This window comes from Crotalus tigris, unplaced genomic scaffold (genome assembly GCF_016545835.1).
Source record: "Crotalus tigris isolate CLP2741 ecotype Arizona unplaced genomic scaffold, ASM1654583v1 scf7180000019784.587516, whole genome shotgun sequence".
NCBI classification, from domain to species: Eukaryota; Metazoa; Chordata; class Lepidosauria; order Squamata; family Viperidae; genus Crotalus; species Crotalus tigris.
Window position 1 is genome coordinate 429,629 of NW_024097706.1, and position 72,089 is coordinate 501,717.

Below are 72,089 nucleotides of genomic sequence, written 5' to 3' on the forward strand. Positions count from 1 at the left end.
ATGACATAAAATGTTGTATATTTCTCACAATTCTCTCAACAAAAAGCAATCAAGATTTATTGATTACTTTATTGTCTTAAAGCATGCTTTGGTAACATTAGGTGTAAAGTAGAGAGAAAGTTTTGAGTCTCCAAGGACAAAGGACATTTTCAGAATCCTGAATTAGGGAAATTAGAAGTATGAATTAACTGACATAATAGGATTCTGTTGGAAAGCATCTATAAAATGAAATGCATTCAGGCTAAGATTTGAATTTGGACCTTGAATTGAATGGGAAACAGTTCTACTGTAAATCATTTTGAGGCAATTTTTTTTTTACAGTGACTGATAGAAAGTCTCAATCAAAAATAAAATAATATCTTAATCTTTCCAAAGAGAGATTATATGTGTTCCCTCTTATATGTGTTCATAGTTGATTAGAAAGACAAATTATTAGGTGAAATTATTCTTATTAATTAAATCACAACATTATGTGAGTTTATCAACTGTAATAGGATAATTTATTTTATATAATTTATTTTAAGTTTAAACTTTCACTACAAATTTCACATCATTTTTTTCTAAAGGAGAGTCCATTTCAGTGATTTTACCAAAAAGAATATGAAACAAATGTTTAACCATACAAAGAAAATATAATAATCATAACATTATCTAGAAATGATGGCTTAGATACAGGAAGGTATATTTTTGGCTTTTTTCTTGAACACTGTAGTTAAAATTTTAGGACTGAACTGTTTTTTAAGAACCACATCACTACATTTCATAGAAAAATTTCTTTCTTTTTGTGGGACGACCTGTTTCTTTTTGTTAAAAGACTTAAGTTTTCATGAGTCACAGCTCACTTCCGAACAGCATGGAGAGACTAAATTAATATAAGATTTAAATGGTGATTTAGAGGAAAGGAAAGGAAGACACAATAATTATACAGGCATTGGTTATATACAAGACACATGACAAATATCAATTAATTATTGTAATGTGTTAAAAAAACTGTTAAGACTTTCTCAAATATCCCAAAAACTTTTCATGTGAATTAAACAATCCTTATTTTATTATGCTGTTACAGTTTCATTCTTCCAAAACTGATGCTTTGAGAATTGTAATGGAGTGTCCTAGAAAGTCGAAATGCTCTGATATTACTTTGTCCTTGTTTTGAGTCCTGATGTCAAAATTGTGTCCATTAATATTCTTGCAAAACTTTGAGCCTGTTTGTCCTATGTAGAATCCTGAGGAGCATTGTTGGCAGATGATGGTATGTATCACATTTAAGAAAGAACACATGAAGGCACCTATGTATTGTTGGGGCATGTAATAGTGATCTATGTTTGTTGCAGTTTGGCTTTCCATGTTAATATCATTGTCCTATTGTTCCTTGCTGCTTGTAAGAATTTGCTTTAGGTTGGCTAGTTCTCTATATGTGAGTGTAGGCCAGCTACCCATTGCCTGAAAGTGCACTCATAACTACTTTAACTTGGTGATAATATATACCTTTTTCACTTGAGATTTATTGTTAACATTTTCATCATCTGGACCCAAAAGAAATAAGTTTCTTATCAAATTCCATGATGACTTCACAACATCCATGCCACCATTAACCTCAGTCAAGTCAGTTTTTTTGATGTAATACTATAACTACACAATGGACATAAATACAATGGACATATATAGGAAACCCACTGATCACTATGCATACCTACACACTTCCAATTTCCATCCGGAATGCAACACCAAATTTGTCATCTATAACCAGACTGTTTACTAAGCTACATTAGTTCTGACCACTTCCCAGATAAACTCAAGTAATGGAATTAAATTAGCATTCAAAATACTGAAATACTAGCCAATGAGATAAATGACAAATAAATAGAGCCACATTGATTCCCAGGAAGAACCTACTAAAAGATAGATCATAAAAACAGAAAAAGAGAATGCTGCTGGTTGTCTTACAGCTTACAGCTCAAGTCACTCACGTTATCAATAAGCTGCAGATAATATTGGACAATGACAGTAAACTTTTTCTACTTTGCCTTCATACCTACACCAACAGCATCATTATCGAGTCCAACAACTTTACCCACAAGATTACAGGTATCTTTGCATTCTTGTACATGCCTTCATCTGGTATATTCCATCATAGAGGACATATGTATCAAACATTATACAAATGAATTAATACACAAAATTTGACATCAGGATTCAAAATGACAAAATAATATCAAAGTGTTTCAACCCCCAGGATATTCTATTATAGATCTCAAAATCACATTTTTTTAAAAAAAATGGGATTTTAAAAGCATAACTGAAGGAGAGATTGCTGAATGCATGTATATTAGAATGATTCCGCTTATTTCAATAGGTTTCCTCAAAATGTGGATATATAAATTGTTAATTGATATAGAACTTTTTATATGCAATCTGTAGCTGGGCAATTATGTCTTTCCCTACTTTCTCCACTGCCAGATCCCAATTTAAGTCCTAAATCAATCTAGTAAAACTGCATTCTTCTAATGAAGTGAGTAATATATAATAATGTAATATAATTAAAAGTGATGCCTTTTAATACAATGTATAATAAAATTTAATAAAATACTGCTTCAAGACTGCTTCTGATTTTGGGCCACTGTAGACCAACATGGCTCTCTTCCTACATTACCTTTTTTGTACTTAAATGCAGTATACAGTTTGAGCCATCGGATTGACCTGCTGTTTTCTATTCATTATTTACCTAGCATCCACCCACAAGACAGATTGGAAATGATTTATTAAATATATTATTTAATTTCAGTTTCTGGTTGGGATAATTAGCAATATCATCCTATAAATTAAATTAATATCTAAAATAACACTAATAAAGAATAAAAAATATTAAAATAAAAATATGTTATAATTGTACTTGCAGACTTTTGAGATAGCACTAAGGCATTATTCATTTAGGCAGGTTTCTATATTGTTTTGGGGCTACTGTCAAGATATATGTAGTGTAGTACAATGTTACAGTCTTGCATTGACATTAAGGAATTTCAGGGCCACCATCAGTCATGGAAGTTCTCTCAGTAATTTTGAGCCAACCATTTTGTCTCAGATAATCTAGTTGGCAGAGCTGTTGTTGCAGGGATCAACTGAAAGCAGAAACCCTAGGTATGCTACCTTGGGGTCCTGATCAAGATGTGGGAAACAGATCTAATACATAAATATTTTTCTCAAATGTGAATATTGCCATCAATTTAATCTGGAATAAGCAGAGTGGTATTTCTATTCCAGTATTCTAGGATCCTAGTTTAGTTCTTCTAAATACTTAAGATGTTTCAGAGAAAGAGTGTGAAAGAAGTAGAAGAGGAAAACTGGGATGAGGAGTAAAAAAAAAAGTTGAACACCTCCTCCCCCTTTAACCTGCACAGCTATGGCTGCCACCCTGAGTTTATTATCACTCCTGAGGGAAAGTATACTTAAAGCTGTTGCCCAATGACAAATTGTGTCAGATGATGCAGTGTGGTCTTTAAAACTAAGAAACCTGCCAAATAATTAAACTTGGGTTTCAATGAAACTGCCAGAGATCAATGATTTATGGTAGAGATTTGACATTAGTAAAAGGAATATTAGTTCCTAAGCTATAATGAGTATGTAAGTAGCTAACACCTAGAGAGGATAAATGATTTAGTCCTTAACCCAATTAAATTAAAAGTAATTGATAGTCTGATCATATATTATCAATTACATTTATGATTATATAAGACTAGAATTTGAAATAGGATCTTGTATTTATTTGTGTCTAGGAGATTTTTATTAACACTTCCCAAAATGCTTGAGAGAGTTGGAATTTCCTACATCTTTTGAGAGCATTCTTTCCTTACTGCCAATCATCTCTGCCAGAGTCAATTTATTATTATTTTTTACTTGTATGTCAATACTGCCACTTTTGTCTTTTCTTTTCTTGTTAGTTTTAGTTCAAGTAGGCTCTCCTCCTTCAACTTGAAAGCTAATACTGAGCGAAAAAGCAGCAGAATTGTTTTCACAGGAGGAAGCACTATTATTTTTAAAGAATTTTGACTTCTCCTTTTAGAATGCTCTATTTTTGATATGCTTCATCTGATTTTATGTTCTGATTATAAACATTTCCAGCACAGCGCAGCTCAATCTAACTCCCTGGGTATAGTTTATCAGGAAGCAATTTTGTTTAAATGGAAAGACAAATGAATTGATGCTCCCATCAGCTATCTGTCCCACTAATGCAATGTTGTACTTGGGATTTATCACAGGCTAAAAGAGAATTTATTTTAGGGTGAAAGGAAGCTGGGAATTGTAAAAGTATTGGCAGTGTATCACTGGTATGTTAGATTTGTCACTAAACCCTTCTGAAATACGTTTCAGAAAAGGGGGAGAAATGGTCTGTCACTGTGAAGATTGAGGAGTGAACAAGGCAGATGTCTAAACCAGTTCTAAAGGTCAATCAGCTTCATCAGAAACTGCCTGAAGGGCTACCAGTGCATCAAAATATGCTCCTGGGAGGCATTCAAGCTAGATTTCTCATGTTGTAGACCCAGCCATAGAAAACTTGCAGAGGATTTCACTTGCAAAAAAAACTCATTTATTTTCACAAAGGCAGCAGCATAGGACATTTGCTCACAGGTTTTAATAATTCTGAGTAGGAGTATGGGAACCCAATGAACAATTTAATGTGCATTTAAGGTATGGCCAGACAGGGAGAAATGGTCAACTCTGTGATTATTTTCCAGTGCAAGGATATGAAAGCTTGTGAGCAGAGGATAAAATGAATGAACTGTTTGAGAGATATGAGCACTTTCCCCTCCTGAAGTCCAAACATAGTCCTTTTAGCTAAGCTGTCTTTGCTGCAGTAGAACAGGAGGTACAAAATGACTGTTTTTGTTATTTGGGGTGTTAATGAAAACAAGAGTAATTTCATAAATCTTTAGAAAGACCACACCTGCAATACAGTATCCAGTTTTGGTCACCACATTACAAAAAGATGTTGAGACTTTGGAAAAAGTATAGAGTGCAACTAAGATAATTAAGAGCCTTGAGACAAACAACATGAAGAGCAGTTGCAGGAATTGGATATGGCCAGTTTAGAGAAAAGAAGGACTATGGTGACATATAGTAGTATTCCAGTATTTGAGAAGCTATCACAAAGAAGAGGGGGATCAACTTATTTTCCAACACACCAGAAGGTAAGACAAGAAACAATGGATGGAAACTAACTAAGGAGAGGAGCGACCTGTAATTAAGGAGAAACTCTCTAACAGTGAGAACAATTAAAAGTGGAAAAGCTTGCCCTCAGACATTGTGGGTGCTTCATTATTGGAGATTTTTAAGAAGAGTTTGTACAGATACCTGTCTGAAATGGTATAGAGTGTCCTGCTTGAGCAGGGGGTTGGACTAGAAAATCTCCCTTCCAGCTCTCTTCTGATTGTTAACTTCACTGCTTTTCCATAAAAGTATCACTTCATTCAGCTTAAAGTGTATCTTGTTAAAGCTTTAATTGCATTTGCCCCTGACTAGATTAAAGGCTTATGATCTCATGTAGTTTGAAAATTAAAAATATGAAATATGAGTTAGAGTTACATTCTGTCTGAAACTTGCTGATTGATCATCAGCCTTTACAAATCATTGTTTGGAAATAAAAATTCAGTCTTGTTCAGCTTCTTCCTCATCTTTCATAAAAGTATGGCAGGTTGGACTTAGTAATCAAGTCATATCAGTTGTGTATCTTTTATTTCTAAAAGTCAAAGAGTACAGTGAAAAAATGGGATTAAAATTAAATATACTTCCCCCAACTTAATGACAATAGATAGAACAAAGAGCCTTAGAATGGGCAATGAATATATCAAAATGATGGATAATTTCAGCCTTTTAGGTTCAGTCATCAAAAATAAAGAAACGAACATTGAAGTAATATATGCAAACTAGCACTAGGAATAGCACTAGGAAAAGCAACCATGAAGGCCTTTGGAAAGATATGTAAATACTATGAAGTATCTATACCTACAAAGAACAGAATTGTTTTAAGCCATGGTATTGGTTCCACTGTCTAGGAAAGCGAAAGCTGGGCTTTGAAGAAGCAAAATGGGAAAAGAATGATGCCTTTGAACTTGGTGTTGGAGAAAATTCCCGAGAATTCTGTGAATTGCCATGAAAACAAATCAATGGATCATTGAACAAGACCCAGAGTTCTCACTTAAGGGACAAATAACCAGGATTAAATTATCCTAATTCATATAGATTATGCAAAGACAGCTCTCTGGAGAAGCTCTAATGCTGGTAAAGGTAGAAAGAAAGAGAAGAGATTGACCAGCAACAAGGTAGATCTGCTTGGTTACAATGGCAGATCACATCCTTGGGAGTATTAAAATAACAGGCTAAGGAAAGATGATTTTGGGGAAAAAGTATATCTAAATTGTTCTAAGAATAAAAAATAACTTGAAGGTACATAATAGTTTTGATTCTTCCTCTGCAGTATTCTTAACATCCTTAAGAATGGACTTTTATGTTAATATGCCTGTTACTAACTAATTAGTTATACAATTCATACCTTTCAGAAAGTCAGCACTCAAGATATATGCCACTATGCTTCCTACTGTAAATGCAGGACCTGCCTTATACAAGCATAATTAGGCTTTTGCCCAATTTACATATCAAAGCTGCTATTCTTTCTTTGTTTCTGTTTCTAACCATGAAGGATACCCTTGCCTCCCTTTGTAGCTATCTTGTTTCCTTATCACTTGTGAAGTAATTATTTCTGCATTTGAGATCTGCTACTGAAAGTTTTTTTGGATCAACAATCAATATAAAATTTGTACAACCTCATGGCCCTTGCTCTTGGCCCTTCTGGGTGCAAGAAATGAGTGACTCACTGAAATCTGCTAGCTTTGGGCTAATAGAAAATAGAATAATAAGGTTGACAGAAACTTGGAGGTTTCCTAGTCCAACCTTATACCATTCCAGACAAATGGTTGCCCAATCTCTTCTTGAAAAGCTCCAGTGATGGAGAACCCACAATTTCTGGAGGCAAGCCATTGCATTGATTAATTTTTCTCACTGCCAGGAAATTCTCCTTAGCTGTAGGTTGGATCTCTGTTTAATGATTTTCCACTTGTTCTTTCCTGCCCTCAGGTAATTTAGAAAATAATAAAATAATTGTTTGATTCTTCTTCAGTTTGTTGATTTTTTTGTTGGGTTATTTTCAGCATGACATAGTTTAGTAAAAGGAAATAGGTAATCTTGATATTATTTTTTGTCCAGCATGTCAAGTTGATTCAACTATTGTTGATAGTTTAGGGTAATCATGAAGGAAATAAAAATCAACGTAGATTATGTCTATCTATCTATCTATCTATCTATCTATCTATCTATCTATCTATCTATCTATCTATCTATCTCCATACCAGAAACCCATTGTCAAGAATGAAGCTTTGGCAGCTACATTCCTCTGTGTTTCAACTTTAGATTAGGGTGGGGGAAGATGTTACTTTCAAATGAGTTGATGGAGAAGCAAAACTTCTATGATTCAGTTGAAACCATAAGAGCCTGAAACTTTTTCAAGGACACCAGACAGGTGTGGATTTGAAGCAAACAGTTCCCATAACAAAGTGAGCCTGTTTATACGGACTACGTAAGACATTGGGGGTTTGGCTGGGAAAATTATTGTTTAAGTCTATGAGTTGGTGTTGGAACCTCAGAGTTAGTTTTGCTTCAACAGTACCATTCAGTATATTCAATAAACAATAAGATTTTCAGAGAAAGAATGAACCTGGAGTTTTGTTTGGATTCTCGAGATGGATGTTGACACCCATATTTATAAATATGCTAGCACATTTATTTTCAAATTATAAAGGGAAACTGGGCAAAGTATTGTTTAGAAGTGATGATCAGGGGAGTGGAATGTTTGGAGTTTAATCTAGAATTTGGAAGTAGATCAATACAGGTTGTTTTGGAACGATCTAGATTTAACGATACCAAATTCAGAAAAGCATTTGGATAAATAGAGCTTCATTAACCTATAGTCTATGATGGTTTGTTGGGAAGGGGGAACAACTCAAATAGCTTAACCTTTGTAAAGAGTAAGGGATATTACCTTGAATTAAATATACAAGAAGAGAAAGAGGGCTAAAACGTTAAGGATCCACTTTCACACCAAAGGAGCTGGAGTAGTAGTAATGAAGGCATTCATGTGAGCAAATTTCTGAGGAAGCAAAGGGAAGACACAAAGATAGTCAGGAAGAAGTAATCCCTTAAAAAAACCCAACACCCTAGACCAGATATGTCAAACTCGCAATGTCACATGATGTCGTGCAACGTATCTGGATGGTTTTGCCATTGTCGGCAATGGGGTGGGCGTGGCTTCTGGATGACACATCCAGCCCATGGGCCAGCAGTTTGACATCCCTGCCCTAGACCCTATCCTATCCTATCACCTGCTCCACATAAGATCTTATCATCAAGGCTTGCTATTTTTGCATGGATGGGAAGAGCAAGAAGCAAATGAGCAAATCAAGTCTTGGGGTGACCATAGCCCAGATTGAGTACCAGCAAAACACAATTTATATTGGCATTTTTAAATTGGCTTAAGAAATAATTGGGAGTATGATACAAAATAAGTAGCTTAGGCTGTAGTGTAAAATTATTCTTATTATCTAGGACTAATTACCTGGACCCTGAATTAATTTTGACCTTTTACTGTTCTCTTGAGTTCTGTTATGTGTGGAAACCTTTTGTAGCACTGATAGATCATGCTGTTTTACTGTGTGGCTAGTTGGTATTTGCCCAGAAGAGGAAACTTAACAAATCCTATGTACTGTACCTGTCAAGTCCAGTGGAGAAATAGGAGAACAGAATTAATAGGAAGTAATATATACTTTTTCTCCTCATATAATAAATCTGCTGGATAAGTAACTGGACACACTGAAACAAAACAGTGTACTGAACTTTCTTCCATCATAATTTCTAGTCCCCTAAAGAAGCTGTTGATAAAATAACCAATCATTGCTTGATTGCAACAATCACTCTGCTTTGAAAATAGACCTTTCACTTTGAAATTCATTGCTTTTATCATCACCATGGTGTTTTAGGGGGAAAAAAATATAAACCTTTTTTTTCTCCTGTTTGCTGTCATGGTGAATTTCTTTGCAAAGCTTCCAACATTATAGCTTAGCACAATATTTCTCAACTTTGGCAAATTTAAAATATGTGGATTTCAACTCCTTGAATTCCCCAGCCAGCACACTGAAGACTGAGAGACACTGGCTTAGCAGTCTGGATCTGGAATTTCATCAAGGGTCTACTTTTGTCCAACCCAAATTATTTTGCTGTTTCAAAACATGGAATTAGAATTTATAAATACTGTTTGGTTTACATCAGGCAGTTATAGAGTAAAAAATATCTGCCAGTTCCTCAGAACAATGATTCCTTTGTCTAAAATACTGTTAGGCCATGTCTATCAAACATCAAAAATATCGACCAGGCTATTCCACATCCTTTATATGAATGATCTGAAGCTGTATGGAAAAACACCATCTGAAATAGAATCACTGCCAAACACAGTCTCTGCATGCAGCCAAGATATTGCAGTGGAGTTGGAACTAGAAAAATGTGCTACCCTCGCCATCAACAGGGGGAAACTATTGAAAACTGAAGGAATCAGGATAGAAATAACATCAAGAGTCTGGATGAAGATGATCACTACAAATACCTGGACAAGCTGACAATATCAAGCATGCAGAAGTCAAGAAGCAAGTTAGAAAATGAATGTATGAAGAAAATATTAAAATCCAAACTAGAGAGTGGAAATGCCATCAAGGCAATTAACACTTTGACAATTCCAGACATTAGATACACAACTGGAATGATGGATTGGACTCAAGCAGATTTAAAGGCCCTGAATAGGAAGACCCAAAAAAATTATTGATGATACTTCATCCACACTTATCAAGGAAAATATATGCTGTGGAATATTGCAAGTACACCAGATAGTTGAAGAAATAAAAATACCATTGAAAAAAATATGAAGGACAGTGAGGAAGATTCACTGAAGCCACTGTAACAGGAAAGCTTACTGAGTACTGAAGAGACTAAACTGGCCTGCAAGAAAGACCAAATGAAGAACAGAAAAGGAACATGGCAAGGCAAAGAATTACATGACCAGTACATAAATAAATAGCAGGCAAAGCATTTAACAGCAAGACCTTAGTAATGGCAAAGAGTAGGAATATTGAAGAAAGAGACAAAAGGGTTAATTCTGCCTGCACAAGGTCAAGTGCATGTGAATGTGTGTGTAATTTTTGATAGAAGCAATTATATTGGAATGGAACAGTTGAAGTTACACGAGGCAGGCAAGTCTAGGGCACTCATTTTTCTAAAAAAAGTATTGTTTATTTCCAAGGATTTCCATTAAAACTGTAACTTGGCTTGGGGATATTTCTTTAGTTTCAGGAAGAAAAATAATGCACTGCTAAAGTGAATAGGAATAAATAAATGTTTATTATAAAAGCTAACCTATCTTTTCTTGGTGTAGAAACACCCAACTAATGGCAGCAATTACAATCAAGGACAAATCTTTCCACAAAGCATGTTCTCATTTATGCCTAAAGAGGAAAGGTCCATAGTCAATATTGTTCTCATTTTTAGAAAGGGAAAATGATTTAGCATTTTTCTTCTGTTTATTTCAAAAGGCAATTTTACATGTCATTAGGTACAACAATAAGCTATCAGTCATTCATATAGTTACAGTTACAAGAGATAGTCCCCAGCCTTCGAAAGGTTAGCCCACAAAATGCAGGTTTTACAAAGGATATGTAAAGCAGAATAAATGTCAAATATTCCAGAACATTTATTAAGTTTATTTGGCATATTACCTGCTGGTATACAATACAGAAATAATTAACTGAAATTAACTGAAAAGAGTTTTTGTAGCCAACATGTTCTTGAAAGCAGTTATGGTGAAGTGATTGATGGGGGATTGGGTAATGGGAAGTAAATTGAGTAATGGAAAGTACCTTCTCATTTATTTGATCACTGCCTATTGATAAAATGATTGACACAACAGGAAAGGAATACATTCTGATCCATTTATCACTTCATTTCTCAATAAGGTTGTCAAGGTTTTACACATCTCAAAGGAGAGGTCAAACAAAAATCAAAAGAACAGATAAAATTTTATAAATGCAATTCAACACATGCAGTATCCTTCCAGAAGTGTAGTAGAATTTACTGCCTAAAAATAAAGGAGTAAGCTGCACAGCCTCCTTGTTGCTATACAAAGAGACTCTACTTGCTAAAGTGTTTTGACAGGAAAGTAATATTTTCCCTCTTGTGCCAGTAGAAATCCTCCCATATGGAGGCAGAGCCTGTGGTCCCGATCAGTGGTTCACCCTGCTCAAATTCATCAGGTGCATCAGTTATGGGACTGCCTATGGCTGTTGTTGCACTTGTTCTTCATTCCTGTCCTGCCTGTGCAGTTGCCAAAATACAAATCCTTTGTGGTCACTTTCTTTCCTGGTTCCCACTTGACCTATGGAATAGTTGCTTCCTTTTTTTTATTTTTGATCTTTTTTAGATTTTTATCCTGCCCCCCCCCTTTTTTTTTATCTATACAACTCCAGAGTGGAAGTAAAAAGGAGTTCATCACAGGGCAATAGGATCTCATAAGTGCATGCCTGAAGTCATTACTCAAGCAGTTTGCTTTCCTTCTGACTTAATAGCTAGAAAAGATGGATGTGGCCAGGATTCATTGCTAGCTCACCTCAGTGCCCACAATAAGAGAAGAGAAATGGGCTTGTGCAGAAAAATTTGTGCAGATGTTTATCTTTAAAGGCACTTTTGCTTCAGAATTTGCTTAAACTGGAGAAGTTTCACATATAGCAGTAGCCTCCTTCATCAGCCACGTCTGCCTCCCCTTGCTCTCTTTCTTGCTTACTTTCTCCAGGACAAGCCCTGGATGTGGCTGAGATGTGGTCCCAGGAGGAGAAGGTATGAAAGAATTCTGAGATTTAACCATTCTCTGTTTTGAAACTGTAATGAGGGAAGCAACAGTACCTGCATATTGCTAAGGCTCATGAAAGGTCGGCTGTGGGACCAGTAGGCTTTATAATGGTTTACTTTCCTCCTGGCTCTAAGATGAGAAGAAAAGACGTTACTGCTACTATGAGGATAAATTTAAATATAGGTTTGCAGCTTGAATTGAATAACAAAAATGTTGAGTGCTGGGCAATCAAAGAATAAGGGACTTCTTACAATCTTCACGAGCACCTTTCAAAATTAGTTTATCCTTTTTCCAGTTTCATGGTGATCACCAATAAAATCAGATGGGCCAGGCTTTGCTCTTAACATGTCATGATTGCTGCTTTTCAGAAGTTTTGAACTGGAGAGTTGGGCTAGAGTCCTATTACCCAAGACCCCCTTTATTAATTGACTTCTTGATCCGCAAGTAAATTCACCAAGTCCCTTTCCTTGAACTCCCTTCCCCCAATCCCTTTCTTTGCTTTTTCTGCTTTGTTTGACTTTTATTGTGTGCTTTAAAATGTTATCATTCTTTTTTATTTTGTGGTTGCAATTTGTTTTATCATCTTATGATGCTTTGAAACATATTTAGGTTGAAAGCAGACTGTCTATAGATCAAATAAATAATATATAAACACATTGTTATAATATATTATAACAATAAACACATACAATATTTTGCCAGGAGATCATATGCTGCATGTTAAAGCAGATCTTTCCTATCTATTCCTGGACTTCTTAGACACCTTTGTAGGCTTTGGATGTATTAGGTTGATTATTTTATATTGTAGGAAATCTACAGGAAGGCTCATATACATTCTGACAAAGTAATAGGTCCTCTTAATGTGGCCAAGTGCTACTATTATGAGTTATGCATGAGAGGGATCATTAATGAGCCATCTTGATTATGATCTTTCTTGACCTAATGTTTAAATATAGTGCTAATTAAATCTAGCTCTATTCATAGACTATTTATCTTGCATTATACTTTTTAAATGATGCAAGGTTTCCTTCTAGTGGTATTGTGAATTGGTTTATAATAAAGCTTGTAAATGTTTCTGTTTGTCACCACAAGAGACTGAAGACTGTCTACACTTGTCACAAAAAAACGGAGGCATTAGTCTTGGTGAAATGACTAAAGCATACAGGATCCCTGCAAATTTCTCTGGTGCCCACCACCAGATGGGTTTCTCACAGTGATTCAGAGCAAGACATAGTGGAAATCAAATTATTGAATATGACACTTATCCAATGGTAAATAATGGATAGCTCCAAAAAACGTAGAATTAAAAATTTGCAGCAGTCAAAGACTGATGCTGGTAAAATGAGAATCTACCATACTCATACTAGACAGAACTATTACATACACTGAGCAAGTATTCCTCATTCTCAAGTCCTGGAAAGATTTTGCTGGTAGAACTGATTTTACTGGCTTGTGACAAGAAAATGCTGTACTACATGTACTAGTTAATTAATGTTTGATTATTCAATTCTCCCCTTGTATTTTTTCTGAGTATTGTATTATGTACTAAATATTATATTTGAGTGATTTAGAAAGCAGTTCAGTCTTCCTTGGATTATTTTGATTAACCATTGAATATATCATTGGTAAATATGTGAAATAAATGAAAATATAGATAATAGATGCACAGAAACCATTTTGATAGAATTGGATAAAATTTATTGGAATATTACTTGACAAACTGTGACACGTTGGGCCATCATTTCAGAGATATTTCCTTACTTAAACATGGAAATAGAATGAATATGGATAGACAAAAAGAGTGGGAGCAGGAGTGACTTTCAACATCTTATGGACTTCTCGACTCAATTTCCTTGAGATAACAGTGAGCATTGGAAACTTCCTTTCTCTCCCTTCCTTCCCCTGCCCTCCCCTCCCCATCCCTTCCCTTCTTACAGATACATGGTTGCTGCTGGGTTGGGGAGGGAGTGAGGGATTGGGAAAATGGTTTGGAAGCTATCAGGGAACACTGAAAATGAATATTGTGATTGCAGCAACTCTAAAGCAGCAGCCCCAAAATGCTAAAGAAGTCAGAACTTTCCCTTTGGACTAATAGTTTCTGGCATTCCATAAGCTAGCCCACTTGAGATATCTTTTTTTTTAATAATAACTTTTTATTTTTCCAAACTCTCCCCCATACATATACCGTGATATTTATCAGATGTTAACATACATTCTTTTTACATTCATATATAAGATACTTTTAATAAAATGAAATAAATACATACACATGATTTTTGGTGTTGCTCGCCCATTTCCCCTTTCACTGTATCCACACTCCTTCTTCTCTACCTTCTTTCTCCCTTTCTTCTCTTCCCTACTTCCCTCTTCTTCCTCTCCTCTTATCTTTCCTTCACCACTCTCCTCCCCTTTCTCCCCACTTCTCCTCTTCTCCTCCAACCTTCCTACTTCCTTCTCCCCTCCTTTACTATTTTCTCTCTCCTCTCCTTTCTTCCCTCTCATCCCTCTTCAGATACAATTCAGGGGTAATGTCCGAGCAACTCCTCTCTCCAAATTTCCCTATCTGTTAATTTTCTCTTACATTAATACTTCTATTTATCTAACCTTCTCGATATATACTTCTATAAATATTTTTACAACCTCCAATTATTCAATACTGTGTTGCCTGGGTCTCCCTCCTTATCTGCTCCTTCTTCTTCCATCTAAATTGATGTTAACTATCTTTTAACCGTATTCTCTTTTCAGCCAATCATAACAAGTTCCCCAGATTTCATAGTAGTCTGACTTATCTTTAATTGTCATTGTTAGTCTATTCATTTCTGCACATTCCAGTATTTTCCCAATCACCTCTCCCTCTGAGGGGGCTTTCAGTGCTTTCCAATTTTGTGCAAACACAATCCTGGCTGCCGTAATTATATGAATAATTAAATATGTTTTCTCTTTATTGTATTTCCCTGGTAGAATACCCAACAGGAATATTTCTGGTCTTAGTTCTATACGTTGTTGTATCATCTTTTCTATCCATGTTCTAATTATATTCCAATAAGTTTTAGCTTCTACACACGTCCACCACATATAGTAGAAGAAACCTGGTATCTGATGACATTTCCAATATTTCATAGACCTGTCCTTAAACATTTTAGCTAATCTTTTTGGAGACATGTGCCATCTGTAAAACATTTTGTGCATATTTTCTTTATACACAGTCGCCATTGTCAATTTATAGTTTCTTTCCCATAGTTGCTGCCATCCATCTAATTCAATTGTGTATCCAAAATTCCTTGTCCATTTTATCATTGTCTCTTTCACTTATTCCTTCTCTAACTCCATATGTAGTAGATAACTGTACATTTTTTAATCCATTTTTCTTCCGTTCCTTTGAATATTTCATCTAACTCTGTGGTCCCCAAATTAACACCATCTTTTTCATATCTAGATTGTATTTGCATTCTCATGTACCAATCCATCTTTATTCCTTGTTCCTCTAATTGTTGTTTGGTTTTCAACTCCCCCATATCTGTTAGTAAGTCTTTATATCTTATAATGTTTCCCATGTTAAACATATTGGGGTGTATTAGCACCTCCATAGTTGAGAGCCAATTTGGAATCTTCAAATAATGCTTTCTCTTTACTTTCTCCCAGACCACAAATAAAGAATTCCTTATATGGTGTCTCTGGAAATAGCTATGTATTCTGTTTTTTCTGTACCATATGAAAACATGCCATCCCAACTGTAAATCATGTCCCTCTAATGTCAATAATCTTGTATTCCTCAGTAAGATCCATTCTCTCATCCATGATAATGCTGCAGTCTGACAATATAATTCCCAATTAGGTAGACCAAACCCACCTCTCAATCTTGTATCTTGTAACATTTTTAGATTAATCCTTGCCTTTTTCCCCTGCCAAATATATTTCAAGATTATTTTATTAAGCCCCTCAAAATATTTCTTATCTAATCTTATTGGTATTGTTGAAAACAAAAACAATAATCGTGGTAATATATTCATTTTGATTATCGCAATCCTTCCCATTAATGATAGTTGTACATTTTTCCATTTATCCAAATCTACTTCAATTTGTCTTTTCAACCTCCCTGCTATCAGCCCCCTTTACCACAAAGTTCCTGCAGGAAAAGGGCAGTGAGGACAACCGTGGGATCTGGCAGGGTGAGAGCTGTGAACCATAAACACAAAGCTTTCTCTGTGTCCCTGCACAACAGCTACAGTGCCCTTGCTGACCTTAATAGGGACATTAAGGAGACTGGTAAAGGTATTTGTGAAGATAACTCAAATAAGCAGGGGATTGTGGTCCGAGATGAAGAACTAGATTTTGACAGGGAGAAGTGTGAATCAGGTATTGCACATCAGTCATGCAAGAATAGAAAGGCTCCCAAAAAGAGAAGCTACCTTCTGGTAGGTGATTCAATTATAAGGGATGTAAATTTAGGAAAGGACACAGAGGCTTTGAAAGAGGTCAGGTGTCTTCCAGGTGCTACTGCCAGTAGGGACAAGAAGCGTATTTCTAAAATAATCAAGAATGGCAGCAAGGACTGTGATGTGGAGGCTATTGTACATCTTGGCACTAATGATCTGTCCCAAAAAGATGTACTCTCTGTGCAGAATGATTTCCAGAGCTTGGGGAAGGAACTTAGCAGAATAAGCTGTAGGCTTACTTTCTCAGAGGTTTTACCAGTGTATAAGGAGCAAAACGGAAAAGGCCAGTGCATAGCACAATTCAATATGTGGCTAAAGGAGTGGTGTAAAGGGGAAGGCTTTGGATATATTAGTCACGATGTCAGTAGCTGGTCCAATCAAAAGATGTACAAAAGAGATGGTTTGCATCCATCAAAAAAAGGGACTGAGTTACTCGGCTATAAATTCACAGATTTTCTGGAGGGAAATTTAAACTAAACAGCGGGGACAGGGAGTTAATTGATACGGAACAACCCTGTCCCCGGCAATTTAAAAACTATAGGGCTATCAGTGCATGTAGCATAGATGTGTGTGTGGACAAGAATACCAACCTTGCTATCAATCAAAATGAAGCCTCTAATAGCGAGTGCCACATAAAGTGCACTAACCAAATAGGTGGTAAGACAATAGGGGAACTCAGGCACCACACAGGTTATGTAGAAAGGAAACACAGGGCCACCCACAAAGGACTCAAATGTTTATACACCAATGCACAGAGTATGAACAGCAAACAGGGTGAACTAGAAATTCAGGTTAATGAGGGCAGATACGATATTGTTGCCATTACGGAAACATGGTGGGATGAAACTCACACATGGAACACACAGCTAGAGGGATTTAAATTATTTAAAAGAAACAGACCAAATAAAAGAGGAGGTGGAGTTGCTCTCTATATAAGAAATAACTACATCTCCACAGAAATAGAGTACAACAATGATAAAAACTGTCTTGAATGCATTTGGGTCAATATAAAAGGGGGGGGGAAATGACATTGCCATAGGTGTATACTACAGACCACCCAACCAAACAGAGGAAATAGATGAACTTTTTGCTAGTCAGCTAACTAAGGTATGTAGGAAGCACATCACAATAGTAATGGGGGACTTTAACTACCCTGACATCAACTGGGAGACAAACTCCGCACCAAGTGGAAGATCAAACAGGTTCCTGGCAAACCTAGCAGACAACTTTGTCTCCCAAAAAGTAGAGAAGGGAACTAGGGGATTAGCCATCTTGGATCTAATTCTCACTAACAGAGATGAAATGATAGACGGTGTTGAAGCCATAGGAACCCTGGGAGGAAGTGATCATGCAATATTAGAATTCAACATTATAGAAGCACAACCAATAGAACACAGTCAAACTAGAGTCTTGGACTTCAAGAGAGCTAATTTCAATAAACTTAGAGAGGGCTTGGGAAGGATTCCATGGATGAGAATCCTCAAGGGGAAAACAACTCAAGAAGCTTGGGAAATTTTGAAAAATGAGATAATAAAAGCACAGTCTAGCACAATACCAACAAAGAGGAAAAACAACAGCTCTCAAAAGAAACCAGCATGGCTGCATAAAGAACTGACAAATTGAAAGATAAAAAGGACAAGTATAGAAAGTGGAAAGAGGGGAACATAACTAAGTCAGAATATCAGCAAATAGCCCGAGTCTGCAAAGATGAAGTGAAGAAAGCCAAGGCTCAAAATGAACTAAGGCTTGTGACCAAAGTCAAAAATAACAAAAAAAGCTTCTTTCAACATGTAAAAAACAAGAAAAAAGTGAAGGAAACGATTGGTCCATTAGTGGGTGGAAGTGGCAAGAAGGTGACAAACAACAGGGAGAAAGCAGAACTATTTAACTCGTGTTTTGCATCTGTCTTTACACAAAGGGAAAAAACAGACCAACCTATCAAAAATAGTGCCATAAAAAACAAAACAGAAACACAAGTTAAGATAGGCAAGAAAATGGTTAGGGAGCACCTGTCCAGCCTAGATGAGTTCAAATCGCCAGGACCAGATGGATTACACCCCAGAGTTCTCAAGGAACTGGCAGATGTAATATCGGAGCCACTGAACTATATTTTTCAAAGATCCTGGAACACAGGGGAACTACCAGAGGACTGGAAAAGAGCTGATGTAGTTCCCATCCTCAAAAAAGGAAAAAAAAATGGATCCAGGAAATTACAGACCTATCAGCCTGACCTCAATACCTGGGAAGATCCTGGAAAAGATAATCAAACAACGAATCAACGAACACCTAGAGGCAAACAAAGTCATTACTAAAAGCCAACATGGGTTTGTCAAAAATAGATCATGCCAGACAAATCTTATTGCATTCTTTGACCAAGTGACAAAATTAGTGGATCAGAGGAATGCTGTGGACATAATTTACTTGGACTTCAGTAAGGCATTTGATAAAGTAGATCACAACCTACTACTTGACAAGATAGAAAAATGTGGGGTAGACAGAACCACCACCAGATGGATCCGTAGCTGGCTGACCGGCCGTACTCAGCGAGTGGTCCTCAATGGAACTGCATCTATATGGAGGGAAGTGTGTAGTGGGGTGCCCCAGGACTCTGTTCTGGGCCCAGTACTCTTCAACATCTTCATCAACGATTTGGATGAAGGGATAGATGGGGAACTCATCAAATTTGCAGACGACACCAAGCTGGCAGGAATAGCCAACACTCCAGAAGACAGGCTTCAGATACAGAAGGATCTGGACAGACTTGAACACTGGGCACTAACTAACAAAATGAAATTCAATGGTGAAAAAAGCAAGGTTCTACATTTAGGCAAGAAAAACCAAATGCACAAGTACAGCATAGGTGGCACCATGCTCAATAGTAGTAACTGTGAGAGGGACCTCGGAGTCCTAGTAGACAATCACTTAAATATGAGCCAGCAGTGTGCTGCAGCTGCCAAAAAGGCCAACACAGTGCTAGGCTGCATTAACAGAGGGATAGAATCAAGATCACGTGAAGTATTAATACCACTCTTTAATGCCTTGGTAAGGCCACACTTGGAATACTGCATCCAGTTTTGGTCACCACGATGTAAAAAAGATGTTGAGACTCTAGAAAGAGTACAGAGAAGAGCAAGAAAGATGATTAGGGGACTGGAGGCTAAAACATATAAGGAACGGTTGCTAGAATTGGGTATGTCTAGTTTAACGAAGAGAAGGACAAGGGGGGACATGATAGCAGTGTTCCAATATCTCAGGGGCTGCCATAAAGAAGAGGGAATTAAGCTATTTTCCAAAGCACCTGAAGGCAGGACAAGAAGCAACAGGTGGAAACTAATCAAGGAGAGAAGCAACCTAGAACTAAGGAGAAACTTCCTGACAGTGAGAACAATTAATCAGTGGAACAGCTTGCCTCCAGAAGCAGTAAATGCTCCAACACTGGAAGTTTTTAAGAAGAGACTGGATAGCCATTTGTCCGAAATGGTGTAGGGTTTCCTGCCCAAGCAGGGGGTTAGACTAGATGACCTCCAAGGTCCCTTCCAACTTTACTATTATTATTATTATAATTTATGATAATTATCCTCTTTAATTGTTGTGCATCTTGCTGTCAGGTGGATCCCTAAATATTTTACCTTCTTTACAATCTGTATATCTAATTTTCCCACCAGTTCTTTTTTTTTGTTTTTCAGTAATATTTTTCACTAACATTTTGGTTTTATCTTTATTAATTTTCAACCCAGCTACCTCACCATATTTTTCTATTTGTTCTATTAATAAAGGTCCTGTCTCTAAATGTTCCTCCAAAATAAATACTAAATTGCCTGTGAATGCTTGTAGCTTATATTCTTCCCTCTTAATTTTCATCCCTTTTATGTCATTATTCTGTCTTATACGTCTATTTAATACTTCTAATGTCAGAACAAACAACAGTGGAGATAGGGGACAGCCCTGTCTTGTTCCCTTCATAATGTTGATCTTCTCAGTCATATCCACTTGAGATATCTTTGTTGACAAAGTATTGCTCTATGATGCTATGTTTTATCCAATTATCCAAGGTTACAAAGTCTCAAACAGACCTGAGATGTTTAGCAGTATATGGATTCCATGGTATTAGTACTGTTTGAATCTTGGAAAGTGAATGATTTGCAAAACACTTTTACAAGACTTTCTCCACTTAGCCTTTCATTTTTGTTTTTGAAAAGGGAACTGCTTATACTCCTTCCACCCCCACCCCCAACTTGGCAGAATAGAATAGAATTTGCTGGCAATGCCTTTAATAGTAGTAAGCCTGCCAAATATCTTTTGTATGTGGTTGAAGAAATTATGCATAAGAATGGACTTTATACTTTAGGAGTTTCCAAAGAAACAGATGGGCTTATCCTTCAATTTTTCTTAAGCGCAATTATTACAAGATGACATTTACCACCAGGCTAGAACTACTGTAGCTTAAAAACATGATAGAGTTGAAAGGAATAGGTGTGGCAGGTTATTTTTTCCAGAAGGAGCATCTTCAAATAGAGAAGGGGATGCAGGACCATTTAAATGGGTGGTGGGACATAGCCTCAGCTCCAATATCAAAAATGTTCATATTTGAAAGAGCTAAATAGACTGATCTTTTCATTCATGGAGATGAACCATCCATTAAAATAAAATCTGAAGAATTTATTCAGATTTCAGAGCAGCAAAGCTACATTTCCAGGGCAAGCCAAACTTGCCCATCATCTCAGCCAACCTTCTTTGTATTCCACAAAACACAGCAAGAGCAAAACACCATGCCCTGCAAGGGCTATCACCAGTCATGCTTCGATGTCATATGGAAATCTGACATCCCAGAAAGGCAATTGGAAAAGGAAGTTTATTTTTACATTAATTTTTTGAGTAAGACACTTCTTGGATTAATGTCCTGTAAAGCAGCTACTATCCCTGCTATTTTCAATCCATTGACTTAACAAATGAAGCAGCTGCAGATTTTTTTAATGCTTCCTCATTACAGTCTATGGACATTTTTTAAAATTGAACCCTGAAGGTCATGAACAGGACCAGTTTGCCCTCAAATGTCAGCTTCAGAACTCAAATCAAATCAGGCTGATTTGCTGAAGCCTTATAAAGAATATGATTCTGTTCAAATGACTCTAAGGATCATAGAAAATCTAATATAATTGAGGTGGAGGATGCAAATTCATGCAATTTATAGAAGCAGAGACTATTTTCCAAGCAGCATCCTATGACATACCCCTCTAATACTTTTCCAAAAACCCTTTAAATATTGCTGCTTCTCTGCAACAAACAGCTAAGAAGAAACAATAAACTCATATACACATTTGCAATGTATTTCATTGGTGCCTTCATCTCAAAAACCCTGCAGTTATAGCACCATGGTAAATCTGTTCAACTGCCATTTTCAAAACATTTCATTTTTTTCTTTTCCTTCTGTCTTTTTTTTCTGATGTTTTCCTTGGGGGAAAATATCAACTTCAGCAGAAAGACATTACCTGTTAGTTTTTTCAGGAACTTTCATATTCAGGTTTGATCTCTTTGGGAGTTCCTCATAACAAAATTCTATGAAATTTAAAAATAAATACAACCCACTATTTTGCAGGATATGTACTCTGAATGTATTTGAGTAATGCTAGTTCTTTAAATGTTGGTTAGCATTAGTTCTTCTGTAAAACTTTGAATGGATACATTTTTCAAACCTTGCTATATAAAAGATGCCATTTATTAAGGATTACATTACCTGTAAAAACAGAATTGTCATGTGGCTACCCATTTTTGCCCCTTGGTGCTTATTTCAGTGGATCAGGGATGTTCACTATGGCAACTTTGCAATCTGTGGACTTTAGCTCCCAGTCATATAGGCTCAGGAATTCTGGAAGTTGAATGCCACATGTTGTAAAGTTGCCATAGTTGCACACACCTTACAATAGACTATCTGAGACATATAAAGGTGCCTGTTGATGTTTTGTTAATATTCTATTTTGAATCTTTGCTTGATGATTTTCTAGATATAAAAGAAATTAGAGTGTTTTTAAATTTAGAAATGTGTAGAAACTAAATTACTGTCATAACTCTGACTTTAGAAATACATCCAATAAAAAAGCCCATGCATATGGAATAGCTGAATGTTTTTTCGTAAGCCAGTAAAAAAGCTGGAAACAGTCCACTTTTGGAAAGTAGTCACAAAATTACTTGGCATAAAAAAAATCTCTGCCTTTTCCTTCTTCAATGTGCAGTAAATTAGTATTTAAATGAGTAGAGGTAAATTTATGAAATCATATCTTAAAATCTAGACATACATTTTAAATGACATTTTAGCAAGACTGATTAAATTCTAGAAAGAACTGATGTGCTACAACAGTTTTTTATACATCAATTTACTTCTCATACCCAATCCCCGATTCTATCCCCATCCTTCAACAAGCTACTGTGTATTAGGAATTCTGTCCCTGATGTAATTCTCAGCCTCAAATTTGAAGGGAACTATATTCCAGATGATTTTTAAGACCATTGGTGTGATTTAACCGTATGGAGCAATAAGAGTAAAATTAACACTAGCAATTTGCACAAGGCTGATTGTCATTGATTTTATCATTACATTTGAGGATTGTTATTAATGACTTTCCATCATATTAAAGAGTTTTTCTTTCAAAAGTATCTGTGTGACATTTAACAGAGTCATTTTTTATAATATTAATCTTTGCCTTTGTTAATGATATACTAGAACTTTAGGCAATTCCAATTATTTTTCAATGGGGATCCTTGTCAAGATTATGTGATTAATATTTAACATGTTTATTAAGATTATCATGTAAAATTGCAAACAACAGAAATGGATTCTCCATGTCCTTCTTATTGCCAAGAGATTGGCAAATTAGAGAGACAAGTTTATGGCCCCAATTATCCACTGAATTGAAGATCCGATGTTACTTGCATTATATGAATGAGTCGATTATCATCATAGATTATGCAAGGACAATTGCAATGTCTAGAGTTATATGTTGCTGAAATTGTTAATGAAAACTTCTCTCTCTCTCTCTCTCTCTCTCTCTCACACACACACACACACACACACACACATGCCTGAGAATCCCTCATGTATACATAACTTAACTTGCTGCAATTGCATTTTTTCTTTTTCTTTTATTGTCTTTTCATTTTTTTTGCTGTTCTGTTTATTAAATAAAGCAATCCTCCACTCAAAAACCAAAAAGTGTAATGATCACACCTGTAGGATAAAAGAGCAAGGGCTATAGAAGAAACAAAGACGTGATAATGAATTATTGGTGGTGATTTCTACAGGCAGGACAAGAAGAAAGAGAAACAATAGATGGTGCAAGAGAAATGACAGATGATGAAAAGCATCACACTAGGGTGATGTTATTGTCATTTCCTTTTGACATCCAGTTTGATATCACCTGAGAACACAAAGGCATCACAATGATGTTTTCATCATATGGAAGCCGCTCCCACTCCAGCTACAGCAATACAAAAAAAAGTTGTGATACGTCACGACACATCATGTGATGAGGCGTCTTTGACACTCGTGCTGTAGATGCTTCTAATGATATACTACAGTGTAGAATGACTGAGAGAACATAAAAAGTATGAGTCATCAGAAGAAAAAAATACCAATTACTTTGATTAGCATATTGTTCCCGAATATCCAAGAACTGATAGTTGTGGTTGACTGAACTGCTACGACTTCAGCAAACTATACATTTGATTTAAGAATAAATAAACTTTCTCTGAATTTTGCAGAGAAAGATATTATATAAACAACTTCAAGAGCAAAATCTCCTTTTAGTGGTAATAGCATTTTTACTGGAAAATCCAAGTACAAGAAGTTTCTTCATAATGTCTTCTCTTGGGTTTTAAAAAAGGATGGGAAGTCAGGACACTACAGAACATTAGAGACATGATTGACTAATAAAAGAAAAACATTCACAAGCAATCCTTAGCCATTTAACCCGGGTTAAAATTTTGTTATCAATATGCCTAATACCAGTCTAACTGGGAAAGAGTCATAAGTTGATGTGATGGCTTTACTGAATTATATTTTAGATATTATATTGGTAGGATGAATTGAATTTTTAGTGTATATTTTCATCAGCCCTTGTGCAGTAAAAAGGTAAAGGTTTTCCTATCAGTCATACCTGACTTTAGGACATGGTGGTCATCTCTGTTTGTTGGCTGAGGAAGCCAGCGTTATCCGAAAACCATATCCATGGCCATGTGGCCACCATGGCTATATGTCAAAGGCACACAGAATGCTGTCACCTTCCCATCAATGGGGTACCTATTAATCTACTTGCATTTGCATGCTTTGAACTTTTAGGTGGGCAGGACTTGGAGCAAGAATAGGAGCTCACCCCATTGTGTAGAGCTTGGGTCTCAAACCTAGGCTGTCAGCTCTCCAGCTGAGAAGGTCAGTGTCTTTTACTGCTGAGCCATCACGCCCACACACCTTGTGTAGTACAGTGCCATAAAAATAATACAAACAAGTAAAAGAAGTCCATATTCTACTCATGAGAATTTATCCAAAAAGTCTGTGCCATTTTGACATAATTTCTAGAACAATTTTTGTTCTATTTGATTGAAAGAGGAGTGGTTGGGAAAATGTGTGAGAATGTCTACATCAGACATTAACAGAGACTATGTGAGGTGTCCTTAATGAATGATTAGACATCATACATTTGTTTTTTCTTTTGAGTGTAGTATGGGCCCATTATCTTAGGCATATTGCTTTAGTTGTCAAAAAAGGCATGTACCTGCCTGTAAGTACAATATCTTAAAACAGTGAGAAATTTGTGTACAAATTTGTGCACAAAAAATAGATCCAGGGAACTACAGACCTATCAGCCTGTCCTCAATACCTGGGAAGATTCTGGAAAAGATAATTAAACAACGAATCAGCGAACATCTAGAGGCAAACAAAACTACTAAAAGCCAACATGGGTTTGTCAAAAACAGATCATGCCAAACAAATCTTATTGCATTCTTTGACCAAGTGACAAAATTAATGGACAAGAGAAATGCTGTGGATATAATTTACTTGGACTTCAGTGAGGCATTTGATAAAGGAGACCACAACCTACTAATTGATCAGATAGAAAAATGTGGGTTAGACAGCATCACCACCAGATGGATTCATAGCTGGCTGACAGGTCATACCCACCCTGTGGTCCTCAAAGGAACTGCATCTACATGGAGGGAAGTGTGTATTGGGATGCCCAGGGCTCTGTTCTAGGCCCAGTGCTCTTCAACATCTTCATCAATGATTTGGATGAGGGGATAAATGGGAAACTCATCAAATTTGCAGATGACACCAATCTAGCAGGAATAGCTAACACTCCAGAAGATAGGCTTAAGATACAGGAGGATTTGGACAGACTTGAACACTGTGCACTATCTAACAAAATGAAATTCAATAGTGAAAAAAGTAAGGTTCCACATTTAGGCAAGAAAAACCAAATGTACAGGTATAGTATAGGGGGTACATTGCTCAATAGTAGTAACTGTGAGAGGGATCTCGGAGTCCTAGTGGATAACCAGTTAAATATGAGCCAGCAGTGTGCTGCAGCTGCCAAAAAAGCCAACAGAGTGCTAGGCTACATTAAGAGAGGGATAGAATCTAGATCACGTGAAGTATTAATATCACTTTACAATGCCTTGGTAAAGCCACACTTGGAATATTGCATTCAGTTTTGGTCACCACATTGTAAAAAAGATGTTGATACTCTAGAAAGAGTACAGAGAAGAGCAACAAAGATGATTAGGGGACTGGAGGCTAAAACATATAAGGACCAGTTGCTGGAATTGGGTATGTCTAGTTTAATGAAGAGAAGGACGAGGGGGGACATGATAGCAGTGTTCCAATATCTCAGGGGCTGCCACAAAGAAGAGAGAGTCAAGCTATTCTCCAAAGTGCCTAAAGGCAGGACAAGAAGCAACAGATGGAAACTAATCAAGGAGAGAAGCAACCTAGAACTAAGGAGAAACTTCCTGACAGTTAGAACAATTAACCAGTGGAACAACCTGCCTCCAGAAGCGGTGAACGCTCCAACACTGGAAGTTTTTAAGAAGAAACTGGACAGCCATTTGTCCAAAATGGTATACGGTTTCCTGCCTGAGCAGGGGGCTGGACTAGAAAACCTCCAAAGTGCCTTCCAACTCTATTCTATTCTAAATTCCATATCAAATTTGGTCCCATTTTTAAAATTTATTTTAAATTCATTAGATTTTTTTAAAACTCACCTTTATTACCCTTATAAGTAATTCAAGGCGACAAACATACATACTTCTCCTTCCTTCCTCCTTCTATTTTCCCCATAACAACAACCTTATAATGTACATTTACTGAGAGAGAGTGACTGGCCCAACACTGGAGGTTTTTAAGAAGAGACTGGACAGCCATTAGTCTGAAATGGTATAGGGTTTCCTGCCTGAGCAGGGAGCTGGACTAGATGACCTCCAAGGTCCCTTCCAATACCATCATCATCATCATCATCATCATCATTATTACAATATATGATACTCCCCAAATTTCAAAGGAATGTTAAAGAAAAGGAACTGCACACTACTGTTCACTGTAAAAAGTTTTAGAGACATTTGGTTTTGCCCTGATCCCTTAGACTCCATTGAAGATTTTCTGTATTCTAGTTATGTGAAAGGATAATTTCCCTTTTTTTTTCTGCACCACAATCCAATCTCAGCAGCTTTTCTTCAGTCCCATCAAAAGTAATGTTATGGATGCATCTAACCTACAGGCCCTATGATAAATGCAGACACATTATAATTTCCAGCACTTTTAAAGCCTTTTCAAAATCTTTGCTAGTAATGATAAGCCAAAAATTGTATGAATGGAAAGCAAAAATAATCCATGAATGATCTGACTCACATAATGCTCTCAGAAACTGTTTACATGGCAAGAGACGAGATGCAGTTCAGAAAAAAAAAATGCTCTGGCAATTACAAAATATCCAGTTGCTTTTCCCAAAGCTTGTCTTGTCATACATTTGACTAAACTGGGGATTGAATTAAGGGTTGTTGTTGTTTTTTTAAATAGAACCCATGGTTGCATATAACAGAATGTTTTGGTAACTTGCTTTTGAGCTTGCTGCCAGCCTCTTTCAATATGTGAAAAAGGAGGGAGTAGAAATAAGTTCTGGCAGTTTTCACATCTCTTATAAAAACTTGGAAATCGTTAACAAATGAAAACACACAAGGCAGCTTTTACCATCTGCATTTCTCCCAGACTTCTTGTGATTTGATAGCAACAGGATGCCAATGCCTTTGAAAACCACAAAACTAGATTAAAAACATGCTAAACATGAGGACATCAAAAAGAATTATCTTAATTTTACAAAACACACAAAAATGAGAGTTCCAATAAGGATAAGTTAAAAAACAAGCACGTCAAACAAGAAAAGAAGACGAGAAAGAGTAAGGAAATGAAATTTATGCAAATGCACTTAAATGTATATAACAGCAAACAGATTCACAAAGCGGAAACATTCCAGCTTCTGCATAGCATTAAAGAACAGGAGCAGGGGATTTTAATCAATGAAAATTAATTATGGAAATACTTTTTTTTTCGGAGAAAAAATGTGGAGTTTAAAACTGATCAGCAACTCTCAATGTTATTTGGGGTTATTTACCTCAATATTTTAACATTTAAAGTAGGATCAAATACTAATAGATGAAGCATTTTGGCAATTCTTTTAAGCATAATAAATTCAATTTGTTTCAAAATAAAAAGAGATCTCAAAAATATACCAAATCTCATTACAGTTTAATCTTTTAAGGTTTTGGGTCCCTAAATATCGCCAGATATATTAAAAAGAATATTTTAGAGTTTATGTTGAGCCAAAATTGGATGTTCAAACAAGAAGTTAAAAGTCATATTCAGATTTTTCATTCATTACAACTACAATACATAATCTATATGGTGGGTTTTCCTATTTCCATTGTATATAATTCTGAGGAATAATATTCCATTTTTTTTCTTATTTAGGGTAATTTAGGAGACAAATATTTTAAATCAGGGATCCTCAACCCCAGGGCTGTAGCTCACTACAGGGCTGGGGCCTATTTGGAAGCGGGCTGTGCGAGCAGCAGGCTGGTGCACACATGCATGCACACAGCCCAACTTGTGTGTGTGGTAATATCCTATAGAACTAAAGAGTCAACAATGGAGAAGAGATATGACAAGCTTAGAAAGAAGCTTAAACTGACTCCTAAGTCTCTAATAGTAATGGAAGAGGAAATGCTGCCAGGCTGTCAAGTTTCTATTGCTATTGCTTATAATAATGAAGTAGAATTCCAATATTTCTGGTGAAGTCTCTCTTGACCTATTTTGAAGGACTGACAATAACAAAGGAAGAAAAATACTGATTAAGGTGATCTAAAATGTCCAGTAAAGTTAAAAACTTTTGATACTCATCTAAAGTTTAGAAAGAAATAACTCAGATCTTAAGACAAAGTACATTCCAGATCTCTATTACTGTAACTATGAAGAACCTTATTGCCAAAGCTTTTAAATTTCTGAAGATTTTCCTTTCCTCTTTTTATTTACCATATGATACACCCTATTATTTTGAAGGTTGAAGATATTCAAGTGATGAAGGAAAAAGATTGACAAAATAGAATGAGGTATATTCTGCCTCTATAAAACCCAAATAAACATATCCCACAGTTAGCTGCAATTTAAATTGAATGTATTGTGGGAGGAAAAATGTATTATTTAAACATGGAGAAAAATGGGCATCTTTGCCTAATTTTTTTGCCCTCTATTTTTTTTTAACATTTTTCATTCTTAGCAGACTACCCTGATGAAATTTATTCTTTGGAAGAAAAATGTTGCCCAATACTACTCTAATATAGCATCATATTGCAAAAACATGAGAGACGAGAGTTCATGGCTGCAATGAAGAAGAACATTGATACAACTGTGGATTGAGGCATAAACTGTAATTTGACTCAAAATTTAAATACGAATAAAGTATCTTTTCAAGTTGTTACATTAGAAAAAATGTTTTTTTCATTGGATGCCACAGGAAGGTTATCTTATGCTGTGATGCTTACTTGCTTGTGGGTGGGTAGGGATGCAGACAGAACAGAAAGAGAAAAAATGCTGAACTATGATACGTTTATTGATCCAACAGAATATGATAGGATGAAATACAGGACCGTGAAATTAATATGTAAGCCTCAGCATTATACAGTGATAATTGGCACCATCACCCTTGCATGAACATGAAAGAATCTAGGTCAAACCTCTTGCATTCAAGAATTTTAAAGCTGAAATATTTTTATTAAAATAATGCTGTTAAAAGTTACCAGTAATCAAATAATACTTGTAAAAATGGTGACTGGAAACTATATTATAGAATTCAATGAATAGAATGCATAGAAATTCAGAAAGATTGTAAAACTGTATCTATTACAGTAGTAAATAATTCAAGGAAGAGTCATGCATTAATGACATTTGTTTTTATTTTTTTGATTCAGCTGATGCTTGTTACCATTTACCTACTTATTTATAACAAAAGACTTACTGAACCAGAAACAATAATATAAAATCATATAAGTCACTAGAAACAATAAGCATAAAATGGAAAGCCAGTGATTTGTGGATATCTTTGCCAATTTTCACTTTTTAAAGATCTAAGTCCAGAAATTCTGATTAAAAACTCCTGGATATTCAATATATTTCTTTTTTCTCAGTTGAAAATGAGCAGTTCCAGTTATTGTACATCATTTCTTTTCTATAAATTTAGCTGATTGACTGAATGCATTCCCTAGGCAAATGGAGAGAAACGGTGGCCAAGGACATTCCACCAGCCCTTGAAACTATTCGTTAAAACAAAAGAAGTATCTAGCACATTCACCATGAAGTATTTTCTTCAATGTGAAGAACAATGGTGGTCATTCTATGCTTAATTCAAGTCCTTGTTCAAAGTGATGCTGATGATCAAATTTGAATCAGTTTAAGGTTTTGATTTATTTCTGGGTGCATCTGTTAAAATATTAAAGTCTGGTAAGGGGACTTTACTTGGCATTCTGCTACTGGGAGTATCCTATCTGGAATATGAGAAAAAGCCTTCTTTGCTTTGGGTTATTGTTATGAAATCTTTCACATCCATAGGCCCTACGTAAGCTAATGATGGCTTCATTTAGAGCAGGGGGTATCCAACCTTGGCAACTTTAAGGCCTGTGGACTTCAACTCCCAGAATGGTTGCATCGATCCTCTTGTGGTCATATGACCACATGTCAGGCACTTGTCAATTGGCCATGGCATTCCATGATCATGTGACCACAATTCATGACTTTTTGCTGGCTTCTAGCAAAAAAATACTGTTCAAATGAAAGGATACATTCATACACACATGAACAATCCTTTGTTAAAAATCAAGTGCAGATATATTATTCCAGTATTGTAATATTATTTTGGCTATTTTTATTTTTTTTATAGAATCCAAACCTTGGGGACAGATGCAACTTTTAAATGCATCAATCCAAAGATGTTATCTATCCAAACCAGTTCATAGCATATAGAAAAAAGAAAAAAAAGAAAGAAAGGTTAAACGGTAAGATAGTGGCAGATCACCAGGAAGATCTGTGACAGAATCAGGAAAAATTGGGAAGATGGGGGGGGGGGCTAGCCAGTGTGAAGATGCTGGAAACAACTATTATTATCTATATTATAATACACATCTATGTTAATCACTTCCTAATTTAAATAACAATACAGGAATAATAAGTCTAAAACAATATGAAAAATAACAAACCAAGCTATGTCACAACTTTGCAAAGAGCAAAGCAATTTAAATCAATTTTTCTTAAACATTCCCTGAGGCTGTAATAAGTACAAATCAAAATCTGCTTTTGTATCAAGTTCAGGAGAGGCTAATTTCACATTCTTTAATTAAAACTTCTGACAGTTTACAAGAATAGAATCCCAAAGTTTCTTATTGCAAGGTCACATGTATCATGAATATAATCTAATTCTTTCTTAAAAAATAAATTAGTGTGTTTGAAGTTTCCATTGATTCCATTGAGTCCTCCTAAGCTTTTAATGTATGCAGAACTTCAGGAGCAGCATAAACATCAATGCTAAATGGTCCAATAATCAAAATGATAAAATAATGTAAAAAACAAATAAAATTCTATTAATAATCATATTTCATCAAATAAAATGAATTAGAAAAATCCTAAGAAAGTCAAGCCTCACCATGAAATCTCCTCACGTTCAAAGAAATCATAGATGCCAGATTCACTCTATATTTGAGGGATTAACATCAATCTCAATAAAAGAACTTAACATTATCAGAATTTTGTCAGCTTTCTAATCCAACCTGTAATCTAATCCGTTGAACAAATATTGGCCAGGATAGCTGTTTACGTCTTAACATCCCTCTTAATCATGAAAAAAGTTGTAGAACTGGAGTTGGGATAAAATGAAAGGATAAAATTGGGAGGAATTTCAGAAAATATTGCAGAGTCTTGGAAAAGAAAAAAAGGTGCAGGAAAGAAACTCAAAATAATCCTATCCTGATTTTGTTTGGTATAAGTTGCAATAGACAAAAAGGCTTTCTCAATTCTATTATTTTACCCTAGAACAATAAATTGCGTTCCTGAAACCTTTGCTGAAACTGTGGAGTAGGCATCTATTTACAAAGTCTTAAGTATATTTCCCCAATAAATTAAAAGACAAGAATTTAAAATATTTTTGCATTAATACCCTTGAAACCATTGGGGGAAGAAGTCTTACAATTTCATAAATTCTAATTGTAATCACAAATATCTTGAAGAAACTATTGTGGCATCAATTCAGTAATCGCATCCTGTGAATCCATTTGACTACATGAAAGTAGGTGCAGATACAAAGAAACAAATATTAATGAAACCTGAAGCTTTTCTTTTAGGTATGATGGACAAGCCAATTGAAAATCAATTTGGGGTGCTATTCCTTCACATGGTGACGGCTATGAGGATTGAACTTTCCAACCCTGGAAAGAAAAAGAGATGCCAACTGTTGAAGAAAGGATTTTGAACTAGCAGAGATGGCAAAATTAACTGCTTTGATTAGAGATAATGAACTAGACAGCTTTATAAGAGACTGAAAACTGTCTGTAGACTTTCTATGCACTAAATATAATAACAAATGGTTAATAGAGGAATTTGAAGATTAGTGTAATGTTTAGCTCAGCCTGATGACTGTTTTTTCCTCTTTCTTCATATATATAGGAGAATTTATTCCTTTATCTTTTCTTTCAACACCCAGCCAGGAGGTTAAATGTCAAATTTAATTGACCACTTTTTCTTCTTTTTTTGTACACTCTTTTTTTTTCTTTGTTGTTGTTGTTAGGGTTGAATGTATGCTTTTGTTTCATTTTGTTTGTTTTGTATTATTCTCTATGATTAATAATAATAGTAATAATAGTAATAATAATAATGAAAGTAGATGCCATTGCAGTCAATGAATGCCCATACTTTTCAGTGTGGTCAGAGAATATACTCTAGCTCAGTGGTTTTCAACCTGTGAGTCGGGACCCCATTTGGGGTCAAATGACCATTTCACGAGGGTCACCAAACAATGCAGTCCACCATTTTTCCCCCTTTTCCTTAGCTGTGCTACTCCCTTTTATTCTATTGGCTTTTGAAAGCCAATAGAATAGACTCTCTTGAATAGAGTCTAATTCTATTGGCTTTCAAAAGCCAATAGGAATTGTCCAGGCTGTCTCTGCCCTGCTGAGCCCACCAAAAGTCCCATTCTGCAAACGATGCTGCACCAGTTGAGTAGTCCTCAACTTACGACCAGTTGAGTAGTCCTCGACTTACGATCAATTGGGGGTCGCGGCATTAAAAAGGTTGAGAACCACTGCTCTAGCTGCTTAAAGTACCGCACAAAGAATCAAAGCTGCGGCTTAACTGAAAACATTCCCCACAATTTGCAAATATGCAGGAATTATTTGCAATCAGTGTTTATATGATAGTTTTCATAGCATGAGGGGGAAAAAAATGAATGTTTCTTTTCCTGTTCTGAAATACTGGTGATTTTGGCAGAAAGTTAAAATATAGAGTGCTTAATATTTGAACAGCTTAGCTTTTTTTATCCTAATCTCTGGAAAATTGCATGCCTCCAAATATGAAGAACAAAAAAAAACTCAAAACAAAACAAAACAAAAACCCCAGCCCTGAAGAGCTACTTTCATTAAACAGAACTGAACTTCAAAAAATCTACAGTTTGGCTGGAAGAGATGTTAACCCACACAAAACCACAATCACTGCCTGCTTTGAAATTTCTGAATAAAATACATCATATCACTCTAGATGAGTGGGTGGGCCAAGAAGGTAGCCCATTCCATAGAAAGGAAACACATGTTATTAGTATCTATAGATCACCACAATGTCATCAACCATATATTTGATATTTCCATTTCTTCTAACAGGCTGACAACTACACAGTTGTTATGGAGAAAGAAATATCAGATTTCTTAATCCTGATGTGGTTAGAATATATATCTGAAGCCAAATCTGGAGCACTGCCACTGTTCCCTTGGCATCAAAAGAAAATAGCCAGAAAATAAGTATGGTTGGAAATCTGTCAATGCAAAGCTTAAATACAATCTCCATTCTCTCAACTCTTTAAACATTTTATCTGTTGCAAAATAAAAGTGATTAATAAAATAATGAGAAAAAAATTCATACTCAGGTGAATTATGACCTAGCTGCAGTGTGAATGTAAGGGCTGGGTTTGTGGTCTTCTCTGTATCTATTTCCTGCATGGAAATCTTTAAAGCCTTCCTGTATCCCATATTTTACACACATAAAAGCACAGCTAGAAACTTTAGCTTGGCACCACTTTGTTTAACCAATATAAGGTTTACAGATGAAATACCTCAGAGGAATGTCAAGCAATTCCTCTTTGAAAGCAATAAAGGAAAAGAATTACAATCAATTCTTGTTAAGATGAAGATGATTAAATTGCCAACAACTACTGAATTCCTTTATTGTATCTACACTGGTGGCAAAATCTCATGTGGATGCTTTTCTGGAGTTAAGACTCTGCCGTGCTGCTATTATGCAATGCTCTCCAGCCTTGGTTTTCAACATGAATTAAAAGCAAGCAGATAGAAATATAAGGATTGATTTAGATATGATCATAAATTATATCATAGGTTAGATCCAGATTAAGTTAATTGCAAATATCTCTCATTGAAATGAATATGCCTTTCATTAAATGAGAACCAATTTCTCATACATTTAGAGTATATCTAACTCAATTTTATTTTGTTTTGAGGAGACATAAATATAAAGATTTAAGATATGTTGAACTTTTTTTATATACACAAGCATGTCAGTGTACTTTCCTTGGCAAAAACATGGACACATGACATTGTCTTCTACCACGAGTTTTTTTCTTTTCTTAGTTATTTCTCAGTCTTGCCTAACTAGAAGTCTCCTATCCAAGTTCCCTCACACTAAAATGGGCTATGCATAATAAAGAGCAAATGTTTTGTGTTCAGTGTTAAGAACCAGGGATATCAAATCTGATGTCTGGATAGCCACTGTTTCCTAAATATATTGGAAACTTAGCACAAATTAGTATTCTTAACGGATGGGCACAAAGTCATTGTAAAACTTCTTCTGATTTAAGAGGGCACATCTGGACGTTTTCCCTTGATAAATCTCAGGAATTGCAAAGAGTAAGAGACATACTGCTTCTTATTCTTATGCTGTTTTCCTGCTGGAAAATGTAACTCCAGCATTATGGTTTTGCTTGGGTGTTACTAGCTTATTTTGTTGAATTTTACACTCTAATTATTGTCTGTGGTACCCAAGGGAACAAGTCTCCCTGTCTTAGAAGGTCAAAGAGACACCAGAGCATTATAAATGGCAATGAGCAAATATGAGAAAGTTTGAAGCAGATTTCAGTGTGAATGAACGTTCAAGGTTTTACCAATCTATAAAACTGCTTTAGAAAAAAATGAGAAGAGGAGGAGGAAGCCAGCATTGTAGATTTTTTATTACATTCTGGGTGTAGGTAGGATAGAAAAAAATGGAAGATTGCAATGTAGTAGCCTTTCTTTAGGATAACAGCCAAAAGCACAGCTTCATATTAAAATACTTCTTGGAATTTCATCAAATAGTATATTTTGGGTTTTTTAAAAGACCCTGGAGCTAATAATTCTATACTAGATGTTTCTAATCTTTTTTTTTAAAAATGTGCTAAAATGTGAAAGACCAGTTCTTTGATGTTAATAAATATATTTACATTATTATGTTTATCCATGGTAGGAAAGAATAACGGACAGTCAATCCAGAGATTCAAGCAATATTTCGAACAGAGTTCTCTTTTATCTGGTAGAGCCAACCTATCTAGCACAGTTATTAGATGGATATGCTATAGGCCAGCACATGAGAAGAGAACCAGTTTGGTGCAATGGTTAAGACATCAGGCTAGAAACTGGGAGAACGTGAGTTGTAGTCTTGAGGAGTCTTTGATGCTGTCTGAGCTTGACTGTTTTCTTGCAGATATTTCATTATATAAACTAGGTAACATCATCACTGTTGGACTTAGTCAAAGAGCACTAAAGACCCCCCTCATTTCAACTGTGAGCTACAAATATTCTCCTTTATTAGTTATGGTCTTTATAGGTACAAAACCAGCTGGGTGACTTGTCTAGGCAGTCTCTGATAATCAGACAAATTTGCTCTATGTTTGCTACGGTTTTAAATTATATGGATTCTTTGGGTTGCGATGGTGTATATTTATTATTGTAAGCTGCCTAGAGTAGCCCCACAGGGAGATAGGTAGCAAATAAATTTAACAAATTAACCAAATAAATAAAGGAGATGTGATGGATGTGATTATCTAGTCTACATCTATTTTTTGACCAATTCTTTTCTAAATGTGGTCCAAAATGCTTAACTTGAATAATTGATTATATGATCACGTATTGGGCTAGATAATCTTTTTCTCACAACAGTAGATGATAGAGATAGATAGATAGATAGATAGATAGATAGATAGATAGATAGATAGATAGATAGATAGAAAGATAGATAGATAGATGATATCTATCTATATTTATAGATAGATAGATAGATAGATAGATAGATAGATAGATAGATAGATGGATAGAGATAGAGGGATGGAGAGATATATCAATTTCTCTCTCTCTCTCTCTCTCTCTCTCTCTCTGTGTGTGTGTGTGTATACATATATATACATATACACACACAACATATACATATATACAAACACATAGGCACACATTTGAAATACATTATTTTCATTTATAAATGTTAACAGTATTTTGATGCATAAAAAAATCAGGAGAATAAACTACTCCTTTAAATAGACTTCCTTCCGGACTTCTAGTTTTGTGCTGTAGCACATGGCTGTTTTATCTTCCAGGACCTCAAAACAAATTAGTGGACAAAAAAGAAGATTTAATCTATCTATCTATCTATCTATCTATCTATCTATCTATCTATCTATCTATCTATCTATCTATCTATCTATCTATCTATCTATATTTCAAAACCAAAAGGAAAGTCAAACACCAGGATAAAAGCATAAGCAACACTGTTTAATATAAACAAGCCTCTTTGTTATAAAGTCACTTAGCTTTCGTCGGCCAAACTGACAACATCGTCAGAGTGAAAATAAAAGGAGATCCGGGAGTTCGCTTATGTAGCCAATTGCTTTTGCACCCTGCTTCTTGAGCATGTCATCGGCCCACTCATTTCAATTGGCCGTAATGCATTGAGTCGTCCCGCACCTGACAACCTGTTCAAGGATTCAAAAACTGTTCTCCTGCTTGCAATCAACTTTCCTTTTGGTTTTGCTAACATGCACATACCCAGGACATAAACGCCCTATAGTAAGATTACTAGATGCAGTACTATATGATTAAATACTTGTTTGAACATGGCCAAAAGAACAGACAAAGCTTGGACATAAAGGGGTCCTATACTAGGAGGGATAAGATATATAAGTAGTGTAATACTTTTATAATATATGAAATGTAAAAATATTGAGATGGTGTATTTGAATGAAAAGTTTGGATATTCAAAGATAATGAACTTTGAGGAAATCATGACTGATAAGAGTGATTTGAATACTGAGGGAAAATTAAGCTTAACTAAGAACCTTGAAAACAGGACATATAATGACTTAATAAGATGACTTCTATAAACACAATTGAAACATAAGCTGATTAGAAAAGATGTTATATGTTGATGTTATTGCTATATGTCCAAATACTAGAAAATGTTTATACTCAACTTTGTATGTATTGAAAGTATTAAGAATTATATCTGTTTAATGTAGACAAAAGGAGGATACTACCGGAAGAAGAGAGGATCAAGGAAATATATTATTAACCAACATATTGATCAATTATAGAAATTAATTATTAATGATTGTTTTTAAATATATGAACCCAGACAACACACTGTTCACTAAGCACTAAGGATTGTTATTGTAAAAAAATAATAAAATGTATTAAAAAAATAAATAGACTTCCTTCCATGAAACTTCTGATTTGATTTATTAATTAAGTTCTGGTTGATTTCCCTACAATATTTGCAGATTCTGTTCAGTGTGCTATAGCTTAATTTGTACAGCAACCTCCTCTTCCTTAAAAACCAATCTTCCTATACTGTATTTCAAAAAAGTAAAACCTTATTCTTTTTCTTATTTTTGAACCCACAACATTCTCTTTTTTTGGACTGGCATTTTCATCTATATTCAGTTCTTCTTCACAAGAAATGTAAAATTTTGCTTATAACAATTGTTTATAACAATTTTCTGTGATTCCAAACAATGAATAATCAATGAAAGGACAATTATATTGGGAAAGGAGCCACAGTGTCTGTTCCCATGCTATCCAAATTAGAACAGGGAGCATGATGTATTATCAATAACATCATTGTCCAAAATGGATGGTGAGATCATTGACCATTTTTTACATGGGTCACTGATATCTCAGATCTACCATAACACCTGGAAATATGCTGATATACATGACTGATACACCAAAAAAAAAAAAAGTCATCATGGCATAGGCCTAAACCATACCAGATGGAGGTTCTAGACAGACTTAGTGCTATTAGTGCTGATGTTCTATTTCTACTTCGGTGTTCTATTTAAAAAAGGTGAATCAAAAGCATTCAATAAAATTCAAAATCAGCAAAGCCGAAATAATAAATAATAGAACTTGGTTTTCCAATATGCCATTTGCTTCTTAGGATAATTAAGAATTTGTAAGCTTAAAATATTCTAGGAGTTTGTCAGTATACTCATATTACTTCAATAATTTTTAACAGAAAAGAAAGAAGGAAAGACGGAAAGGGAATGTAGCAGAACTGAAGAAGAGTGTGTGATCTGATCTTGTGGAACGGAGCTGATGAATACACGCAGTGTGCTGGTCTATGATCATAGTAAAATATTTAATTTGATTACATGCAGGGAAGTGAAGGTGAAAATTTAATTGTAATGGGAAAGACTGACGTGTCAGAAAATATAAATGGGTATCATCCAGATTGTTGTCAATGTGTATGAAAGTAGGAATTCACAGTTTGGATAGTGGCATGCTAAGATCCAGTGAATTGTAGAAACTGAAGAATTAGGAATTATTTTTGGAAAAAAGCATGCCACAATCTGAATGGATTCTGTTGGGAGGGTGAAATCTTCTGCCATTTGACAGGGATGGATTAGTAGATATGAGGCAGAAAGACAGAAAAATAGAAAGTACAGGAAAGTACAGAAAAACGGTCCATTTGAACATCCATGAATGAATGAAAATGGTGATTGAAGAATAGCTGCTTAGAAAAATGTCTGATTAAGGAAAAGGGGAAAAATTTAAAGCAATTAGACTGAAAATAAAACAAGCACAGGAAAGGAAAGTATAAGTCCTGAATGAAAATGTATTATAAGATGTTATTTAATATAATACTGAAACGTCTTCAGCAGCCTTGGTGAATTTCCTGTGCCACAAACTTAAAGGGGAAGGTTTGTCTCTGATACTTCTCCTAAATCTTTCAGCAGCTTTTCATATCATATCATACAGTTCTTCTGGACCACCTCTCATGATTGAGGTTGAAGTACTGCTTAGAGTAATCAGTTATTTCTCTGACCTTTGTCCGGAAGGTGGTGCTGGGTATCTGCCATTTGATACCTAAGTCAATGATCTGCACACGGAACCCCCCAGTCTCCAATTCGCCATCAGACGCCTTTCAAAGGCCATTATCTCTACTCTTTTGGAGATGTGTTTAGTTCATCATGCCTTCCCCAGAAGTTTGAAAAATACAGATTGTTCTAGAATTAAATAAATAAATAAGAATTACACAAAATGTGACTGCTCAGAAATATGTGGCTGAAGATTCAAATATTCAGAAGAATAGCCTATCAAAAGGCTTAATCAACTTTTTCTAAATCTTAGATGATACTCAATGCCAAAAACAGGACAAAAATAAAAAGTAAAATAAGTGTCACTGTTATTACAGGCCCAATCTGTAGATTTTGCTATTGTAACTTTATTAGCTTATAATCAGAAAGATATATTATAGATTCCATTGCCCCCAAAAAATAAGAAATAGAAATTAAATGAACTTTAATGGCAAAGTCAAAAGATTATGATGTTCTTTTTTTTTTATTGAAAAATTTTTATAAATTTTTACAGAAAAACAAAAAAATAACAATACAACAACAGCATAAACAAGAAACAAAACAAAACAAAACAACCCTTCTCCTACCACCCCCCCCCAGAATACCCACTCCCTCCCCCCCCCGGAGCTTCCCAGAGCAGAATATAGGCTTAGTTAAAAAAAATTAAAAAAGTTATATAAAAAGAAAAAAAAGAAAGAATATAACACTAAGAGATATATATATATATATATATATATAAAAATAAAGGTTATGAAAAAGCTAAATGGTATTTTTTTGTATCCAATTTAAATTGTATAAACTTTATCCATTTATCCCAAACAGCAAGAAATTTCTCTTGCGATTGTTCTTTTAAAAAAGCTGAAATCTTTGCCATTTCCGCCAAATAAGACACTTTAAGAAACCATTCCTGCAAAGTGGGCAAAGATTCCTTCTTCCAATATTGTGCTACTAACAGCCTTGTGGCTGTGATCAAATTTAACATCAATATAACCTCCTTTGTGTCACAATCCGTAACTATGCCTAACAAAAATAATTGTGGAGTAAATTTTACCCTCCTTCTAAAAATTCTCTGAATATTCCACCATATCTTAATCCAAAAGGCTTTTATATTTCTGCACGACCACCAAATATGATAATAGGTGGCATCCATACAACCACATCTCCAACATTTAGGCTGTAGGTCAGGGTACATAAAAGACATTTTTTGTGTGTCAAGGTGCCATCTATAAAACATTTTGTAGAAATTCTCCCTTAAATTCTGTGCTTGTGTAAATTTAACATTTCTCACCCAAATGGTTTCCCAGATATTTTGCCAAAATTTTGCGCCCATCTAATCATACAATCTTTAATTAATTCTGTTTCTGAGTCCAATTCCACTAAAACCCCATAAATTCTCTTAATATGAGTTTGTCTTTGATCCTTCACTTGCTTAATAAGATTTTCATCTTCTCTGAGAAAACCCAGCTTATGATCCATCTTCCATCTATCTACTAATTGCCTATATTGAAACCAAGAGTAAGTAATGTTTTCGTGTACTAACTCTTCCAGTAATTTTAACTTCCAATTTTGTCCATCCCATCTAAGTAACTGTGTATAAGACACCATGTCCATTTTAACACCTCTTTTTATTCCTTCTATCGCATGCCATGGTATAGCCCATAGTGGTACTTTAAAATCACTTTTATAATATTTTCTCCAAACCCTAAGTAAAGAGATTCTTATAATATGAGATTTAAAAGCCCGATCCACTTTTTTATTAAATATTAAATAGGCATGCCAACCAAAAAGTAAATCCCATCCCTCCAAATGAAGTATATCAAGATTTGTTAGATTTACCCAATCACTGATTAATGTTAAAACCACCGCATCATAGTATAATTTCAAATTCGGTACCTTGAGTCCACCTCTCTCACGGAAGTCTTGCATGATTTTAAACTTAACCCTTGGCTTTTTCCCTGCCCAAATGAATTTATTAATACCTTTCTGCCATTCACTTAAGTTAATCTCGTTCTTCAAAATCGGTAGCATTTGAAACAAAAAAAGAAACTTGGGTAGAATATTCATTTTTATCACTGCAATTCTTCCCATGAGAGATAATTGCAACTTCTCCCAATTCCTCAGGTCTTTCTGTACACTGACCCACAACCTTTCATAGTTATTTTTAAACAATTTTGCATTAGAAACAGATAACAACACCCCCAAATATTTTACCTTATTAACAATTTCAAAACCCGTCAGGTTAGCCAGAATCTGCTTCTCCCGAATAGTCATATTTTTAGGTAAGATTTTAGTCTTATTAACATTAATCTTGAAACCCGAAACCAAACCATAGTGATAAATCAACTGCAATAACTTTACTACAGAATGAGTAGGTTGCGATAAAGTAACCACCAAGTCGTCCGCAAAAGCTCTTAACTTATATTCTTTTTTGTTAACTTCTATTCCTTTTATTTCCTGCGACTCTCAAATTTTGATCAACAATATTTCCAATGTTAAAACAAACAACAACGGTGATAATGGACATCCCTGTCTAGTACCTTTCTCTATTGTAAAAACCTCTGACAAGCCTCCATTAACAATAAGTTGAGCCATTTGTTTTTGGTATATTACCGTAAGAGCTTGTAATATCTTTTCACCAAAATTCATCTCTTCAATTACTCTTAACATAAAATGCCAATTCAATTGATCAAAAGCTTTTTCAGCATCTAAAAATATCAGCCCTGCAGGAACTTGGTTGTTCTTGTCTAAATATTCTAATAAATTAATGATTTGTCTAGCATTATTTTTCATATATCTACCAGTTATAAACCCACAAGATGATGCACAACTCTCATTAGCCTATTTACTAAAATTTTTGCAAATATCTTGTAGTCAACATTTAAAAGAGATATAGGTCTATAGTTCTTTGGTAAAGTAAGATCTTGATCCTCTTTTGGAATTAAAGATATAAAAGCGCTACGCCATGAGGGAGGAATCTCTGAACCCTGTAAAATGTCATTAAAAAGATCACCTAATGGTTGGATCATCTCTTCCATTAAAACTTTATAATAAACAGATGTCAACCCATCCGTACCCGGTGCTTTCCCTGGTTTCAATTGTTTAATTGCTGTCACAATTTCCTCCTTAGTAATTAAACCATTAATTTCATGTTTCTGGTCCTCTGTCAGTTTGGGAAAGCTGGCCTCGCTTAAATATTTATTTATATCTAAAATTTGCACATTCGTAGATTTGTATAATTTCTGATAGTAATCTAAGAAAGATTTCTTAATCAATTCCTTCTGGAACCCTAATTTACCCTTATAGTTTATTTTGTCTATTATTCTCTGTCTCTGTTTCTTTCTTAATTGATAGGCCAACAATCTCCCTGGTTTATTAGCATTACAAAATGTATTTTGTTTCATAAACAATAAATTAGTTGCGGATTGATCCGCCATCAACATATTAAATTGTGTTTTTAACAACTTTATAGATTCTTTAATCCTTTCATCTAAAGGATTTAAAATCAAAGACTTTTCTTTTAATTTAATTTCATCTTCCAATTCTTTACATTTCTGAGTCTGCTTTTGCCTATGAAAGTTATTCATTTTTATCAGGATCCCACGCATAAATGCTTTACCTGCATCCCATACCATTGACATTGAAGTCTCCTTATACATATTTAAAGCAAAATAATCCTTTAAACACTCCTTTAACTTTTGAACATTCTTTTCTTGTCTGAATAAGTTCTCATTCACCCTCCAGGATCTTCTCTCCTCTTTTTCTTGAATCAGCTCCATCCAGACTGGACTGTGATCCGTCAACAACCTAGGAAAAATCTTAACATTCTTTACTCTATTATATAAATCCGTTGTAATCAAGAAGAAGTCGATTCTTGAAAAGGATTGGTGTCTATCTGAAAAAAAGGTGAAGTCTTTCTCCTCTTGATTACATTCCCGCCAATAGTCTCTTAATTCCCAATCCTCTTTCATGTCAAAAAAGGCTTTAGGTAGTTTTGCCTGTTTAAAAAGAGGAGAAGAACCTTTCTTGTCCCTTTGTATATCTAAGACACCATTCCAGTCACCCATTAAAACCACGGATCTATAGTCCAGCAAAGTTATTTTTTGATGTAACAGTCTATAAAATTGTTCCTGTTGCTGATTTGATGCATAAAGTCCCACTATAAGTATTTTCTTACCATATAAACCAAGTTCAATCATCACATATCTTCCTTGGGGATCTAATTCTACTAGACAAGCTGGTAAGTTTTGCTTCACATAGATGACCACTCCCCCCTTTTTCCCAGGAGCAGAAGATACAAAATGAGATCCCAGACAGGCGTTAGCTAAATATTTTTGATCTTTAAGTAAGATACGAGTTTCCTGTAGGCGAATAATATCATTATTATGTTGCTTTAGATAGTAAAAAATTTTTTTCCTTTTCTGAGGGGAATTTAGACCGTTAACATTCCAGGTCAGGAACTTTGCCATCTCCCTTGGCCAGGAGCCTGGAGAAGACTACCTGAAGATCTGCCATTGCTGTATGTGTTGCAGAACTCTTGGGTCTTGCTCCTCCCACCGGCTGTGAAACACTTTCCGAAGAAGATTCTTTAATCTCTTTCTTTTGTTGCTCCTTTTCCTTGCGTCTATGTGCTGCATGGGTCATCCTCTGCTCTTTAACCTCTATTTGACGTTGCCCTTCAGCTTGCAACTTCCCAGCAGAGATCAGACCTAATGCTTCAGATTGCTGTTCCAGCTCTTTACCACTCAAGGGTTTCTGGACAAATGAAGCTGAGCCTGCACCCAGGACCGTATTATAAAACTCTTTAGCCTTAACAACCGTGTTCAACCTGTAACGCATCCCCGCATGGCTCAGAGTGATGCCCATCGGGATCTCCCATCTGAATGGCATCAGTCTTGCTTTAAGCTCATTAGCTAAGAAAGCAAAATCTTTCCTGTTTCTTAAGATTTTTGATGGGATTTCCTTTAAAATGATGACATCTTGGGCAGCAATCTGGAATCGCTTATTATAAAAAGCTTGTATAATTTCATTACGCAGAGACTTCTTTGTAAGATAAATCACAACATCTCTAGGCAAATTCTTTTGCTTCGCTATCCAAGAATTAACTCTATAAATTTTTTCCACTTCTCTGTGTAATTCTCCTTTATCCATGTTCAGAGCAACAGCTAGATCACTAAGCACCATCTCCATCAGATCTTGATTCATATCTTCCTTGAGACCCCTGATCCTCAGGGCGTGCTCCATTTCCCTGTACTGAGACATAAGAATATCTACTTGTGAGATCTCCATCTTGCTTTCCATATCTTGAAATTTATCCTCAAAAAAATCAACTTTATCAGCAACTTCCTCCACTCTCGAGTCCAGCTTCACCACCACCGAAGCCAAACTTGATACAGCTGCAACTATATCTTGCCGCAAAACAGTATTATTATCCTCTAGTGAATCCTTCATTCCATTCAATTCCTCTTTAATTTCAGATTTAATCTGTACAACAAGCTGCTTCATTTCATCTCTGATTTGGGATACAGCATCTCCCATTATATTTTTAATCTCTTGTGCAGACAGGCCTGGTGGAGGAGGAGAAGGTGGTGGCTGGGTCGGTGGTACATGTTTGGGTTGTTGTTGTTGTGCAGTTAAAGTTGTGGGAGAGGAAACCACCTGAGGTAGTATGGAAGGCGGCTGTCTCTTTGAAGCCATTTTTTTAAAAAACGCAGTTCTCTCTTCCCTTCTCTCCAAAAAAAAGGAGGAAGGAAATAAAAGTAAAAAAATAAAAAACAAAATACTGTAGTCCTTAGAATTCCAAAAAAGAAAAAAAGGAAAAAATCAAGAGAGAAATCCAAAGCCAAAAACAAAAAAATCAAAAGCATTCATTTAAGTCCAATACTTTCCAAGAAAAAATAAAAACAAGGAGACAAAGGAAAAAAAAGCCGAACACTGTCAAAACGCCATCTTATTTTCTCTCTCCGTGCCAGCAAAGAAAAAAGACAAAGGAGGAATAATCAAAACTAACTAGAGAAAGAAAATAAAACACTAAGCTATTTAAAAGAAAATCCTTTAAACCGCTCTGACCGCTTTTAAAGTTACTCACCGAAACTCTGTAACCGCGGAGATAGAAGCGGCAGTTTCTTTTGCTTCCGAGGAAGCAAAAACAGCTGGGAGGTGGAGATCAGCAGGAGCTCCGAGGGAACGCTCCTTCCACCCCCTCTAGGAAAAAATCCAGAGGGGGTTCAGGGGTTCTACCTCTACTCCTGCGTTCTCTACCCCTTCCCTTTGCCCGGGAAGGGGATTCCGAACCGCGGGCCAGCTGATGCGCGCTGTGCTCCGCGGATCTAACACCTTCCCAGCTGGACGGCTACGAAGTAGCCGCCATCGCCGCCACCCCGTACCGGAAGCTCCCCAAGATTATGATGTTCTTATTGCATGGCATAGTATCCTAAAATGATATTGTGGTATTGTATTCTAAAATCCCAAATGATATATTATCCTAAAATCACCGACACTGTTTTATATCTCTTTACCAAAACATATTTTCTTCAAAAAAACAATTTGATAGAAATACCAAACTCTGATTTTATAAAAAGTGATTTAAAGATATACATGCCATTGCTGTCCTCTAATGCATGAAAACTGTTCCCCATGGTGTTTCTACAAAGAGGTAATTGTGCTGAACAGGTTGCAATGAAATCAAACACTTCAGATCATTTTTCTTTAGAGTTCCATAAATGAATCATTTAATTCTTGGTGAAAACTAGATAATTGGTACCAAGGGAATTTGCTAATTATATGCAAAGGTCAGATCTCATATGTTCATTCATTCAGGAGCTCAACCTGAAAACATTCATATTTTGTTTTGTTGAACTGAGATTTAGGGAGATTCTTCTCTAGAGCAAATTTAAAATTTCAGCTGGGAAACACATATATATTTAATATATACATATATTAAAAATAGAATAGAACAGAACAGAACAGAACAGAATAGAACAGAACAGAACAGAATAGAATTCTTTATTGGCCAAGTGTGGTTGGACACAAAAGGAATTTGTCTCTGGTGCATAAGTTCCTAGTGTACATAAAAGCAATAGTGATAAATCATGATCATAACCAACATAAAAATACATTCATCATAAATCATAAGATGCAATACTTAGTGATAGTCATAGGTTACTAGCTAAGCAAACAACATAACTCATACTAAGGTATTAAATAAAATTGTAAGATGCAAGCAACAAAGGTTTAGGCATAAGAAGATAAGGATAGGAATAGGAAAGATGAGAGAAATAATAGTAATACAGTTTTACTAAGTAGTTTGACAGTGTTGTAGGAATTATTTGTTCAGCAGAGTGATGGCATGGGTGAGAAAACTGTCTTGCTTTGAGAATAACTATATTTTACACAACCTACTGCTCACACATCTTCATATGCAAATTAGAAATGTTTGGCTTCTCTCACATTATTAAAAGGATAAAATTGTCTGAATGGTATGGCAATATTGACCCCCCCAAATATAAGACCAAACAGTAAAACATACTAAAGCTATTTGGAAATGTCTGATGCATTCTACAGTATTGTGTAGTTTAGAAAAGCTACAAAACTTTAAATGAAATCCCATAGTTAGCCATAACTCATTTATAACAGTAGCCATACTTTTATGTTTTTTGTGTGAACCACCTGGAATTACCGAGTAGTGTACAAATTCAATAAATCAATCAATAAATTTCGCAGCTTAAGTTGAAAAGAAAAATACAACCCTATAACTGTTTCATTTTTTTCTCATTATTGCAGCTAGCATAGCCAGGCATCAGGAAGATGTAAATTCTAGCCCAAATTTTTATGGCTTTCCTATTGCATCACTTTTAACATGATTTTGAATCTTCCATAGAGTTTAGATGATTAATTATGAGAGATCCCATTTTAAGCATAGAGCACACCTTGTATTAGTCATATAAAATCAAACAAAATGTTCTCTGTAATAACTGATTTATTTCAGTAGCAGCACATGCCCTCTTTCCATCTTCCACTATGCTACCATAGAGCAGAGAAAGAAAGGGTATTCAGCTATTCAGATGGGAAGGTGCATCTGTTATTGATAGCTTATTTTCTTAACATCCTCATGACATATAATGTGTGCTCTGAATCTTAGTCCTTATCATTGGAACACAGGAATATATTTCTTGGCATAAGAAATGGAACTTGCCAAAGATCTGACTGATGCCTAATTCTTTTTTGCCTAATTCTTTGATCTCAGCTGATGGGGCTAAATGTATTTTCACCAAGAAGATGTCACATTAAGCTTTTTATAATACTTTAATTTTTTTATTCTTATGTCTTCCTTTGCTTTCCTTTGCCTCCTTCTTTGTTTTGTATAGTGCATGCATGGTAAACACATAGTCAAACACACAGTCCTACTTCCATAAATACACATTTTAAAAGCTAAATCTTTAAAAGAAAGCTTTTTTTCCTCTTTGGAAAGTGAAAAATTGAGGTATTTTTTATAGCTGCTTGGTGATCTCCCTTCTGTGCTGACTGCTATTTCCCCAAATCCATTTCCTGTGATTGACATCCCATGAACAAGCTATCAATCTCTACTGGACATACAAGGAAGGTGGGATCACTTTTCCAATATTTTTAATTCTGTCAGAAAAAGAAGAGGAATGATGGAAAGAAAGCTATTGTGCTGAATTGAAAAGCTTCTATTGTATTATGAATAACCCAGAACAGTAGTTTTTCTGACAGTTTGCACAGTGCAATCTGTCATGCTGGATTTTCTTTTTAAAGGAACTTATTTTATTCTGTCTGCCTATGTGATAAACTAATTTAGGGAATCAAAACTTAAGCTAGGTTGTGCCCAAATGTTTGTCCTGGAACTCAATATTTTTGACCAAGAACACAATCCAGCCAATTAAGCTAGCCCAGCTAGTCTATGGATATCAAGTAAGATCTCATCTATTTTATGGGATTTAACTGTTTTTTTTTACTGCGCCAACAAATTTTGTCTATATGTTGCTAAGAGTTAGGGAATGTACAAAACAAACAATTAAAAAAAAATTCATCTCTTGCCCTCCAGGAAAAAGGCAGAATTTGGGAAAAATCAGCAGAAAAGATGGAGTGGAATGAAATCCTAACCCAATGGGTGAAACCACCTCAGCATTATTCTGTATTGTTCTTAGTTCATGTTCAGGGCTCCTGCCACACCATCTAGTATACATTTTCCTGGATATGATGTACCAAAAGCTTTTCTCACTTGCTTGTGAATGAGAAATGGGTTATATCAGGGAGTCAACTTAATAGAATCATACTACCTATGGAGGCAGGTAGAGTTTGCTCTAGAACAATGATTTGAGACCCAATGTTTGGAGCAACGCACCAGCATTCACCAATGCAGGGCAACAACTATACTTGAAAGAATGCCCTGTTCCTGTGTGATTTTCAGAGGTGCAGAGGCAGCACAAGAATGAGGTGTGCATTTGTGTAGTCTTTGGATCCTTCAGAAATCAGATAATCTCTGGACCTTCCAAAAATGAGTTTGTTTTACTTGTACTTCATTGTTTTAATTGACAAAAGTTACAAAATTCAAAAATCTCTGTCCAAACTTCAGTGCATTGGCAACTTGTACAATATTATTTTATTATATTTATTTATATAATACATAGCACCATACATGACTGGATTGTACTTTTTAAAAATAAATAACACATCAACAGAATCAAGTTAGGCATTTTCTGAATTTTTGATATCCCTAGCCGAAAAGGTTAACAATCGCTGCTCTAGAATAAAAGAAATTCCACTCCATTTTATTTACTTACAACCCTGTGTGTTCTAATCTATAGGGTATGTGTACATGGGAATAAGAATATATTTAATTCTATTTTTCAATAAACACTACATTTTCTTCATCAACACTTTTAGTGTATTTTTACTATGTTTTTCTCATCAACAATTAATATACTATTTCCTAAAACATCATTGTATATATTCACTAAAACTGATTTTATTTAAATGAAAAAGTTCACTCTCTAGAGTTTGGATGCTTTAATATTTAGGTTATGAGAAATACAGAGTAGCAAATGTACTTTGTCTTGTAATCATCATAAATTAAAACCTAGTCAGTAGGGAGAAGTTAGGAAGTGAAATGTTTTACTAAATCATAACAGTTTTGAAGGCATTAAATTCAATGCATTAAAAAAAGAAATAAAACCTTGCATTGTTCTTTCATAAGGCAATTCTACCCCGGCAGCCAAGTTGATTATTTTCCAAGTGACTTCTAGCTTGTTAGCCAAATTCAGAAATCCCAGTCTAGACCACAGTGGATTGGCAAGAGATATGGATGAAGGCCACTGCAAAGGCTGATTGTTTGTTCCCTTGCATCTTCTTACCTTTCCATCTAGCTAGCTCTTCGTGTCCATCTTTTTTCTTTTAGGGATTATTCCTTCTCACTAATGCCATGCCTTCCTTATACTTTCCCAGATGTTTGCACACACAGATGCCTTTACTCTTCCTTCCCTCATTATTTACTCTGATACCAAGGCAGTTTCTTGATGATGATGATGATGATGATGATGATACTTTTGTTGCTCTGATGCTGCAATAATCAAAGCAATAGGGAACATGGTATTCTTCTATACTTCCCTGAATGAGGAAGAATTGATAATTCTGCTTCAGAAGTAAAAAAAAAAATAGCAATGTTTTTTTATTGCAACTTAAAGATGTCTAAAACTACAGAAGGAAAGGAAAGCTTTGCAGGGGTCAAAGTGTAAGGAAAAAACTTTGTTCAACCTGGTGGCCATTTAGCTGAAGGACTTAATACACTCTGAGTCAGAAAATAAGTCTAAATAGCAGCTGGAAAACAAGGGTGTAGTGTATATTGATAGAGGACTGGGAATGAGAAGAGGATAATATCATTTGGTCCTGCCCCAGGAAAGAGTGAGGGGACCATACTGATAATCAGCTAAGCAGACAGCGCTTAATAAGGTGGGGCAAGATCAAGGAACAAAAATTACATAGATTTCAGTAGAGCATCTTTTACACTAATAAGTACAGAACCTTGAAAATTGAACAAGAAAATGTCCATCCTTTATTATATGTTAATTCAAATACAGTAGGTTCTCTGAATGATTTCAACACTTCTTCTTAGTTTTCTTGTCATCTAACAAGCTGTCATTTATGAAATAAGCTGCCAATGGACTTACCTTGTCTTGTTTATGTCCACTATTTTTGTTCTTTCCTATGCTCATTACAATCTCTCACACATGTGTTGGGACTGTAATTTGCAGAATTATAAATTCAAGCTGCAATTTCAATGTAACTGGAGCAAGCTAGTTTGGGATGACCTCAGTATGGTTCTTATACGTCCCAATTAGCCTAACTGCTTGGATTTGGGTGATACCATCCATTGCCAATTTTGTACTTTACCCTTTTAAAATGCCAATTCTCTCTCTTTAAATGTCAGTGCTAATTCTTATTATATAAAAAAATTCTCAACAGTCTGTTTATAGAAAAAAATGTATTCTGTCTTCCCTTTTTAAAAATGAGTGAAACAGCTATAACATCCACTTGGCAGTTACCCAAAGAGTAATAGGACAATATAACCCACACTTGTCCAGCTGAATGCTCTGGTCTTTGGTGTCTCCTTTCCTAGTCTTTCTTACAGGTAACCATTTCATCTAACTCATGTGGAAAGAAAAATTAGACATTTATCTGCATGTATTCTTCCTTCAATTTTGCATTTTTATTTTGTTGTAATGTTGCAACATCCTTTTGCAAATTAAGACTGTACAAAACATACACTCATGTACAGATAGACAAAGAGACATTATATACTTAGGACGGATGAAAATGATTTCTTATTGTAAAAATTCCCATGCACATTAATTATTCTTAGATGATAGAACATAGTACTACATCTTGGATGAGATAAACTCTCAGAACTGATTTCAGTGGTGATTTTACATGAACTCTTTTTAGTCCAATCATAAATAAAAGGGCAACATTGTATGGAGTTGTTTTTATGTTTAGGAAGGTTTTTCTGAATTGCAAGAAATATTTATTAAAAGTGTCAAACATTGACTTGCAATATTTTTGAGTTTCAAGGATCCTGGGAGCCAGGAACAGTGATGTGATATTATTAGGAAGCAGGGCCATGTTTTTATGGAGAATGTGAGATTTTAGGAGCAAAAGATATATATTAAAGCTTGCAAAAGGAACCAAATCAATTCTGCTACTTACCTTTGGTTTGTATATGAATATGAATTCAGCATATTTGGAATGTTTAGAATATCTGGCAAGAGTGTGTAAAAATGGGCCTGAAAAATCACACAAAGCCCAACTCCCAACTCTCCCTGGCAGCTTAAATTAAAAAAAAATACAAAAGATACAAAATAAATTATGAATGCCCTCCTGCCCTCTCCCACCCAAAAAAACAATATATACTCTCCTGCAAAAGAAAAACAATCTGGCAAGAGCTCAACTTTTACTCTACCCAGAGCCTGGGAAAACTGTTAGATATTTAATAACTTCCTTAATTCATGGGACTTGAGGCATGCTCATTCTGCCCCATCCTACCAGATGGGCATAAACAACCAGAAACAGATGGCCTCTGGAATAACAGGCACTATACCAGGTAGAGCTTTATTGGTGATGAACCAGCAATTACACCCAGAAACCAACTGATAATGTGTGTCACTTTCAGAAGTCAGATCACATGAGCATAATGATGCATGCCCATCATTTCTCAGACTGTTACCTTCTAGACCAGTTGTAGCTTCTAAGTGATCTTTGAGATCAGCCATACATTTACAGCAAATTACAATAATCCATTTACGAGATGTCTAAAGTATGAATGAGTATTTAAAAGTCCTTCCTGTCCCAGAAAAGGTTTCACCAATGCACCAGTATGAACAAAACCTTCTTGACCACAGCTGCCACCTAAATTCCTAAGAATCAACATCATCTGGCAATAAATTGAAGTTACTAAAAACAAGCAGAGAGAAGAATTCTAAAACCAGCCCAGCAATGGAATCTAGTGAGTCAAGCATGGCTATCACTCTGCAGAGGCAAGTTCAGCACAACAGACACAAACTCAACTGTTCCCCAAGGCCCAATATCAACCAGAGTAATACAACCATCTATCTGCAGGGCAGCAGTTCTAAGAGCCCATAATGACTCACAATGCTAATACTGCTCCCTCTAGTGTCAACTGATTCCAAACCCCAAACCAAGTGGGCATATATTTCAGGGTGGTGTGTACTGATCCAAATCTTGTTAATAAATTTAGAAAGTTCCACAGGTGTGGTTTTAGCAAAAAACACATTTGAACAGCATTCCTTCTACAGCTATGTCCTCTCCAAGATTTCTTACTGATAGCAGTGGAACTCAGAGGATGACATTTGTTGTTGTTGTTGTTAATTGCAAAGTCGTGTCCGACCCATCGCGACCCCATGGACAACGTTCCTCCAGGTCTTCCTGTCCTATACCATCTTATGGAGCCCATTTAAGTTCACACCTACTGCTCAGTGATGCCATCCAGCCATCTCATTCTCTGTCGTCCCCTTCTTCTATTGCCCTCAATCTTTCCCAGCATTAGGCCCGTCTCCAGTGAGTCCTTCCTTCTCATTAGGTGGCCAAAGTATTTGAGTTTCAACTTCAGGATCTGGCCTTCTAAAGAGCAGTCGGGGTTGATCTCTTCTAGGACTGACTGGTTTGAATGCCTTGCAGTCCAAGGGACTCGCAGGAGTCTTCTCCAGCACCACAGTTCAAAGGCCTCAATTCTTTGGCGCTCAGCCTTTCTTATGGTCCAACTTTCACAGCCATACATTGCAACTGGGAAAACCATGGCCTGGACTATATGCACTTTTGTTGGCAGGGTGATGTCTCTGCTTTTTAGTATGCTGTCTAGATTTGCCATAGCTTTCCTCCCCAGGAGCAAGCGTCTTTTAATTTCTTGGCTGCAGTCCCCGTCTGAGGTGATCTTGGAGAGAGGATGACATAAGTACTCTGAATTGAAAAAAAAATGGGACATTTCAGATAACTATTTCTTGTTTTTTGTTCTCACTAAAAAAAATACACTGCAAAAATGGAAGTAATATTTTACAAATAATTAAAAGTTTAATTATTAGACTGTTGCAAATTAAATTGTTCAAACAACGAAAACCTAAAGACAGCAAACTTGAAGACCAGGAAAAATGCCCTGGAAGGGTTTTGCAGGTACCAGAATTGTAATATGCACAGCAAAATTTTAGCAGACTTAAGGTACAGACCATGAATCCAAAGCTTAGGTTTTTACTGAAGATCTGAAGAAAATATTGTTTGACAAGCAACAATCAACCTACTTTCCTTTGAACTATTATTTTGCAGTTCATAAAACCAAGAGCATTATGATCCAGGTCCAGTTTCATGAAGTATGAATGTTTTATTTCATCAGTCTTTCATATTATATCTCAAGAGGAACATTAAGAACAGGGGAAAAAAATCTGGAAAGAAGATTCAATCTGCACAAATTACTTTATTACTACTATTTAAATTAAATGGTGTCCTTGTCACTAAGATAAAGACTTTTACCATCCTTTGCAGAAAGTGAAAATTAATGTGATTTTCACAACCTGGAACCATTCTCATCTCTCCATTTCTGAAGGTGACAGATTTAAGACACTTTGAGAAAGGTATGAGATGGAGGTGCTTCTTATCAGGATTGTCATATAGTGTAGGGCAAGTTCATGGGGTATTTTGGTGAGTAGTCCTTAGGCACACAGTAAAACCCCTGAGAAATTCTCTAACAAATTCCCACATAGAATGGAAAGAAGGCTCACTATCAGTGAATGCCTTGCTGAAATAAATGTTCTGCCACTTGAAACTATATCAGAGCATAAGAAGCACATCATATGCTCAAATTCAAGCATATAAAACTGGGATGCATCAGATGCTACAAAATAAAGTTCAACTGCATCACAAATTTTCCAGCCTCCTTTTCATTCTTGTAATCTCTTTCTGTGTCCCCAAACTAGCTTTAGAAAGTCTGTTAATATTTCAGAACTTATTTGGGAAATTTATTTATTTATTTATTTATTATCCCACCTTTTATAAATAATTCAAAGTGGCCAACATACCTAACAATTCGTCCTCCTGCTATCTTCCCCACAATAAATCTGTAAGATGAGTTGGGCTGAGAGACAGTGACTGGTATAAAGTTAGCCAGTCTGATTTTTATGCCTAAAGTGGAATTAGAACTCACCGTCTCCTGGTTTCTACACCAGTATTCTTATCACTAAAACGAACTGTCTCTCTTTGGATTCCCAAACATCCTATTTTGTCCTAGTTCCTAGGTGAATTCATTTTTGCCTTTATTGCTTCAATATTTAGTGGAATTCTTTTAATACTATTGCACATCATTCTACAGCAGTGTATTCAGACTAGGTGTCTATAGTCTACTTGACTTGTTGCCAATGTGCTTTCTCATTACTGACAGCTAATCATAATGTCCAGCCTCCAGACTATCTCAAGGAAATAAAAGCCTGCTCCTTTTCTTCCCAGTGCTGTTGCTGAAGGAAAGCATCTGCAAAATATCACTATAAATAAAGATCAATTTATAATCCATAAGCAGATCAAACAATGACACTTGGGATTACTGGTTTGCCCCTCTATATTTCTGGGCTGTGTGCTGTCAGCAGAAACATATATATATGTTTCTAATTTCATTAAAAACATGAATCCTGGATGAAGTCATATTATAAAAACAAATAAACACGAATACCAGGAAAAAATTTAAACTAAAAACATTTAATCTAATGCCAAGCTTTCGTCGGTCAACTACCAACATCATCAGGGCTTAAAACAGGTCGATGGGCGTCTCCTTTATAGTGTTGGCCAGTTTTTGTGCATGGCTCCTGGACCTTGTCATTGGTCTGCTCAATGGTCCTAATACGTTAAACTGTGTATTGGTTGTTTTCTTGATGTTATTTGGGGCTGCTGCTCTGTTACTTACTTCCCTTCCTCCACTCTCCCCCTTTGTGCGTATGCTATTATCTATCCTCCCGCCACAGGCTCCTAAAGCCCACGTATTCCTTCCCCCCTTTTTTGGCCGTTTGTTTCCTTTGTATGTATCCAGTTGTTCCCTCTCGCCCTGTTGGGCTGTGGGCTTGATGTTCTTCCCTCGCCTTCTCCTTCCGTCGTCCTTCTCATGTCTCCATAGCTATATTCTGCACCTATATCACCTCATATGGTCCCTACCCCCTCTTCTTCCTCTTTGGTGTTCATTTCATTTTGTGTATTTGATCCTGCCCCCCTGTTCCTATCATTCATCTCCACCTTATTGGGTCCTAGGCTTGTTGTTCTTTCTTCCCCCCTTTTTTCAGACATCCTTTTAGTGTCTCCGTGATTGCCCCCAGGGTTGGTTGCTGGAGTGACCGTTCATTCCTCCCCCCCCTTTTTTGGTGTTTGTTGTATGTATGTTGTTGTGATCCTCACATTGTATACGGCATTCCGGGTTATCCTCTCCCCTCGGTCGCAATCGTGTTTTTACTGTGGGGTTGTCAACACGTTGTCTGTTTGGCTCTGCTCTGCTGTTTTTACGCTTTGTTGTTTCTGCGCATGTGCGGGTCTTTTTGATGTCATTCGTTGAGCATACTCGGATATCTGATGTAGGGGCTTTTGGCTGGTGTGGTCTTACCTTCGCTCTTTCATTGGGGGGTTGTTATTGTAGCCCATGGGTGTCCTGAGGAATCCGGGAGACCTCCTGCTGTGTTGGATTCTGCTCCTCCGTTTAACAGCTCTTGTGCTTTTTTTGAGCATGTTCATACCCCCAGGGAAGGAGCTTCTGTTGGTTGTTCACTGACAACCACTGTCTGATGTCCATGAATTATGATGTTGCTTCTACTCCCCCTGTTATCCTATCTCTCTGATCTTGTGGCACGCAAATAGATTGTCTTCATTGGGATTCATGATATTGTTTATCCAACGTTCTCAATGCCTGATGTGCCAGGTAGAGTTCTATGTGTTGGTTTATCAAGTTTTTATCAAAGAGCCAAGCCTCTTTAAGTAGGCAGCCTCCTTTAGTAGTGTCACTGGATAGGGTACGTACATCGGTGAGGTCGAACTGGTGGCCAAAATCAGCCATATGTGTTCATACCTATGAGTGCTGTGGCTGATTTTGGCCACCAGTTCAATAACACAATCCTCGATTTCCAGGAGAGGTATAAACCAGTTGTTTATTGTTAAAAAAATTATAAAACAATAAAAACAACTATTTACAATATTAAAAAAACAACTTAGACTTCACTGGTCCACTGCCAGCGTCCTCAGAGTGAAGCTTAGGAGGTGGGGAGTTCTTTTTGTAGACCTTGCTAGCCTAACTGCTTACTCATTGCTCGTTTGATAGGGCCATCCTTCCTGGCTGACCGTAATTACCTTAATTGTCCCACCTCCTCTTTTTTGCACTTCAATTCTACACCCCTCCCCCTCCCATCCTTGTCAATCTCTTCCTTCCTGGCGTTGTTGCTGTTGGTATACTTTCTAACTGGTCCCTCATGCTCATTCCAGGCCGCACGTTCAGGTCCAGTGTTCCAAATGTCTTTCCATTACCGCTCCCCTCCTTTCTATCCAATTTGTCTGCCCGTAGTTCTTGTCTTACTATCTATCCCTGTTAATATTCTTTCCTCTGGTTTCCTTCTACACCTGGGTGTGTGTGCACACAACTGTGTTCTGTCCCTCTGCTCCATCTGCCTTCAATCAGTTGGGCTGTCTGGTGGCTTGTTCTTAAGCTCAGTCCCCCTCATCCTTGTTAGTCTTATTTCCTCTGGTTTCTTTCCACACTTGGGTGTGCATGTGCACAATCGTATCCCATTTCTCTGCTCCATCTGCCTATGATCAGTTGGGCTGCCCGCGGCTTGTCCTTAAGCTCAGTCCCCCTCATTCCCCCTTCACTTTCTTATCCCATTGATCCTCCCACTGTCTTAGCCTTCCTCTGTTCATCCTTCCAGGCTCCATTTATTCCAAACTTTCTATGTGCCTGAACATGCATGCACATAGCCGTGTCCTATCCTTTTGCCTCATATGCCTATGCTCAGCCAAACTACCTGTTGCCTCGCCCTCAGTTCCACTTTCCCCCCTCTTTGCCAATCCTATCTTTCCTGGTGTCATTGTCCTTGATGCGCCCTCCATTCCTACCTCCCTGTGTATTTTGGGTTGTACGGCTCATTCCAGCTCCCCCTTGTTGGTATTGATCTGAATGTTTGTCCAGCTTTCCACCATCTGTCCCTATTTCTTCTGATTTCCCTTTGTGCATCCTATTGCTCCACCTCATCTGTCTATGATCAGCTGAGCTGCCTACTAATTCACTCCCAGATTCACTCTCTCTCATCCCATCCTTCCAAGTGTCATTATCACTGATGTATCCCTCAATCTCCCCCCCCCCGTGATCGTACTGGCCACATGCTCGAATCTGGCACCATCGATAATTTGGTTAACCTGGATGTTAGGTATCGTTGTCTGGGCTTGGTTAACCAACACATAGAATTGCTCTCGGCATACCAGACATTAAAAACACATGAGGAACAAGCCATGATGTGGACGGTACTCGCCAGGGGCAGAATCAGAGAAGGCAATTATCGCATGGCCAGGCAAGGAAGGGATTTGGAGGGAACAGGGCTAGCAGAGATACATAGAAAAAGACCAGAACAAAGGATGGACGGATGGGATAAGAAGGGGGGGAGAGCGACAATGGAGAATTATTGATGGTGCCAGATTTGAGCATGAGGCCCAGTACGATCATGGGGGGGCAGTTGAGGGATACATCAATGATAACGATGAGAAGCCTGTGGCTGTGACACCTGTGAAGCCACCCAGTCTGGGCGCAGTCTGTCTAACTTCGTTATGAGGCGGTGACCCCAGTGTAGTTCAGCTGGGCTCTTCCCGGTGGCAGTGCATGGTATGGTGTGGTGTGCAAGAAGAAAATCTGCTAACCTGTGATGCCAGCTGCTGTGTGTTAGTCTTTTGAGCACATCTTTGGTGGCGCGCACCATTCTTTCAGCTTGCCCATTGGTGGAAGGGTGGAAAGGGGCAGACGTGGTGTGCCGTATCAAGTTGGCCTGGAGGAAAGCCTGGAACTCACAAGAAGTAAATTGAAAACCATTGTCAGAAATGAGGACATCAGGAAGTCCATGGGTCGCGAAGATTCCCCTTAACACCTGGATGGTCCTAGCAGTAGTAGTGGAGAAGACAGGTATAACCTCTAGCTTCTTGGAATGGCTATCCACCAGGATAAGGATGAATTGCCCCTGAAAGGGCCCAGCATAATCTAAATGTACCCTTGACCAAGGGGTTTGTGTCTCCTCCCACCTGTGTACAGGGGCATGAGGCATTTCAAGCCGTGATTGTTGGCACACCTGGCACCTGTGCACCTGGGCCTCGATAACTTTATCAAGCCCAGGCCACCACAGATGGCTTCTTGCAAGCACTTTCATGCACACAATGCCCGGATGTCCCTCATGCAGAGAGAACAAGACTCTAGACCTCAGGGAAGCTGGGATAACTATTCTACTCCCCATAATAGGCACCCATTAAAGGTAGACATTTCATGCCGCTTTTGCCAGAAGCTTTGGAATGTAGCATCTGGACACGTGTCAGGCCATCCTGACAATACCCATGTCAGCACGCGTGTAAGTGTGTGATCAGTGGCAGTTTCTGCAGCTACGTCCCTAGCATTGAGGGGAGCTTCAGGTAATTCCTGAATAGAGAGAATATTAATGGCAGGGGCAGGATCTGCCTCTATTTGAGTGAGAGGTAGCCTACTGAGGCCATCTGCATGGCCCATTTCTTTTCCAGGTTTGTGAATGAGCATGTAGTCATATGCAGACAGGAAAATGGACCACCTCAGCATACGTGGGGAAATAATGTGAGGGGTTTGTTTGGTCATTGTAAACAATCCCAGCAAGGCTTGTGGTCTGTACAGACCGTGAAGTGATGGCCATATTGGAAATCATGGAATTTCTTTATGCCAGCCACTATTGCCAAGGCTTCTCTGTCAATAATTCCGTTCTGCAGATGACAGAGTCCTTGAGTAGTAAGCCACAGGGCCTTGTGTTCCATCAGCCTTTAGGTGACTGAGTACAGCACCCACCCCATAAGGGGATGCATCACAAGCGATGCATACAGGCAGTTGCTCATTAAAATGGGCTAATACTGCATTTGATGAGAGAAAGACCTTGACCTCCTTAAAACTCGTGTCATGGACTTTAGTCCACTGCCATGGAACTTGCTTGTCTAAGAGCCGGTGTAACGGCTCAGCCACTGCAGCCTTATGCAGAAGGAAAGCATGATAGAAGTTAAGAAGTCCCAAGAAAGGCTGAAGCTCGCTTTTGAACTTGGGACTTGGGGCCTCCTGAATGGCCTTCAATTTAGATTCTGCAGGTGGATGCCTTGAGCATCTATTTTAAAACCTAAAAATTCTGTGAAAGTAACAGCAATTTTGCATTTGTCCTTTTTTAATTTGAGGCCCACTTGATGGAACCTCAGCAACACAGCCCTTAATCTTTCAGCCAAATTCTGTGATGACTCCCCAGCAATGAGGACATCATCGAAGTAGGGGCAAATCCCCAGAATACCCCTGAGTGTGCGCTCCATGATGCTCTGGAATTTGCCAGGAGCAACATTCATCCCAAATTGTAAACTTTTTACCTTAAAAGTGCCCCTATGGGTCACTATTGTTTGGGCCTCAGCAGTTGCCTCATCAACAGGTAGCTGTTGATAGGCCTGTGCTAAATCAAGCTTTGCAAACATTTTTCCCCCTTTGAGGGAGGCCAGAATATGACTCACTACTGGTACAGGATATGCATGCTGTTGCAAAGCTGTGTTCAGAGTACACTTATAGTCTGCGCAAATTCGGACTTCCCCATTAGCCTTTAAAGGCATCACCATTGGGGTTTCCCATGGACTTGAGTCCACAGGTTCCAAGATGCCCTGCTGGAGCAGCTTGTCCAGTTCAGCATCAATCTTGCCCTTGAGGGTGAAGGGCACCCTCCTAGGCTTAATCCTAACTGGTGTGATGTTTGGGTTTAATTGCAAGGCAATGGGAGGCCCCTTGTATGAACCAAGCTCTGAACTAAACACATCCACAAACTCTCTGCAGATTTCTGCAATTCCTAGAGTTTGCAGACTATTCAGGCCAGTCACCTGGATTCCCAGGACCTCAAACCAATCGAGTCCAACGAGACTCGTACGATCACCCCCAACAACCATCACCTAAGAGGCCTTGGAAAGCCTTATGCTGCACTTTGAGCATGGCTTCTCCAAGTACATTAACCTTTGAATTTTGAAAGTCAGTAAGAATTAAGTTTGATGGCCTGAGTTTGACTCGAAGGCCACTACTGCAGCAAATCCTTTTAAAGGTATTGTGTGAAATGATCGATAGAGCAGACCCAATGTCCAGCTCCATCGATAAGGGAACCCCGTGTAACTTTACATCAATGTGAAGTTTCTTTTTAAGAGGATTGTGTGTCCCTGTTTGCAAGATGCTTCTACGCGACATGCAGAAACCCACTCTGTATTGGCTGGGAACCCTGGTACCTTTCCGAAGGAATTCTTCCTGAGGTTGCACCTGCTGGCGACCCAAACAAATGGTGGCAATGTGGCCTTGCTTACCATATCTCCGGCAAATGGCGGAGTGGAACTGCCAGTTCATGCGCTTGTGGTGTCCTCCGCAACCAAGACACTGAAGGGCTGCTGGGGCCTTGTCTGGTTTCTCTCATGGTCTTCTTACCACTGGCTGGTGAAGTCTGTCCACCTCCTCTTCAGGATCAGGGTCTTGAACTTCCTGAGCGACCTCTTGATGGACGGTCGCGACAGCTGGAGTGTTTCTGGTGAGCCGCAAAGCCTTCACAGCGCCTCCTGCTGCTTCTTCAGCTGCAACTTCACGTAAGACATCTTGGAAGGTGACTTCAGCTTTAGCAAAGATTTTTTGTTGCAGCTCCCTGCTTCTAAGGCCGCATACTAAATGGTCTCATAAGCATTCTTCCAGGTCCTTGAATTCACAAGGCCTGGCAGCTTGTCTCAAGGCAGCGATGAACTCAGCAGCAGACTCGCCCGGCTTCTGGTCCCTCTGCTCAAAAGCATGCCTCCACGCGATCACAGAAAGTTTGGGATGGAAGTGATCCTTTAGCATGTTTTTTAAGTCTGTGTAGGTGACAGACAAGCTCACTGTGACCTGAATATGCAGAAAGAAGCCCATGTTTTCCAATTGTTGACTCCCAAGCTCCTTGCTTTTTACTTACAGTGGATCTTTGTGTTTTCAGAATTGGTCATAATCAAAGAATTTCCAAGAACATCACCATGCAGTAAATTAATATTTCCAATATTTAATCTTTGAAAATCAAAAAGATTCTGGGGCACATTGCCTTTTACCAAACTGCATTTACATTCCTTGCAACAGCTTGCTCAAAAAGAAATATATCACCAAGTAAATTGAAATCTTATAAATAGTAACTGTCTATCTTATCTTTTTTACATTACCACTACCAGTCCTGGAATCACATTTTTTTTCAGCACCATCATAATTTCAAATGGTCATTAGATGAATGGTCATACGTTGAGGACTACCTGTATAAAAATGTGACCACCTTACATTTGTTAGCAACCCCTTGCCTCCATGTATTAGAACTGGTACAGTTTGTTATATTATGTGATGACGGAAGTCCCATCAAACTATTTTAAAACACTGACTACTTATCAAAATGTATTTTTAAAAGTTGTCAAATGGCAACTTTATGAAGTTAATATTTAAAAACTTTAGAGATCCACTGAATAAATTTTACTAGCTACAAGTTCTTGTTGTCATGTATGTTTTCCTGAAAACTTTCCCTAAAAGTGTATGTTTTGTTTGCATTTTTCTTTGCACAATAGAAATACAGTCCAAAGCAAAATGTATTTGTGTCAGGACGGTTTTCCTTTTCACCTAGATTTTCTGTTTTGTTCATATCTTGACAATGGAGTGCAAAGGTGGGAGGGATGATATCTAGGCATCCAAGATCCAAGATCACTAATGCAGGTGTTTGAAGGAGAAGTGGACTGTTTCCATAACAAGAAGAAATATTACTACTGGATAATGTGAACACCCAGTGGATGGGGGTGAGGGTGTCTATTGCTTAACCAAGCAAGCCTTTGAGAGGGAAAACCAGATCTGGTTTCGCTTCTTCTGTGCCAATGTAAATTTTCAATAAAGTATTATACTCTTGGTAAAATCATGTCTCAGGAGTTTCTTTTTCTGGAAATCAATTTGTGTGTATACTTGCCTCAAGAAAAGATATTTTATCTATATTGTTTGAACTGTTAAAGTCAGAAATATACCAAGTTGTTCTGCATCTGTCCAACTACTCAACTGCTGTGCAAATAATGACCGTCTACAAGTTATCTGTAGTAAATAACAATTTAAGTAAATAATAACTATGAAAATATCCAATTAAATAAATGCTTTTGTACTACACGCTATGTCTTAGCAGAAGAATTGTGGGAAAAAAATTGAAAAGCTATATATACCACCTATGAATTTTGTAATCACTAACGTGGGATCGGGGTTAAGTACATCAGGAAAAGACAGTTCCTAAGGGATATACATTACCTCAGAAGAGCACTCAGAGGAAGACACAATATAGGTATCAATAATTATCAACATGTTTATCAAATTATTATATCTGTCTTTTTGATAGAAAGGCATAGTTGAAAGGATTGTAAGCTGTAAACCCCTCTAAATATCTATGGTAATAAAGAAGAAGCAATTGTTTCAAACACACATTTTAAAATGGCAAGTAAGTTGGAAACAAAATTAATATTTGTATCATTTGCATGTGATTTAAGTCATCTTCATACTAGGTATAATTAATATTTTAGATAAGGAATATCTGAAACAAATTAGTACACTAGATCTTTGATTAATCAAAATAGTTTTATTTCTTGAAGAGTCAAATGCAAATTATTGGTGTCACTAGAGTGCAATAAAAATTACATCTTTTTGCTTACAGTTTTGTACAGTTTTGTTTCTTTTATTATGGTAGAACTATATTTATTGAATTTATATACCAAGGTGAAGGATAATAATGTGAGTTTGTTCCACAGCTTTATATTTCCACTGAATTTTTCAGCAAATGAGTCAGTGTTGATTAATCAAGTATTCTTTTTATTATTTAAGAAACTATTCTCCTTTGATAGCAAAAGCATATGGAAGAGATCCAAGGTTTTATTCTTTACTTGATTCTTGTTGACAAAATAGATGGAGAGTTGATGGGTTGGAAAGTGTTATATAGATGAAATATTGACTCCATCAGTATAATGAACCATGAATGTCCTCAGTGTGTGAATCTTTCACTGTACAGTACCATGCAAATATTCACTGTGCATTTGTGAACCAAAACCAAAACCAAACAAAAATATTAGAAATATGATCATGAAGTTTTATATATAGGAAGAAAAAAAGAAACATTCTTTCAAACATTCTTACAGACAGGGTGGAGAAAGGAGAGTTTTACCTCAGAAGCAAGTTAGAGGAACCAGCATAAATTACACTTAAAAACTTTCCCATTAAGCAGGACTTAAGGTGACAAATAGGTATGTCTAGTTTAATGAAGAGAAGGATGAGAAGTGACATGATAGTAGTGTTCCAATATTTGAGGGGTTGACACAAAGAAGAGGAGGTCAACCTAAATATGGTGTAATTATGGTGTAAAATATGGTGTAATTAGCAACTGGAATTGCCCCCACAGTGTTATCTTTATAGATAATACTGTCTCCAAGCAACTAGAACAATGTGTCTAGACCTGGACATCACCATATGGAGTATATATAAATCAAATTAGCTATGTTATTGGTTAAAAAAAAAGCTGCAAAGATCATGGTGGACATGATCTTTGCAGCTCGACAGCTCCAGGAGAAATGTCAGGAGCAGAATCATGAACTATACACCACCTTTGTGGATCTCACCAAGGCTTTCGACACAGTTAGTCGTGAAGGATTATGGCGCATTATGTCGAAGTTTGGGTGCCCTGACAGATTTATTCTGATGGTACGGCAATTCCGTGATGGCATGGCGGCTCATGTTCTGAGTAATGGTGGAGCCTCATAGGCCTTCCCAGTCACTAACGGCGTTAAGCAAGGCTGCATGCTGACACCAACCCTGTTCAGCATGATGTTTTCAGCCATGCTGTCAGACGCCTTTCAGAACAGCTCAGTGGGAGTTAATCTGAGGTACAGAACTGATGGGAAATTGTTCAACCTGCGAAGACTTCAGGCTGTCACCAAGGTAAAGGAGACTGTGCTACGAAATGTCCTCTTTGCTAATGACTGCACTCTTAATGCAGGATCGGAGCAGGAAATGCAAGCCAGCATGGACAAATTCGCAGCCGCTTGTGACAACTTTGGCCTCTTCATCAACATGAAGAAAACTGAAGTGATGTACCAGCCAGTTCCAAAAGCCCAATATTAAGAGCCTACCATCACAATAAAGGGACAAAAGCTGCAAGCAGTGGACCAATTTACATATCTTGGTAGTACCCTCTCCCGTGCAGTGACATTTGACAACGAGGTCAACTGTAGAATTGCCAAGGCAAGTTCTGCATTTGGCAGATTGCGGACTAACATGTGGGACCGCTGTGGAATAAGCCTTGCTACTAAGCTTAAAGTTTACCAGCCAGCAGTGCTAACTACCCTGATGTATGCTAGTGAGACCTGGACAGTGTACAGGAGGCATGTTAGGCAACTGAACTACTTCCACATGACTTGCTTTCATAGAATTCTGGGGATCTGATGGCAGGATAAGATACCAGACACAGATGTCCTCTCCAGAGTAGGCTTATCATCAATTTACACTCTGTTGATGAAAGCCCAGATGCACTGGGCAGGCCATGTTGTAAGGATGCCAGATCATCGCATCCCTAACAGCTCTTCTATGGTGAGCTGTCTCAAGGAAAACGATCACACAGGGGACAAAAGAAGCGATACAAAGACAAGTCCCTGGATATTAACACCATCTCTTGGGAACTTCTGGTGCATGATCGACCGACATGGCGCACCTTGGTGTACCAGGGTTGCCAGACATATGAACACAGAAGGACAATCTTGGCATAAGAGAAGTGAGCACTCCGCAAAGCCAGAGCTGCAAATGCTGAAGTAATAGTGTCTACATTTCTTTGTTCAGTATGTGGTAGAACATTCCATGCTAACATCAGTCTTATAAGCCACCTATGGACACATCGTTGATGGCCTATAATCTACAAGATGTCAAGGTCCTCATCGAAATCGGGATGAATGAACAACATTTTACTTACATGTTCTGTCAGTTTCAACTTGAACTTGATCATAAAACTCATCATCTTTTTTTTTCTACATTGGTGGTGAGAACACAAACTAGAATGATCATCATATTAAAGGGTTGTACATAAATTCTAGCTGATATTATTTCATCATTGATTGCACTGTAGCCAAGTCCTATTCTTGCAGCATCCTTCTGTACTATAAAAGCAATGCTGTTTCTTCTTTCTTTTTCATGTCTGGAGTAATAACCAATGTGATCTTCTGAATAAAAGTGTCCAATCCTGGCCAATCTTACTTTGCTAGGATATCTAAGATATCAATTTATAGCTTTTTCAGTTAATCTTTCATCATGTTGAGCTTTCCTGTGTTCATGCTTCTTATGTTCCATGCTCCTACTATAATTCAGTTTTTGCAGCTTTGGATTTTCTTTTTTATATAACAACTTTAGCAACAGGACTATCTGCTTTAATCTATCTGTGTCATAAACACCATTTATATTCTGAAAGATCCTCAACAATTTCTCAGTAGCATGATGAGTGGTATCTGACTTTGAGGGGCCCATCATCTGGCACTATATGATCTATCCTTTGATATTTTCTATCCCTGTGGTTTTCTTGGTACAAATATAGGAGTGGTTTACCATTGCCTTCTCCCACGCAGAGTGAATTTATGCCTTTACTATTGTTACTAAAGTCAATATCTACCTACTTCCTATATAAGTATTGATCAATATAGGTTCCTGCTTGCTTTACCTAGGCAGCTTGGGTGACCCTGTTGGGAATATAGACTCTAAATTCTTGATAATCTTTGCTCATCTGTCCAAGAACACCCCCCCCCATCAGCCACAGTGTGACAGCATAGCAGGACATGCTGGGAGAAGGTAAAAAGCATACAGTAGAATATCTTTTGATGTGAAGCTATACAATGCATTATTTCAACCAATGTTAGACTAAGCTGGATATTTTAAAAAAATAAACATTTTCTTCTTATAAAACTAATTTTGTATTCCTATAATGCATTTGTATATTCTCAATCAATGTATCTGAAGTAATTCACAGATCTCAGTAATAGGCACGAAGCTAGCAGAGCCACAGCAATGGCTGTGACATTCAGTTTTCAGCACAAAGCATTCATTCAGCTTGAGGTCTCCATGTTGGAAGGAAAGGGGATCATAAAGCCTACTTTTCTCTCATTATTGAAATTAATGTTCATTCATTGCATGCACCAAATATAGCATTCAAACATGCATGGTGCATGAGCAACAAAATGGAAAATTAATGAGATCTTTTCTAAAGCATGAATCCCAATTAGGGTGGTTAAAACATATATTAAAAAAGCAAAAATGTGTGCATTCATAGATTTATTTTCATGGGTGGGAAGGAAAGCCTATCTGAAATATTAGCACAAGCATCACTTGCCAGTAGACACTGTTTTTTGTTTTAATTCACTCTTCCAATTTCATTATTTTAAATACAAAAGAAATCTAGCAGGAACAAACTGACACTTGAGCATGAGGTGTTGAAAAGGACCAAAAATGAATAGCAAAATGAGTAGCATTAAAATAGAAAAGTAACAAATCACTTAAAATTCTTGAAAGGAGAAAAGATAAAAGATTGCAATGTGTGAATTCATTTGCTTAAGAAGAAATCCCATGAACATCTATTAATTCATTTATCTCTCTGTATACTACCAACACTCTCATTATCATGACTTTTAACTGAATGAAAAGGGGGAAAAACTTTGAACCAAGACTCCTCAAGTGGGCTAATTTACAGAATGTGTCTAAAATTTGAGACCCAGGAGTCCTGACGGAATAAAATTTGGAACAGTTGTGGCTGTTTCAGATGCACTGATGGGTTGCTGCTGTGATCTTCATTTTCAAAGTTCTATGACAATCTCCCAGCTAATTTTGAAATCCCTTACTCTCTCTGCCACCCAGCAACAGTTTCTTACCTGTCTACTGGGAAGAGAAGGAATGGGGAGGGAGGGAAGGGAGGGAGGGAGGGAGGCATGCAGGGAGGGAGTATTTCGGTTGCTCCTTGCCAGCTTCCCACAAAGAAACTCAATGGGGAAGCCAGCAGAAAATTGGAAGTTGCTTCTGCTCCATCTGCTTTTTTGCCCACCAGTGGTCATTCTGTTTCTCTATTTAGGTAAGGAAATATCTCTGAAACAGTGACCAAAATGATCGCTGGGTTATCTAGTTTATTTAGAAAATGTTTATTCTTCCTATTCTTCTATGTGTCTTACCACATGTGGGATAAAACATGAATAAAATCATAACATCCATTCATAAAACAAATAAAAAATGGTTATCCTTGACTTATGACCACAATTAGGACTAGAACTTTCATTGCTAAGCAAGATGGTAGTTAAGTGAGCCACACCTAATTTTACAACATTTTGCCATGGTTGTTAAGTGAATCACTGCAGTTTTTAAGCAGTGAATCACCTGGTTGTTAAGTAAATCTGATTTCCCTCATTATCAGAAGCTGGCCAGGAAGATCACATGTGAGGAATATGTGACATTAGGGTTCTCTGCAGCTGTTGTAAGTACAAACACCTGAATTTTGATCCTGGAGATGTTGTGACAGTCATCTATGCAAGGACAGGTTGTAAGTCATTTTTTTTTCAGTGCTGTTGTAACTTAGAATCATTGGTAAATGAATGGTTGTAAGCTGAGGACTGTCTCTAATAAAGATTGTTAAGTAAAGTTATAACTGCAAAGAGAGGGGCTACAATTGAGAAAGTAAATTTCTGGATCCCCTCCATTTCTTTTAGGTGGGTGCTCAGACCATCCTCTCTACATTAAATCATCCTCTCTACATTACATTTTAGGTGGGTGCTCAGACCATCCTCTCTATATTTGGGAAGATTCTACATGCAACAATAGACCAGAGAAACCAAGGTTATATAAAAAAATTATACAACGATCATCAACACCTGATGATCACCAGCACCAGAAACCTACTAGCAACTAGTGCAGGTTCCAGAAATGGATATTCATCTGTAAATGGGGTAACATAGCAAGTAGAACATTGCATGCTGTGCCCCCTGCCACAGAGCAATTTAACTAAGAGATGTCAATTGCATGAGATATGGTCATCTTTACCTGCTGTTTCTCAAAAAGGATTCAACTGGTGTACCTCTTGAAACTGGCCCAAGACTCTCCTGGCTACAGCATTTACCTGTTGTTTCAGTAGGATTTATGAATTCAGAGAAAAATCTAGATCTGTATACCACTTCCTTCAGGGAAATGCTACCCTATCAAGAATGACATATGGAACATCCATAATACCATAAGACTTCTGAACTAACAGCAGCTTCATCTTGCTAGGATTCAATCACAGCCTATTTCACACATCCTGTACCTCACAGTTTCCAGTAATCAGGATGTTTATCACATCACCTAGACCAGGGGTAGGCAACCTTGGCTCTTTTATGACTTGTGGACTTCAACTCCCAGAATTCCTGATCCAGCTGGTTACCTACCCCTGACCAAGACAGACTAAAGTTGAGATATAAAGATATAAACCATCAAACAAGCTTTGCAGGCAGTTCATAAGATCCATCTAAATAAGACTGCTGCCCACATTCCACCTATGCTATTAGTGCAGGGAAATATTGATGCTTCGCTGTCCTTACTGCCATGGTGTAGTCCCAAATGTGGGCTAGTACTCATATCCAGTAATTATTATTCTTATCTTTCATTAATTTCAGTTGACACAACTCCCTTTACATTTTATTTTCTGAAGAAGAAGGTGGATTCAGCATCCAGAGAGAGGCTGCAACCCTATCAAGTATCTGAATTCCAGAGATCCAAATGCTTGATAAACATGTCCATTGGATTTCAGAGAAACTCCCAAATACTTGTTAGAAACCCAGAGGATGCATAAAATGCCTGGACAGTTTAATAGGTCTCTCACTTTTATGTCATTAGTGGTGAACTAAATTTGCATGGAGATCAGATGGTGACAATATAATTTATTTGTAGGTAAAACTGTTTGGAACTGAAGTGTACATCTGTTATAGATTTCCAGTTTGTCCTGTCTCTATTTACTCTAATCTAATTTCTCTGTTCAATTGTTTTGATTACACTTATAACAAACATAAAGGGAGGAAAAGTTAGCATACACCTGATTCCTTCCTCCCTCCTTCTTCTGATTAGTTTTTTTTTATTATTATATAGGAAGAATTTTACAGTGGGGATCCTTCTGTAGCCAAACTTGACTCGTATAACTAATTGAACCATGTGGTGGCTTGGTGTGATACATGAAATTTGTTATTATGACTTTGTGTGATGTGTAGAACTTGTTGGTGAAATAGATAATATATTAACATCTGGTCAATAATAATTTCCCCCTTTTTTCTTCTTCTCTCTGAATCAGCAAGTACTATATGCCAATTATATTTGATAGACTTACAGAATTATAGAATTAACATGAATTGACACTTCAATTTATTATGGTGAAAATTGCTGTAATACGATACAGATGATTTTTCAAAAGTTGTCTTATTAGAAACTAATTCCAAAAACAGTAAGGTGAGACGTGATCCATCCTTTCCATTATTTTTAAAGCCACAGTAGTCTCTATGTTCTGAAAACACAAAACACCAAAAATATTTAATCCTCTTTTCTCTAGTTCTTGGTTTAAAACAATGTTAATTAAATAAAAGGATTCTCTGATTTGATGCTGATTCTCTTTGAAAAGGGAACCTCTTTGAAGAGCCAAAAGGCTGTAGCTCTTTTTCCTTTTCTTGCTTAGCCTAATTTAATTTTAAAAAGTATATTTTACTATAACTGCATACTAATAAAAACATGAGGCGTCATAGCTTTAAATATCTCATTAATTTTCTATATACTCCAAGCCTACAATATTTAAAATAGAGATATGCAGATTCTATTCCATTCTCAAACCTCATTCCAATTTTCTTGCTATTCACATCAAAGCAGTCCTGAAAGGAAGACACCAGAGAATTACATTCTTGTGTTGAAAAATTAATACATTGTTGACATTGCCCCATTTTTCTGACTTACGAATTTTTCAAGCTTTTCTACTTTCAAGACAAATCCATGCTTTAATTTGTTTGGATTATTGTCCCTTGAAAGATTAAAGAGGAAAGTCTATTGCTTCTGTGGAAGATTGATATGGCACAAAATAAAAGGAGAAAATTTTCACAATGCCAACATCTAAACTAGTTTAGTTCCAAATGGTTGCTTTAACAGGAAAGCAAGCGTGAGCTGATGGAATTAAAATCTCATTTCCATTATGATAGTTAACAAAGCTAGATCTCTTCACCATTTGAGTAATTCTGAGCCAGATGATGCAACAGCCAATCCAGTGCATTTGCATTATTTCTTTTTGCTATTTTTTTGCTTTGACTTCTAAGAAAGCTTTGTTGTTATTGTTGTTGTTTCTTTCTTTCTTTCTTTTGCACTCTGGCACAGTGAATGTTCCTGTGTAGATAAGTGGAAATTTTTTTCTTGCAGTTCAATAGTGAGAGCAAGTGGTAGTTTTATATTTTGCCAATATAAAATTATTTTAAAATAGCAGTGCTTGGATTGATGCATTCGTACCTTCAAGATTGGATAATTAGCAATAAAGATTTTGGAATGTTGTCATCAGTGTCCCTTTTGGATTCACCAATTTCTTCCAATGCTAGTCCCTTCAACTGCTTGAAAGTTACATTTAAAACCAGAAAAGGGGTAAATTGTATCGGAAGACTATTGTGCACCACTGGCTAAATGTGAGCTTGAAATATTTGCATTATTCCAAATACTGTGCTAATTGTGTGAGCCACAACTAACCATCTGTAATAACAGCAATGGCAAAATATCTGTAAAGACAAAAAGACATTGGTAGAATTTTACCACCTTCACTGCCCACCAACTATATAAACTGGGAAAAGTCTTCCAGGTATTATTATTATTATTTATGTAGCTCACAGGAGTTGGTTGTGAAGGTCTACCTTAGTTGATTATATACATGACCTGAAATCAACTAAGCAGCTGGAGCAGCAGGAAATGTCCACAAAGTTCCAGGATGTCTCCATTCTTTCCTTTTATCTTGAAACAAGCCCTATCTGTATCATTGGCAGAAATTTGGTCTTGGAGTCATGGATCAACCTATTCATGTCATGGATCAATCTACTCGTGTCCCCTTCAGGCTTTGCTCAGCTTTGTGGCTTTCCCTGAATCTCCTTAGT